The 65,354-nt window shown below is 32.6% G+C and overlaps 1 protein-coding gene and 1 long non-coding RNA gene across 2 annotated transcripts; both read left to right on the top strand.

Annotated features, from left to right (window-relative positions):
- The first annotated feature begins 19,030 nt into the window (after positions 1 to 19,030).
- LOC132740199 (deoxynucleoside triphosphate triphosphohydrolase SAMHD1-like) lies at positions 19,031 to 52,352 on the top strand. Its single transcript, XM_060728057.1, has 14 exons — positions 19,031 to 19,103; positions 24,481 to 24,600; positions 25,558 to 25,718; positions 27,455 to 27,570; positions 27,936 to 28,000; positions 28,738 to 28,836; positions 31,180 to 31,359; positions 32,267 to 32,419; positions 33,649 to 33,740; positions 34,541 to 34,597; positions 47,474 to 47,714; positions 48,641 to 48,727; positions 49,591 to 49,695; positions 50,012 to 52,352. Exons 2-14 carry the CDS (start codon positions 24,508 to 24,510, stop codon positions 50,153 to 50,155), a joined length of 1,593 nt encoding a protein of 530 aa, XP_060584040.1. The 5' UTR covers positions 19,031 to 19,103; positions 24,481 to 24,507; the 3' UTR covers positions 50,156 to 52,352.
- On the top strand, positions 34,873 to 46,105 carry LOC132740201 (uncharacterized). The gene is made up of 4 exons (XR_009627120.1): positions 34,873 to 35,410; positions 38,241 to 38,334; positions 38,699 to 38,873; positions 41,419 to 46,105. It is a non-coding gene; the product is annotated as an uncharacterized LOC132740201 (long non-coding RNA).
- Positions 52,353 to 65,354: the final 13,002 nt, after the last annotated feature.

The raw sequence follows: 65,354 nt of genomic DNA on the forward strand, positions 1-65,354 counted from the left end.
GTGCGAGGTAATGTTACTGATTATTTTGATAGTTATATGGGCGTTAAGCAAGGCGAAACATTGTCTCCCTTGCTTTTTATACTGTTTATAAATGACATGGAAAGGTATATTGCTGATAATAGGGCTGATACAATAACTTTAGAAGAATTGCAAATATTTATGCTCATGTTCGCAGATGATACTGTGTTGTTTTCATATTCGTCTAATGGCTTGCAAATATTATTGAATAAATTAAAGTCATATTGTTTAAAGTGGAATGTCACTGTAAATACTACAAAAACAGTTGCTATGATTTTTAAATTAGGAAATAGGTTTGAGCAAGTTGATTTATATTATGATGATATAAGGTTAAATGTTGTTAGTAAATTTTGTTATTTAGGTGTAGTTTTGACAGGAAATGGTAAATTTTATAATGCTCAAAAAGCTTTATCAGAACAAGCACTTCGTGCCATATTTACATTGAACTCCTTATTTGATGTTGTACCACTTGGTGTTAACGAGAAGATTAAACTATTTGATTCAATGATTTTACCAATATTAAATTATGGATGCGAAATATGGGGATTTCATAAGGCCCTTGATATTGAGAGGGTATATATTAAATTTTGTAAACAATTATTATGTGTAAGGTCTCAAACTACAAATATAGCTGTTCTTGGTGAACTGGGTAAAGTTCCATTAGATGTTGTTCGTAAAGGGAGAATATTGAAATATTGGTATAGAATTTTGAACTCCCAAGATACATTGATATATAAATGTTTCATCAATCAAGTTAATACTAATACATTGGGATCTTGGGCTTCGGGTGTGAAAAATCTGCTTGACGAACTAGGTTTTAGTTATTTATGGAATGATATGTCTGTCACTAGAGTTCAAATAGATAAAGTTGTTGAGAGATTATATGATCAATATTATCAAGTTTTTTATAGTAAGTTAGATAATATGCCTAAACTAAGTACATATAAGAAAATTAAAACAAAAATATGTCAGGAAAAGTATTTATCTTGTGTTGTTAATAATAATCATCGTATTGCTCTATCAAGATTACGCTGTTCAGCACATAAATTAGCTATTGAGGAAGGTAGATTTCGAAATATAGAACGTTGTAATAGAAAATGTGTGTATTGTAATATGAAGGTAGTAGAAGATGAATATCACTTTGTATTGGTCTGTCCGTTTTATAGAGATGAAAGAAAAGAATGCCTTCCAAAATATTATTGTAATTGGCCATCTTTACAAAAATTTAAAGGATTGTTAGCTTCAAATCAAACAAGTATTCTGTGTAAACTTGCAAAATTTATTTATATAGCAAATAAGAAACGTACCGGATGATATACTTTATTTAGAAATATGTGTTAGTTACATATTTCAATGATCATGTATTTGTATTTTACAATGTAGCCACGTGAAACTAATTGATCTCATACATTGGCCTTTTTATAACAAGAAAAAAAATGACAACATTATATGGCACTGAATTCACGTGCAAAATCAAACTAACATGTACGTATATCATGCATATGACAGTAAAGTATCCACCCATCGACAATCAACACGATAATTTAGGTCAGTGTATCAAATCAATTTTCATGTTATTTTTGGTCTTTTTTGGTCTTGTGTTTTTTTTTCGTTACTGTTTATGTTTTATATAAACATTGTGTAGGATATATGTCGATATAATGATACTACTATATACACATGATATTGATATATTAATGTTAATATATGTTGATATAATAATACTACTAATATACACATGATATAGATGTATTAATACTCATGCTCTTCTCATGTTGTATGTAACCGCCGCAATTGAATGTATGGCGATGAACATGTTTATGTTTATATGCTAATAAAAATAAAAAAAAATAAAAAAAAAAATAAAAAATTACTATAAAGAGGTCAAAATATGCAGAAATAGCCCTAATTGTGTTAGTAACGCTGTAGAAATACAGTTATAAATACTGAAAATTGGGTCATTAATCGCACATAACATGTAAATTATTAGTAGCATTTTGAATCTTTATACTTTCCTAAAATCTTAATACATTTTCCTCAGGTTTGATTTTATCGAAATATTTTGTTCATCTGGAGGCGTGCAGCTTTAGCATTGTTAGTGAAACCTGACTGCCCCTACCTTGTGTAACTATATACATGACGGCACGAAAAAGTATGTCGGGGTGTCTCTTATCTGGTTCCCTGTCCTATTATGGTTCCCATCCAGGGAACCAGTCTACGATGTCTCTTATTCGGGATAACTCGATGCTTATTGAATAGAAATCAACCACTTCATACTTGTACTTAAAACGTGAAGCCCTGAACAAACAATACACATTCTGAACGACACGCTTTCTGATGACTTTTGAGATAAGAACTGTCAAGTTAGATTGATTTTTTTTCTTTGATCACGATAATGTCCCAATTATAATTATAACTCATGCAAGCTGAACATCACTATTTTCCCCTTTCTTAATTCTGTATTAAACTGCCTACTTTGTTCTTCAGAATACCTAAAATCATCAATAAAAATCATAATCGAAGGGCTCCTTTTTAGCTGAAGTAATGTTTGAACATTTTTTTTGCACTTAAAAATGGGCAACGAAAATTCCACACAATGTCCACTTCAACTATGTACATAACAGTTTCATCGGAGATAATATTCAAACGTTGCCTGTATATTATACAACACGGAGAATAACGGAGAATCACGGAGAATCACGGAGAATCACGGAGATTCACGGAATTAATATTCAAACGTTTCCTGTATATATGTACAACACAGAGAATCATGGAGAATCACCGTGAATGACGAAGATCCACGGAAATCCACGTAGAAAATATTCAAACGTTGCCTGTATGTATGTAAAACACAGAGAATCACGGAGAATCTCCGTGAATGACGAAGATCCACGGAAATCCACGTAGAAAATATTCAAACGTTGCCTGTATGTATGTACAACACGGAGAATCACTGAGCAAACGTTTCCTGTATATATATTTACAATACGGAGAATCACGGAGATAATAGTCAAAAGTTGCCTGTAAATATGTACAACACAGACAATCACGGAGAATCACGGAGAATCACGGAGGTCTATTGAGATAGTATTCGAACGTTGCCGTTTTGCAAAACGAGTCCATAATAAATTGCCAATATATGAGATGACGTAAATTGAGATGTATTTTTTGTCAGTTCAATGATTGATTCTCATTTGCAGATGTTCATATAAATATATGATATAAAGTTTATTTTAAGAGACAAAATAAAATCGCCATACCATATGCACAAATTAAAGGACCATTGTCTCGAAAAAGGCGAAATTTATTTTCTGGTTCTATCCAGAAAACCTGTCATAGAGAAAAATCTAGGACATCTATACTGGTAATATTTCATATTTAAGATGTCGATATACTTATAATTTTGGAATGGAATAGAATTTTAATATTTAAGAAAGTTCATTTTTCAGTTCTAGAATTTATGAAATATCGTACTTAAGTGAGAATGAGTGATTTACCCATTAGATCCGAATTATCATGACACAGTTGTTTTTATTATATTATGAGGTACAAGTTGGAAACAATCTTTTCTTCTTCTACATACATGTATTTTTAAAGAGATATTTATTTGATTTCCATTTATGTGTAAAGCCGGACAAGCCAAATCCGACTCTCGTTTTGCAGTTCTGGTCTATGACTTCTTCGTATAACAGCACTGTTATATTTATAATTGTGTTACACTTCCATAATATATCTGTTATATTAGCCTTATATCACTGTTATATTAGTCATCTATCGTATTAGCCGTGTATCACTGCAATAATTGCCGTATAATCCTGTTATATTAGCCTTGCATCAGTGTTATATTAGCCGCGTATAACTGTTATATAAGCCGTGTATTACTGTTATATTAGCATTGTCGTGTATCACTGTTATAATAGCCGTGTATCACTGTTATATAAGCCGAGTATCACTGTTATATTAGCCAGCCGTGTATCACTTATATATTAGCCGCGTATAACTGTTATATTAACCATGTATTACTGTTATATAAGCCTTGTCGTGTATCACTGTTATAATAGCCGTGTATCACTGTTATATAAGCCGAGTATCACTGTTATATTAGCCAGCCGTGTATCACTTATATATATGCCGTGTATCACTGCTAAAATAGCCGTGTATCACTGTTATATAAGCCGAGTATCACTGTTATATTAGCCGTGTATCACTGTTATATAAAACGTGCATCACTGTTATATTAGCCATGTATCACTGTTATATTGGCCTTGTACCACTGTTATATAAGCCGTGTATCACTGTTATATTAGCCATGTACACTGTTATATAAGGCATGTATCACTGTTATATAAGCCGTGTATGACTGTTATATCAAACGTGCATCACTGTAATATTAGCCATGTACACTGTTATATAAGGCATGTATAACTGTTATATAAGCCGTGTATGACTGTTATATTAACCGTGTATCACTGTTATATAAGTCGTGTATCACTGTTATATTAAACGTACATCACTGTTATATTAGCCATGTATCACTGTTATATTAGCCGTGTGCCACTGTTACATAAGCCGTGTATCACTGTTATATTAGCCATGCACACTGTTATATAAGGCATGTATCACTGTTATATAAGCCGTGTGTGACTGTTATATTAGCCGTGTAACACTGTTATATTAAACGTGCATCACTCTAATATAAGTCATGTATCACTGTTTTATTAAACGTGCATCACTGTAATAAAAGCCATGTATCACTGTTCTATTAAACGTGCATCACTGTTATATTAGCTGTGTATCACTGTTATATCAGCCATGCATCAATGTAATATTAGCCATGTATCACTGTGATATAAGCAGTGTATCATTGTTATATAAGCCTTGTTTCACTGTTATTTTAGTCGTGTATCACTGTTATATTAGCCGTGTATCACTGTTATATTAGCCTTGTATCACTGTTATGTAAGCTGTGTATCACTAGTCTATTTGTCATGTATCACTGTTATATTAGCCATGAATCACTGTTATTTTAGCCTTGTTACACTGCTATATAAGTCGTGTATCACTGTTATATTAGCCTTGTTACACTGCTATATTAGTCGTGTATCACTGTTATATTAGCCATGTATGACTGTTACATAAGCCTTGTATCACTGTTATATTAGCCTTGTATCACTGCTATATTAGCCTTGTATCACTGTTATATTAGCCTTGTATCACTGCTATATTAGCCTTGTATCACTGTTATATTAGCCTTGTATCACTGCTATATTAGCCGTTGATAACTGTTAGTTTAGCCTTGTATAACTGTTATTTTAGCCTTGTATAGCTGATATACATGTACTAGTAATGTATCACTATTATACATGCTGTGCGTTAGAACTTTTGTCGGATAGGGCTTTTAGTAGCATTGCCATACCTAAGCGTGCGTGAGAGCTTTTGTCGGATTGTGGCTTTTAGTCGCAATGCCATACTTAGGCGTGCGTGAGAACTTTTGCCGGGTTGTGGCTTTTAGTCCCATTGCCATACTTAAGCGTGCGTGAGAACTTTTGTCGGGTTGTGGCTTTTAGTCGCATTGCCATACTTAAGCGTGCCTGAGAGCTTTTGTCGGATTGTGGCTTTTAGTTGTATTGTCATACTTAAGCCTGCCTGAGAGCTTTTGTCGGATTGTGGCTTTTAGTTGCATTGTCATACTTAAGCCTGCCTGAGAGCTTTTGTCGGATTGTGGCTTTTAGTCGCATTGCCATACTTAAGCGTGCCTGAGAGCTTTTGTCGGATTGTGGCTTTTAGTTGCATTGTCATACTTAAGCCTGCCTGAGAACTTTTGTCGGGTTGTGGCTTTTAGTCGCATTGCCATACTTAAGTGTGTCTGAGAGCTTTTGTCGGATTGTGGCTTTTAGTCGCATTGACATACTTAAGCGTGCGTGAGAGCTTTTGTCGGATTGTGGCTTTAAGTCGCATTGCCATACTTAAGCGTGCATGAGAACTTTTTTCGGGTTGTGGCTTTTAGTCGCAATGCCATACTTAAGCGTGCGTGAGAACTTTTGTAGGGTTGTGGCTTTTAGTCGCATTGCCATACTTAAGCGTGCGTGAGAGCTTTTGTCGGATTGTGGCTTTTAGTCGCATTGACATACTTAAGCGTGCGTGAGAGCTTTTGTCGGATTGTGGCTTTTAGTCGCATTGCAATACTTAAGCGTGCGTGAGAATTTTTGTCGGATTGTGGCTTTTAGTCGCCAAGTCATGTATAAGGATTTTAAAAAGATATAAGACAAAGTATGACCCATAATATGAAAATTGTCATGATTGAAGAAGAAATCTGAGAAAGCGTTGGAGTGGTAACAATTTGAAATATAACAGATATTGTAATGCAAGGGCAGACAACTCTGGACATATTGCTTAGGGTATGTGGATGCTATAGTGGTAACAAGCTTAATTTGGACGGACAGATAGACAGCCACATACTCAGGTGAGCTTAAATAACACACAATAACACCTGATAATAACTGGTCAAAATTAACGAAAATTATATAAACTTAAAAATATGGACGATATGCGGCAGGACCATGACTTTTTGCCGCAAAATGTACGTCAGAAAAATGTGGACGATATGCACCGCAAAACGTCCATATACGTACGTTTTGCGGTACGGACGTTTTGCGGTGTTACACAGCACGCCTCAAGATTCATGCTAAATTTAATGAAAATTTGAAAATGTATTTAACATTATGATATTGTGATGTAACCAAAATACAATGTAATGCAATTTACGCGTTATCAATGGCACTTACAACCCATGTAAATTACTATAAAGAGGTCAAAATATGCAGAAATAGCCCTAATTGTGTTAGTAACGCTGTAGAAATAGTTATAAATACTGAAAATTGGGTCATTAATCGCACATAACATGTAAATTATTAGTAGCGTTTTGAAATTTTATACTTTCCTAAAATCTTAATACATTTTCCTCAGGTTTGATTTTATCGAAATATTTTGTTCATCTGAGGCGTGCAGCTTTAACATTGTTAGTAAAACCTGACTGCCCCTACCTTGTTTAACTATATACATGACGGCTCGAAATAGTATGTCGGGGTGTCTCTAATCTGGTTCCCTGTCCTATTATGGTTCCCATCCAGGGAACCAGTCTACGATGTCTCTTATTCGGGATAACTCGATGCTTATTGAATAGAAATCAACCATGTCAAAAATACTTTCAGTTATTAAATTTCACTCTCAACTTTTCCTCGCAACAGTTGATATTAGAAAACAGGTAACAAATAGGTGATCTCGATGTTAAATACATTGTCATCGGCTCACTTCATAAACACTAGCGGGTCTATGTAACTTGGGTGTAGGCGCCGTAACGATAAAAGAAATAAATTGAATCTATATGGATTCAAGTATCTAATAGGAAATGTGTATCTTTCCTTGTCAATATAACTTATAGACATAGACCTCCTTCTCCTGCCGATAATGGATATTTTATATGATATACACAGCTAAATGCTACAAACTTTGAAGACTTTTTGTTAGGAGATTTTAATATATTAAAATACATCCTTTGCAATGACTTAAGTAGTTTCAATAACTCAAAATTCTGCCTTTTATAACTACTAGAACAACGAAAAATGATCTTGTCTACAATGGGCACATTTTCAAGTTTATCAAATATTGATAAAAACAAACGAGATGAATAATTTGGATTACCTTACGAAATATATATTTTCGGTAAATTATGTTCTAAACTATTCGGTCTTCGAACGTCGCTCAGCTCAATATACGTTAGTGCTTCGTCTGTAGGATTCAGTTGTAAATAATTAAAAGTTGTAAAAAAATTATTAGTATCTTGTTGCGATATATATATTGTAGTTTAATTGCAAAGTATTACGTAATAAAAAAAATATTTCATGTGTGTTTGTGGAACATTCAAAACTGTTGTCCCTCGGTATCAGGGCTGACATTTGGAACTGTTGCCTTTGACTTTTTGCCTAACACCCATATACTGGGCAATAGTGCATAATGCTGTATCTCTTGTCTGTGTGGTCAATAGTTTATTTTATCTGTACTAGATTTTAGCTGTATTTGGAGAATTAAACTGGCGTAGTCATCTAATTCCCAATCATGTGCATCTGTGACATTATCCTAATTATCTGAAAGTCTGATTATCTGACAGCCACACATAGGACTTAAACTTACGTGACTGGTTAATGATAAACTTAATTCATCCTCTTATTTTGTTAACTGTCACACCCTCATCTCTTAAAATGGAACAATAAACATACCATGATTGTCTTAATATCATATTCGAGATGCAAAATTTTTCAATTGGCTATATCAAGAGCCTTTTTTTCCTCACAATTGAAAAAGAAACCGCGTGTTGTTTTCAGTTGGATTTGCTAATATATAAAGGCACGTGGTAAAACTGTTTTCAATATTTGCTGTTTCCGGGGTTAATACCATTAATTGACGTGTTGTTCCAAATGGTTATCATTTTGTTTTTGTTTTAGCTTATATCTAAAACAGCAGTACCTAAAGTAAATTTAATAAACACCATTGTCAAGATCTATCTAGATTTATATAAATGACGACTGTTAAGCCTCCTTACCACATAAACCGAACATATTTGGACAGTAAGTCGTTGCTATGTAAATGTCTTGACAAAGTTATTGTTGACTGTGTGTATCTGAACAGAAGTCGACGTCATTGCAACCCATAGCTGGAACGAGTGAGTGCGCATGTGTATGACTTGGTGGCATACTTCCGGTAGAAGAAGATGACGCCATAGTGGCTGTTGCCTTTGATGTTGTTACTGATGCTGTGTCTAAACAAGAATCATTGCTAAGATTCATTTGTAAGGAAGAAATTTTTGAACATACACATAAAGCCACATTTTGCCTTTATATGTGTTTTAAAATTTTATAATAGATCTAGAACATGTGAGATGCTTATCACTGAAAGAATATAGTACTGGATGAGAAATAATTTTTCAGGTAGAAAAATGTAAACAAAGTAGTATTTTGACTTCCATACAAAATGCCAAATCACTGTAATCAGTGCTACAACGCAAAAGAAGCGAAAAATGTTTCATTTATATGGCCTATGAGTAACTTTTTTAAAACTATCAAAGGACACTTAATATGCAAAGTTTATGAAAAATAAAATGATAACATTTTAGGCTTAATGGGCTTAGTCAATTAAGTCATCGTTGGACGGTAATTAATGCGCATGTTTCGGGGTGGAGATATCTCAGCCTTAAAAGTACCCCTTTTGCGCTATATTTTATACAAATTAACAGTTTTTAATCAATTTTTCTGCGCATGCGCAGTTGGACAAAATTCCAACAATGCATCATTACTACACAGTAAATGATGACATACTTTCAAGAATTGCCTTCCTAGAGGCATACAAATGCATAAATTAAAGTACGTAAGCAAAGTTACGTGACTGTGTCAGACATCTCCACGCCCCTGCTCACTTTCCACCTGTTCGCAATTACCTAAATGACGTTGTTACAACTTAAAAGATTACACAAATGTTGGGCAGTTGCCAGACATATATGAAATACAATACTAAAATTACTGTCAAGCAACATTCTACGGAAGCCCTTTGAGACTATTTTTGTTAGAAGTAAGAAGGAAACAATTTGATCTGAGATGTTAGATCTTAGAATTCAGGTCACAGCTCTAAGGAATTTGAATTTCCGTAAAGGAGGGAAAACGTCATATAGACCGCTATATAGACTCAAAATGTCAGAGATAAATTTCTTATTTCATTTCCAATAATTTTACATTTCATTTCTAAGAATTAAAGTGTTAAAAAATAAGTTATTATAGCTGTACAACTTAAAGGGCCGGATAAGAAACAACATAATTCAAATAGAAAGCAGATGTCGACCAAACTTTCTTCAACAAATGATGAAATATATATTAATATATCAACCAAGTAAAAAGAAAGGTAAGACTTTACGTTAATCACAGAATCTTATATTCTAGGTATGGTCAAAAAATTCTCAGCCCGTATTACTACTAGCCACTACACTGACATTGACACACAATACGTCGATACCGATATCTTATTGAAGATTACTGACCGAGTTACACGAGGTTTTTACACAGATTAAGTAACATAATGCACATTTTGATCAGTAGAGGGGTGTGTCATTTTACCCAAACGGAGAAAGTTGAAATTAGAGCCGTCATAAAGTACCTCTGTAAGAAAGGGATATCCAGTAAGGAAATCCATGACGGCTTGATGGATACATTTGGGAAGGAGTCCCCTTACTATAGCACTGTGAAAAAAATGGGCTGCTGAATTTAAGACTGGCAGGGAGAGTATTGGAGATGATGAACGGTATGGGCGGCCATAAAATGCCACCAACGATGAAACTGCCAAAACTGTGCACGATCTGATCATGTGCGATAGAAGACTTGCGAAGTATTGCTAGGGAAGCGGATATAAGCTTTGGTTCAGTTCAGGCAATTATGATTGATGTCTATGGCATGTCAAAGGTTTCAACTAGATGGGTCCCCATAAAGTTAGTTGACTGGCGACCAGAAACGGACCATGCTTGACAATTCAAAATATCTTTTGTCTCGCTACGCGGATGATCCTGATTTTATCTACCGGATCGTAACTCTGGATGAAACATGAGCCCATCACTTCGATCCAGATAAAAATATGATAAACAAGATAAAACAGAGTACGCAGTGGAAGCACCCTGGCTCACCCCTTCAGAAGAAATTCAAGAGGGTGCCATAAGCAGGGAAGGTGATGGCTGGAAAATTTTGGGATAATCATTATATCATCATGATTGACTATCTTGAGCAAGGTCGTTCCATAAACGGTATTTACTATGCAGACAAACTGAGATGTCTGCGTCAAAAAATACCAATTTCTATATCCGTCAGCTTATTCGTCAGCAGGTTAGAACCGCCCAATTAAATAACAAAAAAGGATGTGAGCATGTGTACCGGAAGGCGATAGTCGACAATGCGATAATGCGATCGCGACAAAATGATAGTGCGACGAAGCGATGACGACAGTGAGAAAATACGATGACGACAATGCAACAAAGTGATACTGCGATAGCAACAGTACCATACCGTGACAGTATTATCGCACTATCCTATTGTCGTAAGAAACTGATGCTGTGAAATTATTGCTCTATACGTATACAGGTGGTCCGTTTGCAGAGATTTTACTGTAGATTTTTTTTTATCTTTTATCTTCCCTCTTGATTTTAAGTATATATGAAATCAATATGTCCCCCTCCCCTTGTAGGTTCTAAGGCAGTATTTACACTTTCCCTGCTCTATTTCTTGAAAAAGAACTTGTCCACGGCCCCTCATTCACGAGGAGGATATGAAGGTGATATTAAAGTAGTACATATGTATATAGTTATTCAGGAAATTGAAAGAACTTGTGCAAAATCTTGTTTTGATCAGAGTTTATACATCACACACCTTTATTCATTTTATACCTTTGTTTAAATTTTTCAAATGACATTAATTCCTTAGTAACGAAAACCAAAAATGTATAAACAACCCATTTATTTTTAACCAGGTTTTCAACAGGTGTCTGTAATCAAGGTCAATGTCACTGTTACTAAAAATAAAACTTTAGCTCCCACTCAATAACATGAGTTTGCTTTGGCCTATTAACACCAAACTTGTGTGTAGGTAAGTTATATCAAGAGGCAGCTTGGGATTGCTACCCAGGTGTCTGTGATCAAGGTCAAGGTCACTTTTACTAGAAATAGAAATTCAGTTTCCGCTCAATAGCTGAGTTTGCTTTGGCCTGTTGACACCAAACTTGGTGTATGGGTAGCTTACATCAAGACGCTACTGGGGATAACTTCCCAGGTGACTATGACTAAGGTCATGGTCACTTAAATGCTAAAAATAGAAATTCAATTTTTGCTTTATAACTTGAGTTAGTTGTGACCTATTGATAGCAAACTTGGGGTGTGTGTGTGTGCGTGTGCGTGCGTGTGTGTTTGTGTGTGTGCTTGCGTGCGTGTGGGGGGTTATCAATTTTTGATTCCTACCCAGATATCTGTGATCAAGGTAAATGTCAATGTTGCTAAGAAAAGAAATTCAGTCCCCGCATAAAAACACGAGGTAGCTTAGACATGTTGACACCAAATTTTGTATGTGTTTAGCTTATATCAAGACGTAACTAAGGATTACCACCCAGGTGTCTGTGAATAAGGTCAATGTCAGTATTGCTTAAAAAAGAAATTTATTTTCCGCTCAATAACTTGAGTTTGCTTTGACCTTTTGACACCAAACTTGCTGTATGTCAGCTTGGGATTGCCACTAAGAAATCTGGGAGCAAGGTCAAGGTCATTTGCTTACAATAGAATTTTTAGCGTATACTCAATTATTTCAGTGCACTTTGACCTATTTATTCCTGTCACATCAAATCTTGGTCGTTGAAAAAAACTGGTTTCGTCGCATTGTGGCGCTTCTTGATAGTTTTAGAAAATGGGATGACCTTATTTAACTCTTTCGGATTTCGGGAAATTAGATAACCTGTATTTCACAGATCTAAATACCATTGTCTAAATACCTAGCATTATAATAATCTAACTGATAACACAGGGCCGAACAAGGTATAATATTTGTTCTCCTACCCAAAAAACACGCTTGGTAGTATAAATCAGACTTCCAATTGTTTTTATGTTCCTTCTCATTTGTATCATAGTAAAAAATAAAAACACGTTCCCAGATGTCACAATTAAAACCCCGAAAAAGTAACAAATGAACGAGCATCTGGGAATGACATTTCTATCGTTATCCCTTTCTCTATCGTCACATTATTTAAACCCCAGGAAAAGAAGCCAATCATTTAGCATGCTCTGGATTGCGGGTAACTAATACCTGCACTTAAGTTAACCCATTGTGCATGTATTTGTATACGATTTAACTCTGGCTCATTTTCAATAAAAAGATCCCCAAAATTTGATACAATATAGACATAAGTATTGTCAGGATTTTATTCAAGTTAAGCCTACCAATACTCATAGTGAAACATTAAATTTATGGTTATAAACAGAAGTCCGAGTAGTGCGGCCGGACACTTTAAATTTAAGAGACCAGAGATCATAAACAAAACTTGCTGTACTTTTTTTTCTCAATTTCAATATCGAAAAAAGCACCACGACCTCTTTGGTCCGTTTACAAATGTTTCATGTATAAATGTATTTTGTTCGAACCCATGATAATGTCATGTATTGACAGGAAATTATTTGATGACATCTTGTTGCGTGAGTGAAGTGATGCACTTACTCTACATCGTTAAGCTTAGTGATATAACTTATAGTAGATATGTGTAGCTATTTATAGTCTGATAACCGTACTGTTGCAAGGACATTAGATATATATATTATGTTATCTAATGAACTGTTTGAGGCCATTGTAGTGATTTGCCTGTCATACTTCGAAAGTTTGAGAATGAAGATATGGCAGTGTTACATTGTAAACGAGAATTTATTTTAAGACGGAAACATTACCTTTTTTTTTTTCATTTCATAGTCCCATAAACGGAGTGCTAGAACAACAGGCACGAGTTCAGGATATGTGATGTCTTTACAAATAAGCTCCTCTCAGTGCGCTGGCCACTAAAAGACACACCACTGACCTTTAAAGTAGCAGCCACAACCTAAATAGCTGCTACCGGATGCGTCAGTGTAGAGTTCAAAACATGTATTCTCTGACCAAATCATTTAACATTGCGAGTCCATTAAATTCAGTAAGAAAGAAGAGCAAGGCGATGGCTCATTCGCGCATACTTTTTTACATATAAAAATAAAAAGTTATTTAACCTTAGACATTAGGCACTGCCAGTAGGGATAGCCTTTGTGAAAAAGTTAAGTAATGATGCTTTAGACTGAAGTTCCTTCAAAGATACATGTATATATTTTTGAAGATATAAGCCGCAAAAGTTCGTCTTTGTTTTTTTTTGGGGGGGGGGGGGGTCTGCGGGTACATCAATAGTTTGATTCTCCGCATTTACTTCAAGCCCCGAGTAAGTAATAGCTTTTAAAAGTCCAATTTATTATTTATTTCAAGCCCCGAGTAAGTGATAGTTTTTAACAGACCTATCAACTTTATGGCACAGATCGAGGTACGCCATGGTCTAGGCAAAAGTGGTTGAATACGTTAGAGAGTTCCAGACAGGATTTAAAAACTATCGTCTGTCATTCTTTAACAAACCAATCTAAGAAAGAAGCATTTTTTTGAAAATGAACCAGGCATAGGCGGAACCCTGAGGTTACATCTTTTTGCACCCTGTAACCCAGGTTATACAAAGCTAGTTAAATTTAAGTCACATGGCCATAAAGGACACAAGTTAAAAGCTAATATTATATCACTTTGCAACAAACTGCAATATTTCCTATACGTTGATTTATTTATACATGCTTTGTCAAATTGTGCATACTTGACGTGCCGACAGACTGGTTCGATCAATTCATATACGCTGTAATTTGGCAGACATTACAAATTTGTAATCAGTCCGAGGCACCCGGTGGTATGGGAAGAAGTCCAACGGCATTAATATCCGAATTTGAAATATGTCCGACAATCCAGTCCAACGTTTGTCTTCATAACTTTTATTTAAAACTGCTGGATTTGGTAAAGCTGACGAGAGATTATCCGGTACAACTGATGCTCTTGGACCAGTATAATTTAATTTAAACCAATGTTAAAATGATATAAAGAAGCATGATATTGTAACCTGTCAACTGTTATAAGGGTAATTAATCAGGCAAATTAATGAATTTTATGTACTCAAAAAAGGCGAAAATGACATTTTCTAAAGTCCCAGCATGGATTTCTGTATAAAATCTATATATTTTGGATTTAAAGCGTAAATATATCTATGTATGTTGAACGAAATTTAGAGGCCGACAGAATCACCGAGTAGTTTTAAAACAAGTCATTTGACTTGAACCAGCCCTGGAAGTTAAAATAACAGATATTGTGGATAGTGTATGATTGAAACAGGGCTAAGTTATTCATATGACATGTTATTTAACGTTTCCAGAGTTCACTGTGACAACTATTATGAAATCAGTACACCCTAACCTGACCCATGTGGTTCAAGTTAGGATACCATCATTTTATTCTTTACAAGGAGAAAAGTTTTGTTCCTGTGACTGCTTAGCTAGTGTATTCATTTTGATGATATTTACAGAATAAAGAATGACAATTCGAACGAAGAGATGCAATGTTTGCCTGTGTCTCGCTTGGCGGGAACCTAGGCTCCACAAATCTTCTGGCCGAGGAGAACAACCCTGGTACTGGAACTGTGGGATAGTTGCTGGGACTGAAACCATTAGACTTACAATTAAATTTCGAAGAAGCATCATTAGAATACGAAGGGTCCTCACGTATCTGCTTACTAATATGCTGCATCATAATGCTTGGTGATTACCAGAGCATTCTATACACTTATTTTATACTCCAAAGAAAAAATTCTGATGACGCAAAACTCCTTGAATAAAAAGGAAAATATTTTACGAGAAAGGGGAGGTAATTGAAAGTCCGTGGATAACATTATTTTTCAACCTTAAGCTTGAGTCGTTGGCGGCCAAACCAATTAGGCTAGTTGCTGCCTTTCATATGTTTGCCATAAATTGAAGCAAATTGCCACTCTAAAATATACGATATAGCGAGGTGTTTGTCCGACTCTATAACATCTGGATCCCTTGACACCTCGACCCCTAAGACATCTTGACCCATGACACTTAGACCCTTAATACACTTAGACCCCTTAAAATTTGCCAGGACATTTAGACCCCTTTTTCTATATTGTCCTTAAAGACGATAAATTCGAAAACAATAATGTTTATAAATACGCCAATTACGGAAAAATTGATTTATTTTACAAGTTTGATTATTGCATATAATCTAATAGATATACTGAATTATAAGTGAAATCATATTAAGCCGTTATTTGTTATTCATAATCATGAGTAAAGTATTTTAAATAAAGAATCGAAACACACTACAGTTTAAAAGAAAGTATATATCATAAATATATATACTTGATATAATAAAAATCATAAATAACAGTAATTACAGTATACATTGAAAACATTATTTTTTATTGTTATTTATCTGTCGTTTTGTAATTCACCTTTTTCTCGCAAATATTGTTATTATTTCACTGTCTAGAAATCGAACTACTAATATCAAGAAATCTTAGGCAAAAACTTAATTTTAATGAAAATATATGTACGTGTGTTGTTATACATGAAATAAATATATATATATTGACCATGTATTAACCACCAGAAACTAAATTTCTTACATCATAGTCGAATGCACAATACTCATTTTTCAAATTAATACTATTATGATGTAAGACAGCATACAAAGCAATATTTACCCCGTTACAGAATGACAGAGAGGTCACACACCTTTCAACTTATTAACAAAAATTATATATCATAACTGCTATATAGCAATGCTATATTCCTATGTAGCATAACATGAAATGAATGATAAACAATGTTAGATAATTGCTTTACCTTAAGTTTTCAGTATTTTATCGGATCCTGTTATGAAAATGATTAAAATATTTGCTATTTGCTTTTAATAGCTCATTAACGTATCTAGGCTTCTAAAGTACAAACATTGATATAGAGATCGAGATGTCTTACCCACTTGGGGGCGAAAAGTCATGTGAAAAGGGGATCTAAGTGTCAAGGGGTCTAGAAGTCATCCTGATATCGTTAGGGATCGATAAATCAAGGGCTCTAAATGTCTTACTTGCCGTTTGTCCAAGATCCTATGCTTGCAATACTTTTGGGCGATTGTTCATACCCTTTTGGCGAAAATCCAACATAAAATTACAGGGTTTTTTTTTCCATCAAAGACGAAGCAAAGACGAAACATATTTTAATATATACGATATTATATAAAAGGTTCAAACTATTAACTTTATGTCACTTAATGACCAGTGATGACGGAAATTTTATGCATAGAATGAACCGACCATTTTCAAATTGTATTTCGAAATATTATGCATAGAATGAACCGACCATTTTCAAATTGTATTCCGAAATTTTATGCAAAGAATGAACCCACCATTTTCAAATTGTATTTCGAAATATTATGCATAGAATGAACCCACCATTTTCAAATTGTATTTCGAAGTTTTATGCATAGAATGAAGTTCAAAATTGCTTTTTGGTTTCCTTAATTTTAGGAAGAAGATGTTGAAGTCCTATATAATTATTGCACCATATGTTCTGTTTAATAGATTGTGAATATGGACATATTAAATAAGATTGAAAGTTTACTTCACCTGAAGTAGGGGAAAGTCATCATCAGTTAAAACTAATTCTTAACGTTTGTTTGAATTCGAGCCAGCTGTCCTCTGTTCTTGTCGCCTTTTCTCCTTTACAGCAGACACTCAGTTTCGTCTGCACGTCGTTTTGGTATTTTTATCAAGAAAAAACAACAAATTGTCTTATCAAAAACAACCTTAAAACCATGCCAATATATAGATATTTATGATCAATGCTTACATTTATAGGATTGATAATTTGAAATAGTTATAACTGTATTGTACCTTTTCGGATAAATAGAGCCACGTGGTTATTTTTGTATAATTATTTATTTATCACAAATTCAATCAAAAACTAAATCTATAAAGATTTTCATATAAAGATCGCGTTTGAAATAATAATTTATATTTTACAAAATCAAAAAACTAATTGGTTTAGCTTTTTTGCAATAACAATTTTAAAATCGGATCAGCCGAAACCTTTTCTCATAGAGTTCCGGAACGAAAAGGACGCAGCATGCTCACACATCTCTGAATATAGCGTTCTAAAAAGCTCTAAAATATGATAAACAAGAATGCGTAATAATACACAGCTCTTATAATCATCAACAAATTAAGAAGTGTGTCATTCATGTAATATTCCTGCATTTATTCAAAAGAAGGACTTGCCTACGGCCCTTTCATTCTCGGGAGGATGTTTTCAGTTTAACCCTTTGCCTGCGCTTCTGTAAGATCTTGCACACGGGGAGGATATTAGGTTGATATTAAGGTACTACATTTAGTAATTAAGGAAAACGAAAGGACTTGTGTATAATCTTGTTTTGATCATAGTTGATACATCACACACCTCACTTCGCTTAATGCCTTTGTTTCAATATTTGCAATGAAATAAATTTCTTAATAATCAAAAACACACAAGTATAAAAATCATAAAAAATGTATTAATTTTTATTTTTTTTTAATGTGATTACCTAATTAAACTGTTTCGGATTTCGAAAAATAAGATAACCTATATTTCACATAGACATGTATATCTAAATATCATAATGTCAATATATATTACATTATAATGAACTAACTGTTATCATATGGCCAAACAAGGTATTATATCTGTTCTCCGCCCTGAAGCACATGGTAGGTAGGTAGGTGGTTAGGTGGTTAGGTAGGTAGGTAGGTAGGTAGGTAGGTATTTCTTTACACATGAATATATATAAATGATTTGCTTTTAATGTAGACAGAGGTATTGTCAGAATTGTTAAGTCTAACAAAACTGCTTCCAGGGCATTTATGGGTTATAAACAAGATTCGGAGTAAAGCGGCCGGACGCAATACATTTAAGAGACCAGAAACTATTTTAAAGTTAAGAACATGCACATGTACATGATGCCGACTTGCGAGAAATTGATTGTCGTAACCTATATATGTACTATGTGAAATGTGCACTCTTTAACAATGACAAACCCATGGGAATGACATTTATATTTTAGTGAAGATACGATGTATGGTAAAGAAAAACAGATTTGCTTTATTTTCCCATACATTCTTCTAAGTGTAGTTTAATATCGTCATGTCTTAGCATAGTTCTTCCTTCTTTTGAGGTAAATAGGATAATCATTGGGAGACCCGAAACAGATTTATTTTTGGCCTACAGCGACCTGTAATTATCTAATTATCAGTGTCATCAGCGATTTTCTGAAAGCCAAATTGCATTTGCATAACCCAATTGAAAACAAAACCAATATCATTTGACCATCGCATGATATTATTTCATTTAGATTTTGGACAATAGAAAGGTAAGATGGAGTTATAGAGTAATTAATATAAAACACTAAGCCGCGATTCGTAAAATAAGATTTTTTTATAATAACTTGATGATTACCTTCAGATATTCAAATAAAAAACAAAACAAATCTAAAAGAAAAGCAATAACGTACAAGTTTGTATATCAAAGCCCGTGTGGGGTTTTTTTTTCGGATCCGAAAAAAAGCATTGCACGGCCGTGCATATGATATTTTGGCGTGACGTCATTTGCATGACACAAGCATCGTAACACCTTATGCGCGTCAGTGCAAAAGTGATTTTTTTTACTATGAACAGTTCTTATTTGGGTATGTGATAACAAAATATTATAATTGTTTACCTTTATCATTAAATTATTGAACTCGTTGAATCTAATACTTTGTTCACCAGAGGTTCGCATAATATATTGTAATTCAACTCGTTCAATTCAGTTCATTATTTAATCTACACCCATTTAATATCCTGTATGTAATTTATATATTTCTATACTTATTTTTATAACAAATTATGTAATGCACATTTATGTAATGCACATTATAATAATATTTCTCTATTGGTCACGCAAGTAAATTACTATAACTTATTTTTTTCCTCAAATGTGTTAAGGGATATGGCAAGAACTAAAAAATGCTTTTTTATTATGCTTCTAACAAAACACCAAAAGACACTCGGTTATGCGAGAAAATGTGGAGTTGGAATAACTGAGCAAACACAAACAATACATGTATATGCATACATTTATTGTTATACATCTTTTGGTTAACCTTCTAAAAATGAATTAAAATCTTTTAAAAATAGGAAATTAAATTTCATAATGCACTGTCTCAAAAGTTATTTTAATAGAACGAAGAAATTTAAAAAATATTCATAACTCACAAACCGAGATAATAGGATAATAACGTTGTTTGAGGGAGGAAACTATGCAATTTATACACATGAACCTAAAACGGTTGTGAAGGCAGTGAAAGATTTGTGAGAGTCAATTTTGGTAGGTATTTGCTTGTTGGTAGTTGGATATTCGAATATACTGTTAGTAAATCATTTCACTATCTTTTATTTTTAAACACAAAATAAAGAGGGGACATAGTTGGTTATTCACGCGAATCCCAAACTACCTGCATGCAGGTTATTCAAACTTAGCGTGTTTTCCCCTCAACACAGAAAGTACTTTTCATCTGAAAAATAGTTGGGAATGACCAGATACCAGCCAGAAGCTAAGGTAGTTGGTTATTCGAATATACCAACTTCCAACCAAAGTGGCGCTTGTGATTAATAAATTTGCCATTCACTATTTTGATATAATTCACTTACTAAATTATCCCCTGATGTCTATATAAAGAGACATATAATGTTTATAATGTTTCACGTTTAACCCATTTCTTCATGAGCATTTTGTAAAAAATGGTTGTTTTCATTGCAAAGCCTCCTGTTACAAGTTCAAATTGCTATGAAACTATAAAAAGGCTTCAATACTGTTCAAACTTGGCACAAATGTTGAATGGACCATAGCCTTTGTAACCGCATAATCGGTCATAAATTTCCTGTTACCATGGCAACAAGGGAACATCTCAAAATTGCAAAAATCACGATTTTGCGTTGATTTTTCCATAAAAACTGATTTCAAAGTGCTGCAACTTCTCAATGGATTGAGATGGAGTCAAAAGCTTTTCAGCGTTGGTTAAGATTTTGAGCCTCTCACAAGTCCAAAATTTTCTTATAACACCATTTTTAAAACAAGTGTTTGGGTCTAAATTGGGCATTTCGTCACTATTTGAGGCCTAAAAGAGGAGGGGGGCGTGAAAAGACATCCATATGAAGTAATGGGTTAAAATTTTCTTTTAAAAGGCTAGCTTTCAATAAGTCAGTATAAAAATTGAAAACACTTATGGCCAATTATTTTGCAAACTATAGTGGTTTTAACTGTTCAAATAGGTTTGAAATTTTACGAGGATTTTGCAACATTTTACGTTTTCTATGTCATCAAGTGATAATTTTATGATATTTACGGCAAGGTTGCGACATTTGACGGCATTGCTTGTCCTCTTTTGGTAATATGATTTTGAGTAGGTTTGATAAGACTCTGGTAATCTCATTTGAATCTCCTTTGAGGTCGTCGGCTTGATATTGATTTTGACCGCTTATAAAGGCGTAAAAACGCGGATCAAACAGCGTAGAAACTCTGATGAAAAGGCGTAAATAGGCAAAACAAAAGCAGTAGAAACGCGAAAAAGGATTAGAAACGCGCAAAAAGGCGGCGTTATTACGCGAAACAAATGGCGTAGTATTGCGAATGAAGGCGTGGCTACCCGAATAAATGCGTTATGATGCAAGTCAAGACGTCATTATACTAAATACAAAGTGAAGTTACGCGAAAAAGGGCAAAATAACGCGAATAAAGGCGAAGTGACGCAAACAAAAAGGCGTAATAACGCAAAAGGCGTCATAACGCTTATTTCTTACCATATTAATTCTAATCAAATGGCCTAGTAAAGTTCGAAAGGAAGAGAAATGTTGATCTGAATTAATTGCTCAAGATATATACTAGTTTCTTTTTAATTATATAAAATGCATTTTCAATAACTATCATTCCATTTACTTAATTATAAAACTATTTGTGATACACCAATGAAGTTTCTGATATTTGTCAATACAAGGTGACTTTGTGACTTATAGATCCATTCGGTCAGGTGTAAATGCAGTTACTCTGAATTCACATGTATCACACATGTCACTATCGTAAATAAGTTTTTCTTATCTTATCTTATTTTGCATGTGCGTCATATGTTCAATTATCTACTGATATGTCCTGTATAATTACCTAATAACCTGATTGTATCTTCTTATCTGTGTTTTATCTCTTAATTAAACTATCGGTAAATAATCTGTAAAATCGTAAGGTATATGTAAATCACATTAGGGTAAATGTGTATCGTATGTGATAGGTACGCCTAAATGGGTGATAGTGTTTAAGTCAAGTCATAATAAGGAGACATTCTTTTCTTTGTTTTTGAAAGTTTAAGAATGTTTAAATAAGGAAAAATTATATTTTAGTTGGATAATAGTTAACTTATATTTTTGTGAATGTATTTCCTAATATAAGTTAAAAAAATTAGACTGTGGCAGTAGAATGCATCCGTAGAGAATTTGAAATAAAACGCACATTAATTAAGATCAATCCTAGCTTATCTCGGATGAAAACTAAGTCACCGGATCTAGAAATAGGAAAATCATATTTACACTCTAGTTACTACTGTTTTTGGTCCAATAATCCTGGAAATTGGTCTGAGAGATTGTTTTGATCATTTCTTTCTCAAGTTTGAATGTAGATCACCTGAGGTTAAAAACTATGGGCTACTGTTACAGTCCAAATATATTTGAAACTGGTCAGAAGGGTTATTTAGATGATTTCTAGCTCAAGTTTGAGTATAGCCCACCTGGGGATCAAGTATGGGAAAACCTTGTTAACAGTCTAAGGGCTACTATTTCGACCTAATGGTCCTACAAATATAAATCAGAAGGGTTGTTAAGATGGTTTCTAGCTCAAGTTAGAACTTTGGTCATCGGGAATTAAAAAGAAACTAGGTCAAACAGTCCTATCATGGAAAAGCATTGTTTACATTCTAGAGGTGATATTTTTAGTTCAAATATCCAGAAATTTGTCAGAAAGGCTGTTGTGATGATTTTTAGCTCAAGTATCACCCTGGATATTGGTTAGAAAACATTTTTGGCTGATTTCCTGTACTTGTTGAATATGGGTTATATGGGGTTAAAATTCGGTCACACTGCCCAAATATGGTTAAACCTTCCTTAGATGTAAAACTTTCAACCCAAATATCATTTACATTTATTTGTTATTCATAGTTTGGGGACCTTTCTGTTGAAAATGTGTCAGAGTTAAATCGTATACATATACATGTACATGTACATATACAGGCACATAGCCTGGGTTCCAGTCTGTCGATTTGTTATGTGCTTCTGTTCGGCAAATCGACAGCCTGGGGAAATACAATTTTCGATCGAAGCGCCACCTTGTATACACCCCGAAAATTACGGGTGTTATTAAAGAACGATAACTCATGCAACAATAAACTAGTTTCTAAAAATAGAAACGGAATTTCCACGAAGTGACCCGAAGCTCAACGAACAGTTACGGAGCCTCGCTTTCAAAACACCATTTCCGATTAAAAACTAACACTCGTTGACAAAATTTATTGCATGATAAGTGAATTTGATCAACAGGTGTGATAAGTTAAAGTAGATAAAGTGTGTGAGCATCAGATAATTGTGCTGGACTCAATTTATAATGGTAAATGGCGTCAAATTTTCAACATTTATCATCTTCGCCTCGATTTGGATTTAGTCATGTTATTTGTTGGTCACGTGCTAATCGGTCTATTAATAGGATTATCATTAGTCGATAATTACATGGGAAACCCCGCAGGTTTCCCCAGGCGTTGATACTATCAAAACCAGAGATGTTGTGTTATCTATGACGATCGAGTATGAAATAGCGCGTAAGTTATGAATAAGCAAAAAAATATCAACGCCTGAATCCCAGGCTAACATGCACAGTGTGTTAACTGGAGTGCAGGGATTAGTTACCCGCACTCCAGAGCATGCCCATTGATTGGCTCATTTTTGCTGGGGTTTACTTATTGTGACGGAAGACACAGGAAAAGCGACAGAAATATCATAATTATTCAGATGCTCGTTCATTGGTAACTCTTTCCCGGGGTTTCATAGTGTGACAACAGGGAACGTGTTTTAATTTTTGACTATAATACAAAAGAGAAAGAACATCAAAACACTCAGCAATCTGATTTATACTCGGGGGCTACGTCCCCTCGTACAAATCAGATAGCCTCGTGTTTCGATACTATTTCTATTACTAGGAATATTGTTTAAATGATTTCTATATAAAGTTCAATATTGGTCATCTGGGGACAACAAATAAAAGGCAAAATTATATGGAAAAAACCTTTTTAACATTATTTCAGGTGTTGATATAAACGTTATTATATCAGTTTTAAAATAATGACAATATATTTCCTTATACTTATTGCCAACAATATTAATTCAAATCCTTGATAATTGGGTGAGCGATATAAGCGTCATCATGGCCGTCTTTTTGTTTATTTTGACATTTAAATTGTAATTTCGTGTATTTTCGAAAGATTAATCCCTTAAAAAATATTTTACTTTATACTACATTTTCAAATAAGCATGAATCTAATATTTAATTTATTTGGTTCATTTATTTATTAAATAGTTATTTTTAATGTTACTTTTCTCCATTTCCGTTCGTCAGATATTTTTAATGTTGAAAGAAGAAGGTGATAATCTGAATATTCATATATTCATATTTTTCAGAAAGGTTACATAAAAAAGAAACGAAAAATGGCTACCCCGGATAAGAAACGGAAATTGAATAGCGAGGAAAAGAATCCGAAAATGGCTAGCCTGGAAAAGAAACGGAAAATGACTCCCAAGGTAAAAAAAAAATCCAACAATAAATAAATGAATAAATAAAAAAATAAATGTGTTTGTTTATTTATGAATGATTTATTGCTTAATTGATTGATTGATTGATTGATTGATTGATTGATTGATTGATTGATTGATTGATTGATTGATTTATTGATTGATTGATTGATTGATTGATTGATTGATTGATTGATTGATTGATTGATTGATTGATTGTGGTAGTCTGCTAAGTGTGATAATATTCAAAAATTAAAGATACATGTAAGATTTTTCATTGGGATATCAAACTTTGTATCAAATATTTCAAGATACATAGTATATAGAAGATATTTGTTTGTTTGTTCGTTTTGCGTGTAAGTTGACAATTTATTTCACAGAGTTGCCACTTGTGAATATATATCAGCTGGTGGTCAAAAGTAATATATAATATGCAAAATATATAAAATTTCCTATTCATTGCAGTGTTTAGTGGCTTTAATTCACTTTGGCGTTACAACTGGCGCTATAGTTTATGACGTCATTAACGCATGTCGTCATAATGTTGATATTTAAAAATCATTCAGAAATATTTCACTTTATTCATAAATTTTTTACATTTTAAACATGGTAATAACAATCAATACTTTTGACCTCTGACTCACCTGTATTTCATTTCTAGCTGCTTTAAATTTCGACCCGATCCTGAAATTGTTTATCAAAGAGCTTTTATGCAAAGTTTACCAAACAATTCATTTGGCACTCGTTATTTAAATTAAATAAGTGTAAGGGGTTTCGGACAGTAATAAAGATATGACAAGGATTAAGATTTATAAAAAATATTTATTGTCTTTATATGAATGAACAATTTTCTATGTTGTGCCGCTTTCAGGGCACCAGTAATTATTAATTTTATATCATATTCCTTTGTAATACGAATGCGAATAATCAAAAAGTTAAAAGAAAGCCTTAATTTATTATTGACAGGTTTTTAACGATCCTATCCACGGTAATATAGAGTTACATCCGTTGTTGGTGAAGATAGTTGACACGCCGCAATTTCAACGTCTAAGATTCATTAAACAACTCGGTGGCGTTTATTTCGTGTACCCCGGGGCATCACATAACAGGTTCGAGCACTCCATCGGGTATGTATCTCGTTATATTGTTTTTCAAAGGACTTTATTTTAACTAAATATATATCCTTCAATCTAGGCCTAAACACTCCCGCCGACCAATAATCTGTTTACAGTAAAAGATGTTATTTTCATGTCACTACGGAAACATAACTCTTATATGGCTCCGCATTCCATTATGTAATAGTAAACTCCCCTGGATGTTTCAAAGCGGTTGTGAATAAAACACAATTTGCACCGCACTTAGACCAGTTTTAGTGTTTTAAATAACACATGGCTGCCGTGATAATGGTTGAAACTGCTAACCTATATACTGGCAAATTTACCCGATTACGTTCAATGGTACCACTTTTATCTATATCTCAAATAATTATATAAAATCGCTGGATGGTTGTTTAAAACTATTGCCCTTAATCACAGACACTTCTCCCTTATTTAGTCTTTTACGGTTATTTAATCTGAACATTCTACTACAACGTCCATTATTTAAATCATGTGTAAAATTCTATGGTGGGAAGTTGCTTATAATAAACAAATGAAAATATAGGTAAACATTTTTAAGAACATAATTATATAATTAAAAATCAATTTATTGGATATGAGCTGGGTTTTGGCGGAAATACAATAGACAAGAACTGAATTTTATTAACATATGCAAACATGTTTTCAATGTTTCACAGAGAATGAACAAATTTTCATAATTGATTTAACTTCAAAGGTTATGTTTAAATCGTGTGTGGTAATTACATATATTTAAATATAACATAAATATAACATATGGAAAAGCATAAAGCTTCGTTACAAACATTTCAAGATAATACTCTCTTATGGGATCAATGTTAGAATCTTGATGGATTTCCGATATCAAATAATACTGTCTACCTTATAGGCCAGTAAACGCTTACATTTCAAACATTTCTTAAATTCTTTGCATTATATCATTTCTAATTTATTGGCTGAGTTTATGTATTTACTCAGATTGATCAGAACGCCTTTATTATTTGACTGTAACAATTCTATACATAATTGTAATGAACATAATAATAACCTTTTAATATATTTAGTTTGCAATTCTTTTAAGTACAAAATGACATTCTTCTTCAATTTCGTTGATATCCCATACTTGGCTGATACGTTCCTGTCCCGGCCATATCTGGCGGATTCAATTCTTAATTTATGACTCTTTGTTTGAAAATCGGTATAAAGATTTTTACTTCAAATCTTCATGAACAATTTCAAACGTCAGAAAATCCATATTCATTGCGCAAACTTTTTACAAGGTATGCCCAGTTTTTTGTACCAATTAGATTACACTGTTCTAGCGCATTTTGATAAATACCTTTTAAAATAATATTTGAAATAATATCATCTGTAGTCATTAGCCTCAACCAATACTAAATGATATGAACATATCTGTTAACATATAATATACAACGAAGCCCAAAATTTAATCAACTTTAACTAAACATATTAGGTTGAATTTCTAGCTGCAAAAGGACAAGCTTGTTAACTTTGTGTCGTAAAATGCAACGAACATTAATTACAATTATTTACAGCACATGGTCAAATCACTGATTAATATTTATATTAGCTTCTTCTACGGATTAGAAATGTCGTATACCATACACGTTTACTTAAATAAGACATCATCAACAACATAAGGTAAAGAGAAAAAAACAACAACATTTCGGCATGAACCTGCAGTTAATAATGACTTTAAGTTCTTGATTTTTTTTGTTACATGAAAGCGTTTGTCACCTAGCCGGACAATTCGTGCGAGCCCTTAGAGACAGGCAACCGGAACTCAACATAACATCTAAAGATGTACTTTGTGTTGAAATCGCAGCCTTGTGTCATGACCTTGGTAAGATTTGTTTCAATTCTACGAAATACCAGTTGGGGACATTTCAACTTCATAAATTCCCGAATTCAACTCTATGAATTCACGATTTCAATTCACTAATGCATGATTTAAAGTTCATGAATTCACGATTTCAACTTTATATACTCATGAATTTTAATTTGTGAGGTTGAAACCGTAAAAAATATTTGATGTCAAATTGTGTGTAATCATTATGATTTTTTATTCAGTTTATTATTTTAAATTATATATGAAATAAGCATTTTCTTTCTGTTTTTAACATGAGAACAGTGGGCATTTTGATAATAAAATTCGTCATTCTCGGACCTAAAATGTAATATCTACTCCACTTTATACCTTATTCACAGGACACGGGCCGTTTTCTCATTTATTTGATAAGAGATTTATTTCTGAAGCGTGGGAAAAGCGTAAGGTAAGTCCTTATACATATTTTCTTCGATTGATTACTACATTTGTAGATGTGATAAAGTCATGTTTTAGAACAATAATTCTTTTCACTGTAGATGGCGGCAAACGACCACGTTGTTTAAACTTTATACATTAATGTTTTCTAACTGTAATTAATAAATGCAAGGAATATGTTTCACTAATGATAGTAAACAGTATCTTTTGCAGTTTGTGATGCCGTTATATGTCGCAACGACGCTTAATGTCGCATTTGCGGCTAAATGTCGCACTATTGCGGCTAAATGTCGCAACCGCCGCTAAATGTCTCAACATATTTTGCCGTTAAATGTGGCAACCCTACCGTAAAATGTCGCACCATTTTCTCGTTTCATTGAATGTCACAAAACTACCGTTTAATGTCGCAAAATTTAGATTTGATATTGACATAATACAAGTTATTTATCATGAATTTAGATACTGCGACATGTAACTGTAGCGTTATCACATTTTACGATAGGGGAAATGGTTCGACATTTAACGTCATCATTGCGACATTAAACGGCAACATATTTTGAGACATTAAGCGGTAGTTGCGGTATTTAGTAACAATTGCGACATTTAGCGTCGTTGAGACATAAAAGGGCGACACACAGTCAACAGGACGTGTGTAAGGATGGTCACACTATAAAATCACTATGCATCTATTATTAAAAAGTGGAACGTAAGGTATATGTTTTAGTAATGATAGAATTTTTTTTGCAGTCTGAACTGAGGAATGAGAATGAGGATGAGTTTGATGACGAGTATGAGGATGAAGATGAAGTTGAGGATGAGGATGAGAATGAGGATGGGAAATGGAAGGTAATTCTTTATACATATTTTCTTCAGTTAATTATACTTGCCATGTAGCTACAGTGGTGCATCATTTAACGACAAAATATTTTAGATATTTAGCGACGGTTGCGACATTTAGCGGCACTAGTGTACATCTCGCGGCAAGTGCGACATTTAGCGTCGTTGTGACATATAATGGCGCCATACAATCAGCAGGACTGGTTTATGAGGATGATTACACTATAATATCACAATACATCTATTATTAAGAATTGGTTTGTTTATTATAGGCAGTTGTCTGTTACGCGAAAAGTGGAATATGTTATGAATGTGATAGTTTGAAAATCTCTAAGTCAGTCGTTCAAAACATTTGGTCACCAATTGTACTTAGGTAAAAAAACAGACATAAATGGTCACAAAATGCCAAGTACCAGGGCTGGTTAACTAATTTGGTATAGGGTGACGCAACAAAATGCTGTTCTGTTAGATTTTTGTTTGCTATAGACACTTTTAAGACCGGATTCAAGTTGTCGCCCTTGGATGACGTCATTGGGTAATACGGTAGACATTGACGATACGATTAATTATATTAATAAAGGGATATGATTTTAATCCTTTCTCTTATAAGATTGACATTGCCAAACATTCGTGTAATTTAATAAGATTTTATATAAAAAGATGGTCAAATGACTGACATAATTATATAATTATTGTAGACCATATTAAAGGGAAGTAACTCTTCATCGACGCTTTTCGCTTAAATAAAAGGGTCTATTTTTTCTCACTGGATGTAAGAAAGGCAAATATAAATACATTGTAGAAGAAACAACGATTTGAAAAAAAATGATAGGAAAATAGATTTATGAATTTTGCTTGAAAATGTTTTGTTTTTGGTTTTTGTATGCTAATTGCCTATCAACTTAGTTTTGGCTAATTATGACGCCGAAACTGGACATATGACATTAGTAACCACGGGTGTTACAAACTTTAAACATCACCAGGGGTCAAACCACATTACCTGCTGGAGTTAAGAGATGCTTAGAATCCATTTAGTCACGCAGGGTTAAACGGTGGCTGCAATTCTGACGCTCCAACCTTAAAGGCCACAACCAGTACTTGAAAATGAGAAGTTGATTGGAAAATAGCTTTTATTTTAGATTAATATTTTTTGCATATATTTGTGTCATCTTTGACCAGATTTTAATGAAATTTACAAATAAGTCAATCATTTTACAGCGGCCGAAAGGGGCCCAAATTACGATTAAGCAAGTTTAGTATCTTCAAAAGTGATGATCTGGAAAAATTTTGCCGGAAGTACATCAAAATTATGGGTAATAAGTTTGTCTTCTCTTCATTGGAGGTTATTTTGGTTATTTTGTTTCCCTGTCCTATTTTTTTTACCAGAAGGTTACTTGCAAAATAATATATCGAAGGACGACGTGGATAAGTTATTCTAGCTTTCTGTCACATTATGGTTCCAATTCAAATTGACATTCGGAACCCCTTATCAAAATACGTAGTTTTGCAACGTACATTTTTCTGAAATGGGACTCTAAGCGCGTTCACGGTCGTTTGATGAATTATGTAAAATTTCGACTGATTCAAGAATACCGTACAATTTTTTGATAAATTTAAGTCAAAAGAACTATCTTTTTACGCAACTAATTAATGAAATATAGAATGAATAAAACTAGACGACGAGTCAATATCAACTTCCTGTAGGTTCATGTTTCACAAAATTCCCGAAATTTGATTTTTAGCTAATATCTCTGACTTGTTGATACAGTATTTTGTATACTATAGTTATATCAAACATGAAATAGCCGTATTCCAAAAGTAAGAAATAGTATGTAGTAGTGTTTGCGCGACCGAAAAGGTGCTATTTTAAGCGTATTGTATTTTTAATGTGTAGTTAAAAGTGTACAGCCGCAAATGGGTTATAATTTTATATTGAAATGTTTCATAACTTCTGACAAAGAGCTCGCTTTGAATCTTTACCTTATCAACATTAGATTGCGCAATTTCGTACAGAAATCGGTTTGAAAGACAATGAAAAAATATGAAAAATGTACAACAGTTCACATAAATGAACGTTTATGAAAATGTATAGGTAAAAAGAAAGAAAATAACAAATTCTGAATTTTGTTTGGAACAGAGGGTTAATATGACGTGACGTTACAAATTACACTAATTAAATTTATAAATACAGAAACTTGTCGGGATTATTAGAACTGCAACACAACGCTTCGGTCTTTTCTGTCAATTATTTGCCCTTCCCGTCCGACAGACCTTGGCAATTTCCGTCAATTTTCGGATAAGGATGTGTAGAATATGTATATTACGTGTCTCCTGATATATATTTTCATGAAGCACGAAAAAGGCTCGATAAACATGTTAGATCACATGCTGAAAGTAAATGCGGGACTAAAAGATGAGTTCAACAAAAAAGGTATCATGGAAAAAGAAGTGAGATATATTAAAGAATTGATCAATGGACCACAAAAAGATGCGCCCAAAAGCATTCCGAAAGAGAAATGGTTTCTTTACGAGGTAAATAATTTTATTGGCTAACATGTATAACAATGAAAGTGTATTGATGAAACAGTTTTATGTAATTGTACAAGCTTTCATTAAAAGTTTGTAATGTAGATAAATTCGCGGTCACTGAAAATCTGGAAAGACAATCTTAGCAATATAATAGCAATTTAATTTTGTTATTATTTTGTTTTAATTTATCACCTTAGGCGGATTAAGCGCCTCGCTTGATTCCGTCGATAAACATGTATGAAATGTATTTTGACTAAGCAACAAAATAGCGGTCATATATTATTTCCATTATTTTCATTAAAGTGAATTGATCTACATTGGGCACATTTTCCATAATATTTTAAATAACAATAAATCAATACGAATGTTTCATTTGGATATTCTTATGAATGAGGGTGTAGTTTGTACTGGAACACTTAGTTACATGCTATATGAAAATATCAAACGTTCAAAACAGCTCAAAATAGCCTTTGAGGAACCCAGATAGACGCAACGCTCAACTCTTCTGAGGAAACGACTGACATTAGGTCTTCTCATTTGAGAACAATGAATACATGCATTCTGAAAATAAAAATAATGGCCGCCATTAATAAAAGGAATTTTAAATGAACACTGAAAATAAATATCTTTAGAATTAAAATGTGTTGGAAAATTTCCGTGTAAATCATGCGAATACACTTGACAATGAAGATTTTGTGAGGTACCATATTTGGAATTAATTTTTCGTTTTGTTTATATCTTCACATATCTCATTTTTTAATATAAAGTAAATGTAAGTAATTTGTAATAATATACTTACTTAGCATCTGGGATCATATAAATCTTGTTTTAGCTATATTCTCCTGCATGTCACGCCAGCAACCTAACTTATATTTAAAATACAACCTTAGATAATTTGTCAACATTGTAGATTGTTTCCAACGACCGAAATAAGATAGATGTCGACAAGTGGGACTACTTTGCACGTGACAGTCACATGTTGGGTATTGGAAACAATTTTAATCACAATCGATTAATATCATTCTCGAGGGTAATAGAACAGCAGATTTGCTATAGAGACAAAGTAGGCATTATTTGACTTTATCTTATGTTGGTTGGTGAAATATTGAAATATAACAATGACATATAATTCATATCACATTTTTTGAAACATAGAATCAGGTGACTCTCATGCTTTCATCTCGTGCGTTCCGCTTTCCCATGCCTTTCAATGTATAGAACAGTAACCACAGACACTTGGGGTTTGGAGCTCAAAACGCCTTTAAAATCCAAATAAAATGCATATTTGTCAATCCCAGCACATGTACTGATCATATATATAAAAAAACTAATATAAGCCGTTTTGAAAAAAAATCATATTTCAACATCTAAAATAATACACAAGATAAAAATGTTCGCCGGAAAAGTCCGTACCCCTACCGTCATAATCACCATGTATTTTATTCCATTTCCAATATTTTCACATAATCCTTTGGTACATCGAGATTATCGCCGTTTCTCTCCGTTTACAAAATATTTCATTTCAACTTAAAGTTGAAGTTTAAAACGGCTTATATTAAGTTTTTTGATATATATGATCAGTACATGTGCTGGGATAGACAAATATGCATTTTATTTGGATTTTAAAGGCGTTTTGAGCTCCAAACCCCAAGTGTCTGTGGTTACTGTTCTATACATTGAATGGCATGGGAAAGCGGAACGCACGAGGTGAATGCATTTTTATTATAACTTATTTCGAGTCTTTGCTGCTATTTTGATTAATGTCTTGAATGATGAAGTAATATAAGCAAACGTTTTTGATTTTAATAAATCTTTTATAACTCGCGCTTTGCGCTCTAGATATCTAAAGTAATCCCAAATTGATATATAATCCATGTCCACTTTCCAAACAATTATCCTCGATTTTTCATTTGCTATTCTTTGAATATTGATTAAACATCTGATATAAACAATTGTTCTTATATTGATATACCTGTGTTTTATCTTCTTTCTCATTGATCGAAAAATTCGTTATTACTGGTTACTAATCCTGGAGAGCATGAGCCGAGATATGACCAAAGACTTGTTTAATTTGTTGAAAAAAAATTGTTTACATTACCTACTAGTATATCATGTTGTTTGTTGTACACACGCTGTTTATGATAATAAAGATATATATCTAAAAGTTATAACAAAATATATATCACTAAGTATACTTGATCTTTTATCTTTAAATGCTATATTTAATGTAGAGTATAAAAAGAAAATACAGTACATGCATGGTAAAAATCTACATACAATGTTTATTTCTAGGAAGCTACAAACCTGTATGATATGTTTCATATCAGAAATTTACTCCACCAGAGGGCGTACCAACATAAGACCAGCAACAGCGTCGAAATCATGTATGTATCGATGTATGAAACGTTACCGCAAGCAATGGAAATATTATTTTCTTTGTATTATTGAATAATTGACCGACGTTTCAACACATAATTTAAAGCTATGCTATTAACACTGGACTGACGTCTTAAGATATTATCATAATATCAATCGAGTAACAGATTACTTCTTAACTGGAGAGTGAACAAAGTTTGTATTCCTTGTCATCGATATTAGGAGAGGCCAGCCTTACATCTCCGTGCAGTATCACCAGACACTATCCTGTTGAAAGATCAATTTTTGTAATTTTGATTTAGAAAGCCCTTAATTGTGGTTGTCACAAATTCAAAACATGATATTAAAACAAAAGACATAAGTGTAATGGCATATGATATGCATGTAAGTATAGTAATTTACATAATTATTCTAAAATGATCCATTTTATGTCACATTTTTCTGAAATGATGCAAAGAAAGCTTCAATACTACTAAAAAGGTATGTTGGATGTTATATTTAACTTAACGATGTGTTTAAAACCGTATTTTAATTGCAAACAAAATGACAGCAGAGACCATCAAGGAAGATAGCTCATCCCTCCTCCAAACTAGTAGAGCACCGATTTAGAAAGAACAAGCAAACGCTTGTAATTAAAGAATTCAAGGAAGGGGTGGGATAGCTTCACATTACAACTCCGGAAAGCTTGAAAAGTTAATATAAGACCTTAAATGATCGATGGGATGGGTGGTGGTTGAACCGCCTTGGAACAGTCTGAATCGCAATCACTACCAGGCAGTAGATTTAATATGCACCATTGATATTGCAGGTTGGCCGAAGCTTTGGTGTTAGCTGACGAGTTCATTAAATTCAAAGGCAAAGACGGGTAAAGTTTTTTTTGCTTCTTTAAAAAATAAATAAATTAATTAACGAACTTATTATTTTCTTATTTAAGACTATTTTAGTAAATAAAAAAAATTAATACTAAAAGTAGTTTGTTTGCATCTGTCTCCATTAAATGGAATTAAACTCAAGCCCATAATATGATGTTATGCGTTCAACGACTGTGCATTTATTAGCAATGGCAAAATATGGATTCTCTGAAGGACGCCTTAGTTTTACACACTTTGTATAATAAACCTTGTTGGTGTTTTTGGGGGCGCATGCGCAATGCGCCCCCAATGTAATAACGACAAATTCAGATTTACTATGATGTGAACACAATTAGTCAGCTACCTACGCTAAGCAAAATAGTTCCAAAACTTCGCAGTAACTCCAAAATCATAGTTCCCTATCTATTTTAAAATTGACTGGCCAATTTTGTACTAAATTTAGCAATCGTCTTTTAAAATTGTATGTATATTTTTGCTTTACGCGATTTTAATATTACTACGCCAGCGGTCGATCATAGCCAAAGTACTTGCATAAATATAGTACAAATTACATGTAGTCACAAGTTAATTAAGTGTCATAGAACTCAAAAATTTAGCAAGTAATGGAATACGGATTTCAGATCAGCTAACTTTAAAGCTTATAGGGCCTAATGCTTCATAAGTGTAAATTTAAGAAAAACAATGCATGCGTATGAATACGAACTATTTTCGCCCTTACGTCATTTTACCGCAATCGCCATTGTTTACAAGTTCATCCGTGAAAGATTGAGAAGTTTATATAGAAGTTCCACGTGTTAAAACGAGTTGTAAGTTTTATTTTACAAAAACCTTATCTCCCATTTACCTAAATGTTGTATAACTTTGCTTGTTTTGCATTTATCCATTTATCAGTGGCGAAATCGTCGTCAAATCGTTGGCGATTCTGGTTGCTTACAAAAAATACAAGGACTTAATACCGGATATGACTTTAAATACAACGTTATTCAAGATGACTGATGTTCATTGTTTATATTTCATAACGTTGATATTTAAGTTGCAATCAAAAGCTGTATTTTTTACAAATTTTCTTCACAATCGGCCATTATCGGGTAAAGCTTTTTTGTACTGAATTGACCTTATCAAATTTTAAGTTTAGCAGTTCCTTCCCTTGAAAGTCCTCCCTCAAACCATTTCCTACCCAGACATTTTTGACCCATTTTTTTTTTTATATATTTTTTGGAGGTGAGTTATTTACATCTAGCGTATACATATTGTTGATGCTTACCTTACAGCTTTTTTAAATAAAAAATATACAAGTTCAGTAATGATGTCTTATTACATTTTCTCAAAGAATGAACTGGATCCACGGTGCATAATCCATATTTGTACCCTCTTTGCGAAATCTGCTGAAACGGTACCTATCATTCACTGCTTAAAACAAACCAGCGGTGGATAACAATCATGTAAAATTTCATTGTAATAAGGAAAAGAGCTGAGGTATGACACTTAGAAACCACAGAACACTAGATTGTTTTATTTATGTGCTGATTCATCATGTGCCAGTCTCTCATGTACTGCAACTTCATAATAAGCTAAAAAAAATCGACATGTCTTGCCTTGTCCATCACCTCGGCTTACAGACACTTCACCCCCCAGACACTTCACCCTAGGCCCTTTTTTGCAGACACTTCACCCCTCATTTTAAGAAATTTGAGTAAGGTTATAATTATATTTACACTGGGGATTAGCATTGAAAAACCCTGACATTTGCTTAGTTCTGTGTAACATCTATACGCTACCAGTACAATTTTTTTTTGGAAAAATGCGTTTTGACTCAAATTGATACTACATAACTGACAGGTATTCATGCCACATGGTTAATTTAGAATTTTATCCAGGGAGACATGAGAATTATGCATAATATTTATACACATTTAAAGTTAAACCATGCATAATATATTGATTTCTTATTGGAGTGAAAAAAATGAGTACATGTACATAAATAATGTTCGGAAGTATAAAATGAACTAGGTACAAATATTGCTCTGTCAGATGTAGTTATACTTGGTTTTTATCACATATCACTTATCAATATGAAATCATCCATTTTATATATGCCAATTTTGGATGGGAATTTTGACAGTAATTTTGGGACTTTAAAAATAAAACATTTGAAAATTTGCTGTCTTTTTTTATTGGGAATGTAAATAGTTTTATAAGGGAAAAATGCTGTTCTATTACAAATAGAATAGATAATAGTTACAAATACTACAAATAATATATCAGGGATTGAAAAACGAAAAAACAACAACAACAACAATGCTTAAAAAATATAAATTTCCTACATGTTCTGACTCATTTTTCTTTTTTGAAGGCATTTTTTCTTTTTTGAAGACACTGTTTAACTTACTTCTTTCTGGCTAAACATTTGCCAAATATTGCATTGTGACATTTTAAAAAAAAATTGTGGAACATACTGGAATCGCCGCACGGGCTTTTAGTAAGTTTTTACAAAAAAGAATCAGACAGAATTAAGCGTTGCATTCAACAAATCAACATCAGTTTTGCCCATCAAACACAGGGGAATTATTTTGTGCTCTGTCCTACTAGTAAAACTTGAAAAATGGTTTCAAAAGAATTGAATTGAAATTTGATTAATTTATGCTAGAAATTTCACACGTCCTGCAGGACGGGCATTTTTGGGAGATTAACTTGTCCAGAGTCATTTTTACTCGTATTTATCATTTATGAGCGGACAAGTGGATTTGTCAAGCCTTGATTAACTGCAAGTGATTAACCACATTATTTCCATAAAACTTATACTACATGTAATTACATTGTTTTAGATAATAAATCATTTGACTTACTAGTGAAATAAGTTTAAGACTGCATAATATTGATATAAAAGTGAATTCAGTTAGTGGGTTCCAAACTACAGGTGGAAACTGTTCTATTTTCTATTCAAGTTTTTTTTTTGATGAAACAAAACTTAATCCTGACAACAGTTATATATGCTTAACAGTGTTGTATTTTGATTATTTTAAAATCTGTTGAAAATATTCATATTAAATTCATGAAAAGAAGTTTAAAAAAAAGAGAAAGAAATGAGATTTGGGCATAATTTTTAAGAAGGTAAAGATACTTCAATGAAAAAGTAAGATAGGTAACAAAAATCAATCAAACGAAAAACTCATTTAAATTTCAAGTTGTACCTGACATGTCTAAGTTGTTCCTGACATGTCAGAACAAAATTAATAATTTTTTTTTTTGAAATCTGGTAACCTCGAGCTATGTTCTCTACCGATTGAGCTATGATTCCGACAATTATTACTCACTTTTACAATAATTATTGTTAGTCAATCATATCTGGACATGCAACATTCAACTTACCCATATATATGCCTTTAAAAAGGACTGTTTCGACTATAAATACTTGAAATTATAAAGAAATTGCCCTATTATTCTTTACAGTCTATTGTGTATAGGCTAAATTTAGGAGACACTTGTGAAAATACGCAATGAAAAATGAATAATTACATTGAAAATACAGGAAATGAAAATGAGCATTTTACTTTATCAATATTTCTTAATGTTTCAATGAAGTATGTAATAAATTAAAAGAACTATTGTATTGATTAGGAAAAGTTTTTATTTCAGGTTTGTGAATAAAGGCTTGTTTGTTAGATTTCAATTGTGGCTCAGTTGGTTGTTTGCTGAGAAGCTGTGAAACATAATTATACAGGCCATTAAGGTAAAAACATGTTAGCTTTTTTCTGACTTTGATATATATATCCATCTTACTGTAGCATAACAAAAGAGAACAATAGAATTCATTCCATAACAATAGAATATGGGGCCATGGCCCTTTAATAAACAAAAGGAAAAACAATAGTAATGGTCCTTAATCCCTTTTCGGTCACACGGGCAAACATTTTCTTCAAGTAAGACCATACATTATATATGTTAGAAAGTTAAAAAGGAAATGTTCATTGTTATATATATATTTGGTTTGAAAATCTTTGTATATTTACAATTTTGACCAAATAGTTTCTCAAAGTATTTATTTGACATTAACTGACATAATTAGTGGCATATGTTTCTAACTTCTTTTCCAGGAGGTTTTTGTCAGATTGATGAATGTGAAATTACAAGGGGACCCATTTTGAGGATGCTTTTTATGAATGGAATCACGAGAGATGAAGTCTAAAATGTGATACTGTCAATGTGACTAACCTTGAAGTAAACAGATGACACAATGTTTTTTCAATGTCATGGGCATATAATGAAGAGGTACATGATTATTTGTATACACTTTTCCTTAATAAATACTTTCTAAATGTTTGACATGTTTAAAGGCCAACACAGGGCTCAAAGTTTATTTAAAATCTGTAAGCTTGGCACTTAGAGCCAATTGTATATTAATTATTTCAATATCTTTTCATTATGCAATCTGTTGTTAATTTAGGAACAAAAGTCGATAGCAAAAACATTTTAGCCGTGTCATGACAAAACCAACATAATGGGCATCCGCCCAGTCTGATCAGGATCCATACTGTTCGCTATCAGTTTCTCTACTTGTAATAAGGTTTGTAAGCGAACAGCATGGATCCTGATCAGACCAACCTGGTCTGGATCCATGCTGGTCGCAAACCCATTATGTTGGTTTTGTCATGACATGGCTCATTTGTGACATGTAATTCACTTAAATTGTATTTTGAAATTCAAGTTTTCATTCCTTTCACCTCAAGGCATTTGACATTGAAATAGTGACTTCATGTAGTAAGCAGTCAGTAAAACCTAATCATCTCATCTTGACTTAGCTGTATATAGATTATCAGAATCACTCACATTTACAAATTTATATGACTTTAAAAAGTTGTGTTACTAAGCAAATAAATAGATTTAATTGGGGTGACCATAGTCAAAGTAATGCACCTAAACCACTTACCTTTAAAGATATACTATCAGGGCACTAGACAACTTTTGGGGATAGGTACCCATACCCTCAGAAAGGGGAATTTTGCGTCATTTTAAGACAAAAAGGGGAATTTTAAGCCATATATGAGTTTTTTAAATTTAGGTTTTACACTTACTCTTGGCACAATTTCCTACCATTACTTACAATAGCTATAAAGTATATTTATTACTATAGACCTTACATATAAAACATATAAGTTAACATAAAGTTTTTCTTGAAATAGGCTATGTCATTGTTTTCTTTATTGCTTTCTTATTGCACTTGACTGACTCAGACATCAATCAGAGCTTCAGATATATGTTTTTGGCCAAGGGTTTTATACCCCTCAAATTCTAAAGTGAGGGGTAAAATGCAAATTCTGAAAAACGTAAGGGTTATATTAAAATCTATAACAAGCATAATGCATTTTTGTTTTTGATAAAAAATTAAAATTGACAGTTGTTTTTGTTGTTGCTGTTTTTAAAAAAAAACTTACAAAAATATTGATTCAGTGCAACAAGCTCTGGAAAGGCAGACTTTCCTAGGCAAGGGTATGTTGTACCCAAGTTATGGAAACACAGCAAAATTATTTCCTATCATATTCATTTATGTTTTCTTTATTTTTAAAGTTAAAAATGTATCACACTATTTTGCAATCTGCACTGGTCAGTTCTTAATCTATTTTCTACATATTTCTGCCTGTTCTTTAGATTGAAACAATTATAACAATGTGAATTGATATAAGAATTAAATAATAATAAGAAAGTTTTATGCTTTTTCTAAGAAAGGTTTTGGTTCCAGAGGAAATTGTCTGTAACTGTAAAACTGGGTACGAAAATATTTGGTACGAAAATATTTGAGTTAGTACAAAACTGCAAGAGAAATACGTTTTTTCCAACAACAACTGACAGAAATTAAATTAAATTTAGTTTTGTTTATTTACTAGCAGAATATGACAATGTATGTCTATTCTCTAAACAAATTAAATATAAGGTAAACTCCTACGATGATTATCTGCCACATTAATTTTGTCAATAATTTTTACGAGAGTTACCTCCCTTGTACATTTCTCACTTCCTGCTACTTTCGGTTTTATCATACAGCGTTGTTGACAACTGTATTTTAGTTTTCAATCCATTGAAAGTTAAACAGAAATATATTTTATTTTTATGAAATCAAAACATCACTTTTTTTTGTTAAATATCAAACACTAACACTACAATTTTTTTAAGGGGAATTTTCTACTGAAATAGGGGAAAAAAGCATATGATTTTGAGAGGGGAATGGGGCCGATATTCGGCCCCAAAAATGGCCAAACGAGTGCCCTGACTATGCTCATCAGTAAAATATTTTAATCATGAAAATGTATTGAATTCTATGCAATTCTTTTTGAATATGTCTAATTTGAATGAATTAACTATGCATTGGAAGCCATGTTCCTTCTTACGAGACAAAAAAAAATTTGGTCCTTCTTAAAAAAACTGTCAGTTTCCTAACAACACTATATATTTATATTGTGACCAACTATAGCATGTGGTGTTTTAACATTACATAGCTACTTTATGTAAACACAAAACATGCTTATTTTATGTTTACAAAGAGACTGTGTAGCAATTATCAATGTTCTATTATATTTAATATGGATTCTTTAATGTGAGAAAGCAATCCAGCTAGCTTTAAAAAAAGGCGGTGGTTCTACTCAGATGCTCGTTTGTGAAATCTGATCAGAGGGGTTGAGCTCTGGCATTGGTCGCGCATTTTTTGGTTTTATACCTTTATAAATCAGAGTAATTCTAACAGAAAGATGCTGAAAAAAAGTTAACATACAAGTATGGAATATCTCGGTCAGCAATAAACTTTTTCAAAACTCTATTTCAGAAAACAGAGATGCTTGTTTGACAGATACAGTAATAGTAGGAGTTATGAGGGAAGATAGATTGCAGTGATAACTATATTGAGGCACCACTTCATCACCAAGAACATGAAATGAATTATCAATGTTTTCAATGTGTTTGAACACCCATTTTAAATAATACAGCTCAGAGTGAATTTTTCAAAATAATTAATTCTGTTTTCAAAGTTTTTTATTTAGATGTTAGTTGATCTTGTCAAGTACTTTATTTTTTTAGGGATGGCAACAATTACTAAAATCAATACTCGAGTACTCGGTCATTTAGAGTATTCGGTTACTGGGATGATTTCCAATGATCTTTAAATTTTTATCACACAATATCAACACCGTCTGCATGCTACCTTCATTTTCTATTTTAATTCATAGAATTTGTAGCTATAAATAGGATTGCAAGAAATACATATAATAAATATAAGCATAAGAAATGTCAATGACAGCATTTATTATATACCTATAAATTTTCTTCCTAAAACACAGGATTATCTTGAAGCGCAAATAGTTTTCAACGGTTAGAAAATTCTGTATTATGTTAGAGACAAATACAGTACCATATATGAAAGGCCTGGACTATTTTTATGCTCCCCAAAAAATTTCGGGTGAGCATATAGTCGCCGCCTTGTCCGTCCGTCCGTCCATCCCCTTTTCTTGTCCGGGACTTAACTTTGAAACAACAACAGGTATTAACATGAAACTTTGTAGGTAGATAGATCTAATTGAGTAGGTGTGCAGTGCACAAGAACCGTAACTCTGCCTTGTCTAATTTTTGAATTATTCCCCTTTGTTTATTTTTACACTTTGAACTTTGTCCGGGACATAACTCTAAAACTATAAGAGGTATCAACATGAAACTTTGTAGGTAGATAGATCTAATTGAGTAGGTGTGCAGTGCACAAGAACCGTAACTCTGCCTTGCTTAATTTTTGAATTATTCCCCTTTGTTTATTTTACACTTTGAACTTTGTCCGGGACATAACTCTAAAAGTATAAGAGGTATCAACATGAAACTTTGTAGGTAGATAGATCTCATTGACTTGGTATGCAGTGTACAAGAACCGTAACTCTGCCTTGCCTAATTTTTGAATAATCCCCCTTTGTTTATTTTACACTTTGAAATTTGTCCGGGACATAACCTTTAAACTATAAGAGGTATCAACATGAAACTTTGTAGGTAGATAGATCTCATTGACTTGGTATGCAGTGCACAAGAACCGTAACTCTGCCTTGCCTAATTTTTGAATTATCCCCCTTTCTTTATTTTACACTTTGAACTTTGTCTCTAAAACTATAACAGGTATCAACATGAAACTTTGTAGGTAGATAGATTTCATTGAGTTGGTAAGCAGTGCACAAGAACCTTAACTCTCCCTTGCCTAATTTTTGAATTATCCCCCTTTGTTTATTTTTACACTTTGAACTTTGTCCGAGACATAACTCTCAATGTAAAAGAGATATCAACATGAAACTTTGTAGGTAGATAGATATCGTTGAGTAAGTTTGCAGTGCACAAGAACTGTAACACTGTCTTGCCTACTTTTGGAGTTATTGCCCTTTGATCATTTTGACACTTTGAACTTTGTCCGGGACATTACTCTAAGCAGTGCTTAAGAATTATTACTCTGCCTTGCCTTATTTTGAAGTAATTGCCCTTTGTTTATTTTTACTTTTTGACTTTTGTACGAGACATAACTTTAAAACTATTAGAGATATCAACATGAAACTTTGTAGGTAGCTAGATATAATTGGATAGAACTGCAATGCTTAAAGAACCTAAAGAAAGCCTGGTCTAATTTTGGAGTTATTACCCTAATTTCATTTTTACACTTTGAATTTTACCTTGGACATAACTCTGATATCATCAGGCAACTTTATAGATGGATAGATCTAATTGAATAGAAGTGCAGTGCAAAAAAAAACATAACTCCGCTTTGCCTAATTTTGGGGTTTTTGCCCTTTGTTCATTTTTTTTATACTTTCCAGTGTCCAGAACCTTCTCGGGGAGCATCACCCGGTTCAACCGGTTCTTGTTAATGTTGGTTCTGATCTTAGCTGTGTATAACATAGTATATGGAAACGGCAACCAAAATAATAAAAGGTGTGGCTGGTTTTGCACAAATTACGTATTCATCTGTCAGTCATAATTTATTTCTTGACAGCTACATTTCTTTTTCTGAAATTTCTTATATAAGTGTAGTATAATGAAAATCATTTATACTTCAAACGAAAAGGTATATTATTAAAGGAAAATTATGTTGTAGTAGCTTTCTGAGGCTATGCATTTTTCTACTTGCAATGTTGGAAAATTGTTATCTAGCTCGCCCTTTAGTCTCGCAAGATATCAATTTCCCACCGCTGCTCATAGCAAAATAAAAAGCCTCAGAGAGCTACTACAACATAATATTCTGTATATATATTTTTTTATAATTAACAAGTTTGGGCTATCCTTGAACTTTTTTTTTATTTAATCAAGTTTGATTTTTTTAAAATATATTTATATGAATGCATGCAGCTTTGAAATAGATTTTACTTATGTATATTTGGCAGCAATTTCACATGTAGCTCTTCGAAAAAAAATCACTTGAGCAAAAAAAATTTTATAGGCATAAAGTGATACCCGTTCTGTCATCATCAGTTTTTGGTTTTTAGCTCACCTGAGCTTGCTCAGGGTGAGCTTTAAGGATCGGTGAATGTCCGTCGTCCGTCCACAATTGCTTGTGAACACTCTAGCGGTCGCATTTTTGCCTCAATCATCATCAAACTTGGTCAGGATGCTTATCTAGTTGAAAGCATGGATGAGTTCGAACATGAGTCATCTCGGATGAAAGACTAGGTCACAAGAGCTAAAAAAAGAAAAACCTTGTGAACACTGTAGAGGTCACATTTTTGACCCAATCATCATTAAACTTGGTCAGGATGTTTGCCTAGGTGATAGCTCGGATGAGTTCGAACATGGGTCATCTCTGATGAAAAAGTAGGTCACAGGAGCTATAAATAGAAACACCTTGTGAACACTCTAGTGGTCACATTTTTAAACCAATCATCATCAAACTTGGTCAGAATGCTTGTCTAGTCAATTGCTTGGATGAGTTTGAACATGGGTCATCTCTGATGAAAAACTAGGTCACAGGAGCTAAAAATAGAAAAACCTTGTGAACACTCTAGTGGTCACATTTTTGACCCAATCATCATCACACTTTGTCAGGATGCTTATCTGGTTGATAGCTCGGATGAGTTCGAACATGGGTCATTTAGGATGTAAAACTAGGTCACCGGAGCTATAAATAGAAAAACCTTGTTAACACTCTAGCAGTCACATTTTTGCATCAATCATCATCAAACTTGGTCAGGATGCTTATCTAGTTGATATCTTGGATGAGTTTGAACATGGGTCATCTCAGATGAAAATGTAGGTCACCGGAGCTAAAAATAGAAAAACATTGTTAACAATCTAGCGGTCACATTTTTGCATCAATCATCATCAAACTTGGTCAAGATGCTTGTCTATGTGATAGCTCGGATGAGTACAAACATGGGTCATCTCGGATGAAAAAGTAGGTCACCGGAGCTAAAAATAGAAAAACCTTGTTAACACTCTAGCAGTCACATTTTTGCATCAGTCATCATCAAACTTTTGTCAAGATGTTTGTCTAGTTGATAGCTCGGATGAGTTTGAACATGGGTCATCTTGGATGAAAAAGTAGGTCACCTGGGGTAGAAATAGAAAAACCTTGTTAACACTCTTGTGGTCACATTTTTGCCATCAATCATCATCAAACTTGATTAAGATGCTTGTCTAGGTGATAGCTCGGATGAGTTCGGAAATGGGTCATCTCGGATGAAAAACTAGGTCACAGGAGCTAAAAATAGAAAAACCTTGTTAACACTCTAGTGGTCACAATTTTGACTCAATTGTTAGCAAACTTGGTCAGGAAACTTGCCTAGGTCATTGCTGGGAATAAATCGAACATGGGACATCTCGGATGAAAAACTAGGTCACAGGAGATAAAAATAGAAAAATCTTGTTAACACTCTAGTGGCTACTGTTGTGATCCAAATATTCTGTTAATTGGTCTAAAAGTTTGTTTTGATGATTTCTAAGTCAAGATCCAACATGGGTCATCTTGGATGAAAAACTAGGTCACACCGCCCAAATATGGAAAAGCCTTGTTAACATTCTACTGGTCACATTTTCGACTCAATTATCATCAAACTTGGTCAGGATGCTTGTCTAGGTAATTGCTTGGATGAGTTCGAAATCGCATGTGAAACTAGGTCACCGGAGCTAAAAATAGAAAAATCTTGTTAACACTCTTGTTGCTACTGTTTTGATCCAAGTATCCTGGAAATTGGTCTGACAGTTTGTTTTGATGATTTCTAGGTCAAGTTTGAATATGTGTCACCTGAGTAAAAAACAAGGTCGCACTGCTCAAATATGGATAATCCTTGTTAACACTGTAGTGGTCACATTTTTGACTCACCTGTCGTGAGACTTGGTCAGAATGTTTGTCTAGGTAATTGTTTGGATGAGTTTGATAAGTCAGGTGAGCGATCTAGGGCTATCATGGCCCTCTTGTTTTGTATGGTTTTATTTAAGAAATATTTTGTTCCAGTTATTTACAGATGTTTGTATGATTATTGGATTAAAGTTAAAGTACACTGATTTTCTTGTTATACACTACAATCCATTGTAACATCTTGAAATGTTTTCCATGATATATACATATATATTTATATATGGAATAACTATATGGTCTCAACCATGACTTGGTAGTTTTTAGCTCGACTATTTGAAAAATATGAGAGCTATTGTAGTAACCCAGCGTCCGCGTCTGCGTTGGTTTAAGTTTATTTTAAAGTCAAATATCTCAATTATTGCTTGAGATATTCAATTGAAACTTACAATAGTTATTTATAGTAACAATGTACATCAGATTGACAAATTGGATAACTCTGCTTACAATATTAAAACTTCACGTGCATTTAGGGTCATAATTGTACATGTAGGTTAGGTTACTGACCAAGATCCATAATTTTATCGAGAATTTAGGCTTATTTTTCTCCCCTTTTTCAACTTAGAATTTAATGGTAAAGTTTTGCTTGTAAGCATGTTATCTCCATAACTACTGAAGGGTTTGTGCCTTTTTTGGGACAATTTTATGCATTCATGATAATAAAGCAGTGATTTACTTGATAAAACATCTTAATCCAAGCCTTTGTACCTTTTCGGTCAGTTTTATGTATTCATTGGTAAGCATTTTTATACTCAATAAACACCCTTGTGACAACCTTTTCGAATAGTCGAGCCTTACTGTCCTCAGACAGTTCTTGTGTTTGTATAATAATAACTGAACAAAAGTTTGAAGGAGTTATATTTCACAAGGTATGCAAACAATAGCTGTTGGTAGGACAGCACACTCAACTATATGCTTAGTGCTTGACAATAGAAGAACCTTGGTTATTTAAAATATTTTAAGTTCACAAAAGGACCAAAAATTTCTTTAAACCCAATATTCTACAGATATAAGCATTGGAGAGAGTCCTAGCTAGTATGCTCGCAAAGAAATGTATAACATTTCAATTTATTTCAAAGCCAGATGTCTATGGAATACGAAAATATCTTGAAGCCATAGGCAATCTTTAACAAATGGGTGCCTGATCGGGATCAAGTGTGCAAAGTTTCAATGCCATATGTCAATGGACTTCGGGAAAAATTGAGGTGATAGACGCCAATGTTCAGATGACTAGGATAATTCTACTTATTCTTATCGAATAATCGAGTAAAAATGTGACATCTGCTTTGAAAGTAGGAATGGCATCTGCTTGTAACAATAGACCACTATACAATCAACATAATGCGCCCCCAGCAGTGCTTTCAGCGCTTTGATTTTTCTACGTTGCAGTTCAGGTATACTTTACGTTTTATATCTTTTTAAGTCCTTATCAAGATTTCGATTATCATGATTATTTTACCAGTAGTTTTGTTTTGTATGGTATTATTACGTGTATATTTAAATCAACTTTTAGAAAACATGTCCGCATGTCCGATACAGTCAGGGATATGACGGCCTTCACTCTTCTTAACGATGGAGTCATTCATAAAATCATAGAATTCGATGTAGAGAAACTTGAAAAATCGAAAGGAATTCATAGAAGGGATGTAAAGAAACTAAAAAAATCGAAAGAAATTCTTAATAGGATTCTTCGACGAGATTTGTACAGATGTGTCGGCGAAAAAAGGTTTGCTGGAGGGAAGTTTGGAAAAAGGGTAAGCATGTTGAAACAAACGCGTAATGTGTACACACATAAGTTACAAATAACTCGAATATAAATATTTCTCGAACCGTTGGTTTTTAAAGACTTGTTGCATGCATTGCATGCTAACTGACAAAGATCGTATTAAAGTATTCACTCATAAAAAGTGATTTTATGACAAATTTCACACACTTTTCGACCGGCCCTCGTTTATTAAAACCACACAAATTTGCCGGCGTGAGAAATATGGTGTTAAATAAATTCTCATTGATGTTTTCAGATCTGAAGAAATTTCTTGAAGCCACATGTTCCTTAAGTGGACTGCTAAAAGCTATGCGTTAAACTTTTTTTCTCAACTATTGTATTAAGATCCGTTGAATCTATTGGATGAATAATTGTTTCGTTTATATATTACTTTCACAGATTTTTGGTGCATTTAATCCGGGAATTTTTTGTTTTTGCTTTTAGCCCGGTTTTTTTCTTTTTGATAATTCAACTCTTTGCTGTTTTTTTATATATTTCAAAGTAATGCCTGTACTGCTGCTTTTGTTTAATTTGATTTATTTAAATGACCTCCTTCTCATCATTATTACAATTTCGTATATACATATATTTAGATATAATTTAATTTGCCACATTGCTGTGTTTTTTTTTTAAAAAAACTTTCTGAACATCAATGAATATCAATGCGAACTTTACTACCTTAAACTATGAAACAACGGTTAATGCTAAATTACACATGAAAAAAAAGTATTTCATATATACCCGATAAAAACATGGCCGATGGCGAACCCCGTATGCGCCCCTTTCAGAGGTCTTTTGTCGTCCATTTGGTCTTTATTTGATAATCCATTATGATTGGGTCAGAGCAGGCGGTGTACGGGTAGAAGTGGTCAAATCTATTTATATATTATTGTATTTAAGTCTAGTTCTTTGTAGGAAGATGTTATAAAGGATATTAAGGCCAAATTGAAAGGAACGCCGATTGTTTCTAGACTAGATGAAGAGGACTTCATAGTCGTTGACGTAAGTATACTTTTCACGATTAAAATGTTTTCTAGGTCAAAACTTTATATATAATCAAATTGTAACGAAAGGCGCAGATTATTTTGAATAACATAATTTCTGATACAAACAGTTCAAACTTAATATTGTTATAGTAAAGCGAATCTTTTGTAGCAACAAGCCCGATAATTATTTCTAGTTTTATTGTAAACCTTTATGTCGCGATACTTTAAATACTGATATTAGGGACTTATTTTATCATTTGAACGCTAAAGCGACAATTCAATTCATATTATCTACCGCAACCAATATCTATTCTCAAAGTGACATTATGCCCATCCATCGGTTCATAGTGAGTGAACAGGTACAACTCATTTACATTTTACCATCACTCTTTTCAATTTTATAATTTACTTAGCATGAACGAAAATAACTCGCGTGGCCAAATGCAATTTCTTTAAATATCCGGTAACATTAATTTAACGAGTTGGACAATCTATACATATTTTAGGCAGATTTAAATTTTATCTGAATCTTTCAAATATCAACTGTTGGTAAATCACCACTTAAACAACTAGTCTTATAAAATATAAAGTCAATTCAGTTCAAGTCCACAATGAAAAGATAGCATAAAGTCACTTTAAATATCGAAACGTGTCCAAAAAACGAACTCGAAATGTATGCAATAGATGGAAATCATGTATGTTTGGTATTTTTCTTTTTTGGTGGTTGTTTTACACGAAAGACATTTTTCACTCATGAACGAATGCTTTGTTATTTCCACTAGTGACTGCGTCCATTGCAAAATATTGTTCCCAGTGGTCACTCTGTAAAAAAAATATCAAAATATCGAACTTACATGCAAAACAAATTTACTCATTTAGGTTGTGAACTTAGACTATGGTAACAAAGATCAGAATCCGATAGTCAACGTTAAGTTTTACTCAAAGACCAATCCGGACGTTGCAGAAGCAATAGCCAAAGAAGATGTAACTATTCTTTCTTCTTTACTTATAAATCTATATACCAAATATATACTGTTCTCTGATTCACTATCACGAAATGATAACCTATTAGGTGGTATTCATTTATGTTCTTGTAATATGTTTTTGCTTAAGGATTTTTGTTTAATATCTTCACTAAGAGTTGTTTCAAATATCTGTGAAAGCAGGATATGTCTTTTCTCTAAATGTGTACAAGTTTACTCATATCGGACGTTTTAAATAAAACAATACAATAAATAACGTAAACAACTATCTAAAAACAAACACGCTTGTGATCATTGTCGTAATATTGTTATTCTAGGTTTCTCTTCTACTACCGCAAACGTTCAGTGAACTGTCTGTCCGTGTTTACTGCAAAAATCAAGACGATAAAGATGCTTGTAAAGGAATGTTTGAAGAATGGGCTAGAAAATGCAATGAAAAAATGCGCAAACAGAAAACTTAGCCAATGAAAAAATTACTTAAAGAGAAAACTTGTGTTTTACCATCATCAAACAAATGATTCTTTGCAAAAAAACTAACTAACACCAGAGGCACATCAAACATATGAGGAATAATTTATTTATTTGTAAGTGCAATAATATCAGGGTTGTTTGAATTTGAATTGGAGTTGTTTAGAAAACCTGTCTTTGCCATTTTAATTATTGTTGAGAAGTTTAATTGACGTCGCAATCCTGTTTACATTTAACGCGTTCATAGTGTACATTGTAAAAGCTTTTAGAGTAAAACATTCTAAACAAAGCGACTTTGTATATGGAATTTTAAGAAAATATAATTTAGCAATTCATAGATGTATAATATTTAGAATAACTAGAATTTTGTTTAAATGTTAAATATAAGCAGATATATTACCATATAAATTTAGAAACAATGGAAGTGAAATTATTTAGAACCATTAAGTAAATGTTTATGTCTTTCATGATAATTAGAAAAAAATGTACTAATATTTACTAATGACTAGTATAAAATAGGGAATTTTAGAACCATTGGTACTCCTTTTTACAATACTTAACTGTGATAAAACAATACTAATGTTAAGTGCAAAATCTATTTACTTTTAACAAAAATTTACAATCATTATTTTTTTAAATTATTTTATTATTAATTAATTATTGATTTATTATTTTTTTTGGAATGCGTGATATGTAATATACTGTGATATGATTTCATTTTCTTATTGATGACATGTGCACAAATATATTTATTTTCATTTTTATCGTTGTTAAATGAATTTGTTACAAGTTTTGCAAAATCTGGGACTTAAAATATACATGTATATTTTATGTCCCAGGCAAAATGTTACACCAACAGATACAAAAATAAGCTTGTTCTCTACTTCACATGAAAATGACTGGTGCACATTTATTTTGTGCATCCACAAATTGGAAAGGGCATGTTTTTCTTGTATACATATGAGATTGCGGTTACTTTTGTTGCTACCTGCTCTACAAAACGTCGTCATCTTATACCGTTTATATCAGTCGCGTGCTAAAAATGACATCATACTGTATCTTTGATAAATCAAGTAGATAAATAGATTACGATAAGATAAAAAAAAATGCTCAATAAAATCTTAAAGCTATCATTATTTCTTTTCAACCAAAAAAAAAATAAATAAATGCAAGCTATAAAAACCCTTGTCACGGACGGTAATAACTGACTTTAGAGTGACTATTCACAGGCACCACTGCAGAGTCTTGTTCAATATTAAACAGTTACCCTCGAGCAAGTGTTTCCCTCTGATAAGATATCCCGGTCTGAAACTGCATCCGGTGTAAAGTACTCATATACCTTATTTCCAAGTTGTAAAAAAAGCTGACTTCATTTAACCAGACGACATCATTTTTACGTCACACGCACACAGAGAGCCACGTGACTCCTAGGTGATTCACACCTGAAATAAACACGATGTGTCAATCAATTGATACGAAAAATCATGTGTTTGGAGCGGTAATAAAAATTAACCAATCAGATAGAGTACTAAAACGAAATTCACTTAACCACGCGATCTGTTTTAGCATAAGCTATCTGTCAATCAAATGCCCGTTTGAGCAGAAAATATAAATGATTTCCCCAGATTAACGCAATTAGATTACTATATTTTCTATCAAACGGTACTTAACATTTATTTTATTTTTTTAATAATTTAGACAAAAACTAAAAACAAGTTTTTAACATATGATATATCAGCTTACAAACATAAATCTATATTTTTCTCTATGTTATACAATTATTTTCGTTTTCTGAAAGCATCACAGTGACCTATTTCTTTTATATGTTTACATATTTGATTTGCTCATGTTGCTTTGTAAATTATACTAACTGAGAGTTATTGTAAACAAAATTGAAGAAAATGATAATATTTTCGTGAAAATGAAGTCTATTTGATTCTTTTAATTTTATTTAATTTTTTACGAAATCAACAAAAATTGAAAGGTGGATGTCAAACAACTTGGTATCGGACTGTATTCTAAGCGGAGCCTCTTAAGGAACCAACAGTTTGAAATTGCTGTCAGTAGGTTAAAGATTTATTAATAACACTGCATTGTGCTTTCATGTGTTTCATGTTATATATTGTATTACACTTTATACTCTCTTTTGCTTTTATCAAGCATCAAGCGTTATTACTTTACAAGACCTAAGAGTTAATAAGTATAATTGTTACAATCAGAAAATAAAGCTATACTTGTAAATTTAGTAAAATATATAGATGTAGCCAATAAAAAGAGACAAGAACTGTTACTTCCAGTTGTTACTCCATAACGCATTTTTTTAATATAAATTGTTACAACTTATTTTATATATCATTATTAAAAAAATAATAAACATGTAAAACTATACTTTTGAAGCCGTTGCATTTACACATCTGTTTTTGCTGTTGTTGATTTTCCTAGAACTCTTTATTTCTATGACTAATTATGATGTAGTGATGTTCTTTCTTTTTGTTATTTTTTGACAACTGTCTGTTCTCCGTAACAAAATTCTTTGAATGTAATTAGTTAAACTTATTATTATCATTTTTGTTTTCTTTACTTTTGTCATGTGACTACTGTATGAAACGATATACTGTAAATGTATAAATTACAAATAAAGTATTTCTTCTTCTTTTTTCTGTAACTACTACTCAAAATGCGTATTTTTATAAATCTAATTCAAACATTGTTGACAGGTCTATTTTTGTATGTATGCCGGTATGCTATCAAACTCTGGAGACAACTGTTGAACAAAGTTATTACATAATAAGCTGAGTTATCAAAAAAAAAATCAAACACATGTTTTTGTTGTTTTGTTATTAAAACTCTTAGAAATATACTGTGAATGAAATGAATAGTAAGTTGTTTCTTTTCTTTTTATTTTCATTTAGATTTGTCTTATCTTTATTTATTATACTATAATTCATAGATGTTTTTAAATATATCTAGAATTAAGGTAAATCCAGACTTTTAATGGGTCAACAACAGATCCTATCGTAAAAGGTAGATGGAAATATGTGTGACATGCAATCTCTAGTTATTGGCACATAAAGTTAGTTCATTGGTAAGACTTAAATAATATGTTATCTAATGTATTATTACACTAAATACGCATCATACATATTTAAACCGAGAGGCCACCATCCTATGAGAAATATAATTGAATATTAAACATATTTCTATTACATTGTAAATTGAAAATTGAAACCCGTATATATAAACATTTAAATAATATATCGTCTGCTATTGTTAGTGCCGAATAAATACATTTCTTTACAATGTATTTTTAGTTCACAATTGCCAATTACTACAAGATATTATTTTAAAATATCTTCATTTTAAATGCATATGTACCTATGTATCGCACTTTGGGGTTAAATTTTGACACCAAAGTGTGTTACGCACTTTGAGGGTCGACCCAAAAGTACGTTTGACCCCAATGCGCGGTGCAACAATGTACAGCTAAATGTTACAGATTGCCCAAACTAAGAATACTTTCTGTTAGAAATACATCTTTTGCTATGAGATAGGTAATTTTAATAATTCAAAATGACAGATTTGACAGTGAAATTCTGCCTGTAACAACGAAAAGTGATTTTGTCTACAATGAGCACATTTTCCGCAAGTATATCAAATATTGATAAAAAAAACAAACGAAATGAATAATTTGGATAATCTTACGAAATATATATTTCTGGCAAGCAATGTTGAAAGGGTTCTCAAGTGATTTTTAATGAACATGGTATTTAACAGGTGACAACAAACCACGAAAGAATTATACATGGGTGTTGTTGTTGCTAGATATGTGTATGGTTCGATATGATAATATAAAGCATATAATAAAGTGTTCTAGAACAACATAGTATTGTTCACCATATATATACCTGTTAAGTACCATCAAAAATTATTATATGGTATTACATATATCGGTATTCAGTTAGAGACCAATTCACTTTTATCATAAACATGTATGTAAATACTTGTTAAATGCAGATTTTGATAAAGTACAATGATGAATAAAAAAACTCCTTCACTGAGGTCCAAAAGTCTAAAACTTAAAATTTGAATTTGTTACATAGATCAACTTGGGCACATGAAACAGAAAAATATGCCAAAGAAAATTAAGACATCTACTAAGAAATAAATTGGAAAAAAATGGAAATCGTATTTTTTTGGGTTATTGTGAAATTTAAAGCGTTTTCAATTTTGGACCAATTTTCACAGTGGAATAAGTTATTCTGGAACAACGGAATTTGTGCATAAAAAGACTTTGGTCTCCACCTACATGAAATGAAATATTAAACTTGAAAAAATATTTTCAGTTCGATCTTGTTAAAATAGGACAGTCCCTTTGATAATTGTTAATATTATTTATACTTTGTATATACATTCTTTACGACTGTTATTAGCTGCAAAGCAGCCGAGTCTTTTAGAACTTTGAAAAAGCCGCATAATTAACTGCGGAATGACACAATTAACTTTGCGAGTCGTGTATATTGACATTCATCAACTTTACACTTCAAGACCAATTTATGTTCGTGAAGTTGGCAGCCAAGCAGCCTGAAGTTTGCAGCCTTGCTGCCTGAAGTTGGCAGCCTAGCAGCCTGGCAGCCTAACAGCCTGAAGTTGACAGCCTAGCAGCTTAAAGAAAACTAAGAATAGTTAAAGAATAGAAAAAGAAAATAGAAAAAAACATGAAAATGGTCGGAAATACATTAGTAGCACTTTCTGATATCATTCCACGCCTTTTTTCAATATCGTGATCTTTATTTTTTAAGATGTAGAACTTTATCTTAAAATTATTTTTTCATTCTGACTCTTCGAAATTTGTGAAGTTAGCAGCCTAGCAGCCCAGCAGCCTAACAGCCTATGGAAAACTAAGGATAGTACAAACATTCATTTAACTTCATAAATTTCCGAAGCGGCAAAATGAAAAAAAAATAAAGTTCAATAATTAAAAAAAAAGATATAAAGAACGCAATATTGAAATAAGACAAGGAATGGTCTAAGTATGTGCTACCCATTCATTTCCGACGGTTTTTATGTTTGTACTATCCTTAGTTTTCTTTAGGCTGCTAGGCTGCCAGGCTGCTAGGCTGCTAATTCCACAAATTTCGAAGCGTTAAAATGAAAAAAAAAGAAGATAAAGTTCAATATTTAAAAAAAACAAAGATCGCGATATTGAAATAAGACGTGGAATGGTCTAAGTATGTGCTACCGATTCATTTCCGACGGTTTTTATGTTTGTACTATCCTTAGTTTTCTTTAGGCTGCTAGGCTGCTGGGCTGCTAGGCTGCTAACTTCACAAATTTCGAAGCGTCAGAATGAAAAAAATTATGTTAAGATAAAGTTCTACATCTTAAAAAATAAAGATCACGATATTGAAAAAAGGCGTGGAATGATATAAGGAAGTGCTACTGATGTATTTCCGACCATTTTCATGTTTGTACTATTCTTAGTTTTCTTTAGGCTGCTAGGCTGCCAGGCTGCTAGGCTGCCAACTTCAGGCTGTTAGGTTGCTAGACTGCCAACTTCAGGCTGCTAGGCTGCCAGGCTGCTAGGCTGCCAACTTCACGAACATGACCAATTTAAGATTTCTTGCTTTGTTGCAAAACATTTTTATTCATATTTTCCTCAAATGGAAAGACAATGTTTTCTTATCTCCGTATACAAATAATGAACTGAGCAACTGTCTGAAGTTTACCGAGATTTGACATCCTGGAGCCAGGCTAAAATTAAACCAAGCGTTAACTCGTTTCTTCTCTAACAAAGGTAAACCTAAAAAGGGGAACCACATGGAACAAAACGCATTGGTGTTGCATTGGATTGTAAATAAAACATATGTTTTTTTTTCAATCGGTCTGTTTGTTTACTTTTAGAAACTAGGAAATAAGTTTGTTTTGAAGAAATTAAAATGTATGATATATTATATTTTAAAAAATTGTATTTTTTGATTGAAATGATTTGGATATTACCGTACGGTTTCAAAATTTCAATAGCCGCCTTTTAAATTGTAAACTATATACGCTGTGATGTCACGCGTGTGTGTTTTTTTATTTTTATTTTGGTTATATTTGGTAGAGTCTGATGCCTTTAATGACTTAAACATGCATATGTACTATGTTCATGCTCAAATTTGATTCTTATTGTTGGTCATTTGCTTATTAAAAGTTTAGAATAATGAAATCGTTTGATTGGGATAGATTTAATAATGTCCACGGCATTACGAGCGTGTCTGCATTAAGAACATAGTGTCGGATACCTGGCACAAAACAACATATGGTACCCATGATGTCACAGTTCTATACTAGAACGTCGTAATGAAATTTTCGTGTCGTTATGCTTCCCCTTTAAGTTCTACAATTCTAAACAGACATTCGTCTACGTAGAAATATTTTTTGGTTATTCTAAAATAGTCAGTGCAAAGCTGGCCATTCCTTCGCAGCCGCCATTTTACGCGTGCGTGAAACCTCGCTAGTATTATTACTTTTAACAATTAGGTACTTTATGTGTACAAGTTGGAAACAAACTTTTCTTCTTCTACATATTTTTAAAGAGTTACTTATTTGATTTCCTTTTAAATATATCTGGTAAGTGTAAAGCCGTCCAAGCCAAATCTGACGCCCGTTTCGTAGTCCTGGTCTTCGACTTCTTCGTATAATATCACTGTTATATTTATAATAGTGATACACTGTTATATTAGCCTTGTTTCACTGTTATATTAGTCATCTATCACTGATATTTTAGCCATGTATCACTGCAATAATTGCCGTATATCACTGTTATATTAGCCTTGAATTACTATTATATTAGCCTTGCATCACTGTTATATAAGCCATGTACAACTGTTATATTAGCCGTATATCACTGTTATATTAGCCTTGTCGTGTATCACTGCTATATTAGCCGTGTATCACTGTTATGTTAGCCATGCATCACTGTAATATCAGCCATGTATCAGTGTTATATAAGCAGTGTATCATTGTTATATAAGCCTTGTTTCACTGTAATATTAGCCTTGTATCACTGTTATACGAGCCATGTATCACTGTTATATTAGCCTTGTATAACTGATATACATGTACTAGTAATGTATCACTATTATATATGCCGTTTATCACTGTTATATTAGCCATGTATAACTGTTTCAATAGCCGTGTATCACTGTTACATCAGCCGTTAATGACTGTTCTATTAGCCATGTATCATAATCGGTTGGAAATATATTAGCTTTGTATTACTGCTCTATTTGCCGTGTATCACTGTTATATTAGCCTTGTATCAATGTTATATTAGGCTTGTATCACTAACTAACTCGTTTCATATACTATAACTGTTTTACCGCAATGGCATAATGTTTTCTTTTTGTAATTGAAATAAATAAATAAATGTCTTCCAGCCAGTGTTATATCCTCGTAATTAACTCGTTTCATATACTTTAACTGTTTTATCGCAATGGCAAAATGTTTTCTTTTTTGTAATTGAAATAAATAAATAAAATAAATAAATAAATAAATGTCGTCCAGCCAGTGTTATATCCTCGTAACTAACGAGTTTCATATACTATAACTGTTTTATCGCAATGTCATAATGTTTGTTTTTCTTTTTGTAATGGAAATAAATTAATAAATCGTTAGCTACATTACAGTTATTGATGATAAGTTAGTTTTTAAGGTGTTTTCGCTGCCGCAAAAAAAAAGAAATAAAAAAGACATCCAATGTAAGAGGCGGATTGTCAACTGTTACCAATATTGATTCAAGATTAAAGGGCTTTTTCAGTGGAAATAATTCATTCAGCGGATGAACTTTTTGATTAAATGAGAGTAAATTTCATTTCGTTAATTATCTTTGTTTATATTTTTCATTATATTTATTTATCTATTTTATTTTATTGAATTCATTTGTATGCTACTGGGATTGTTCGTTATCATTGGAGCCTCTGTGAAAAAAACTACATTGATATATACAAGGTGCGAAAAAAACTCAACAGTACGGAATTCCATAAACGACAGCCTACTGTTTACTGTCAACTGCCTACTGTCAACTGCTTACTGTCAACTGCCTACTGTCAACTGCCTGCCTTCAACTGCTTGCCTTCAACTGCTTAATGCCTACAGCGACTGTTTATTGCTTACTGTTCATTGATAAATGCCAACTGTTACACCTGTCAAATACCCTATTAATTGCCTGACAGTAAATGTTGGCTTTTTACGTACTTTTTCCAATGTGTTTATATGTTACAATGAGGCCGTTTGAAACAGTATTGGTCAAGGATTACTCTGTATCATTTATGAAGACTTTGACTGAAACATTTACATTTACATTTATACATGTACATGTATAATTCTCGTTTTACTAAGCAGAAAAATAAGTATTTATCTTTGCAGGCATCTGGAACTTTTCCAAATCATAGACCTGTAAACTTAATTTGTATCATATCATAGTTTGGGGGACCTTTCTGTTGAAAATGTGTCACAGTTAAATCGTATACATATACATGCACAGTGCGTTAACTGGAGTGCAGGAATTAGTTACCCGCACTCCTGAGCATGTCCATTGATTGGCTCATTTTTGCTGGGGTTTACTTATTGTGACGCCAGAGAAAGGAAAAGCGACGGAAATATCATATTCAGATGCTCGTTCATTGATTACTTTTTTCCGGGGTTTCATATTGTGACAACACGGAACGTGATATTATGTTTGACTATGATACAAAAGAGAAAGAGCATCTTAACACTCGGCAATCTGATTAATACTCGGGGGCTACGCCCCCTCGCACAAATCAGATATCCTAGTGTTTCGATGCTCTTTCTATTACAAAAATGTTACCAAACAAAATGTTACAAATTTTTTCTGTTCGGTAATTTTGAGCTACCAAACATAACTGCTTGCTATGTATATCCCTGTTCAAGCTTGTAAAATGCATTTAGATACATCTACCATATAACATGTATATTATATTTGTTCATTAAATGATATTGACCGTACCCTATAACTATAGAGCTTAATGATATTTTTAAACATAAGCATTGTTATGTCATGAACGTCGTTGTTTTTACATTTAAATTACAACGGCCAGTTTTATGTTGGCATTTTGAAAATAATGCTATAATGTTTTGTTAAAAAAATCTAGATAATGGTGCCCAAAACATAGATATATAGATTTTCAGACAAATTATATATACCTGTCACGTTTCGGATTACCAGTAGTTTATTCACGTACTGTGAGAATAGTCCAAATCATACATGGAACCGTTTAGTTAATACTTGTTCTGATGATTGTAGACCGTACATGTATACCTTAATCTACAAAGCGTTAGATTTGACTCAAGAAAATGTTACTTTAGTAGATGTTAAAAAATTGTTTGACAGAAGCATGTTAACTAACATGTCAATTATTGTGTTATAATTGGAAAGTCGATGAATAAATAAAATCATTGAAAGATCTTTGAGTTACGTGGGTATTATTATTTAATATAAAGGAATGTTAGTATTTGCTTTACGATATAATGAACTGCGGTATCCGAAATTTGAGCTTCCGAATGTAATTGCTTAGTTTTTGCAGTATTGCCTGTGTTACATTCTGATTTTTATAACTTATGATAAAGGCATTAAAACCACAGGATAGAAAACAGATTAATCAATATATTGTTGTACGGACTTCTTTGTATTTCATTGTCTTAAGAAAAGAGTGTTTAGGTTAACTTCTCAAGCTGTTTTGAAGAAAAAATATCCAGTAAACTTGCAAGATATTGGAGCTTCAGATGTATTTCTTACGGAACTAATAATATAACGTAATCTTCATCTTCCTAATACATACTTTTTTCGCGATCCTATGCATTTAAAATTGATGGACTAAGACACTATTTAAATGTGGACAATGTTGAATATTGTTTTTTTCCAACTTGGTCATGTTACAACATTCAACAAACGACTTTGCTTTATGGTAAACATATATATAACCAATTTCAATTTATTTTGTCATAAATTTGTTTTCCGGGGAGCTAAACATAAACAAAATTAAATTATGATATTTTATTTTTAAAGAACTTTTTATTTACAATTTAAAAGAAAAACAAAATACACTTATTGGTTATAACACCACATAAAAAGTATGTTTTGTCGCAATAATGAGACCAGTAAGCTAATATTTTCTTGTATACACCGTTATTTAAAAAAAGAAATTATGACACGCCTGTAAAATATCAAAATCTATATAAAATATTTGTAAAGTTTCGGGGAAAGTAATTAATATAAAAGTAGAATTATAATTAAAAGTTCTGTAATTTAAATATACTCTGCAATATAAACAGATATACACGTTGTAAAATTGCTTCATATTATACCATAGAAGTTCTACACTATCACGATGTTTTAGAACTGTTTACCTTAGTTGTCAAACCTCTAGAACCCTGATACAAATAGTAATGACTTTCACTTGATGATTCTGGCAAATAAGAAGGCAGATTTGCTCATTGGGTAATTGCAAAAAGAAATGGAAAAAATGACCAACCTAAAATTTCACTTTTAAGTGTGTTTGTTAACAAGATAGTTATGAAAATTATATAAAAGATAGATTTTAAACAAACACGTCAAAAATATATTGTAACATTAACATGATCATTTTGTCTATCAGAAATTTTTAAGCAACTTTTAATAGTTAAGAATCTATTATTTCTCAGAGTTTTTCAAAAGCACGATTGAATTTAAACAAGAGTATAACGATGGCTTTTCATAAAACTAAAATAAGCTGATCCAAACTGTAATTAATCACTTCATGTTTGCACTCTTTATGTCATTGACATATTGAACGTTTTTGAAACAATTTGAATACAGTCAAGTTTGTCTTTGTTTATGCTTTCAGAAGGAATCCGAGTTAAACTCGCCAATAAGAACTTATACATTTATGTAGTCCTTTTCCTCTTCCATTGTAATTTCAATATTTTCATACAGGTGTCTTGGTTCTATTACTTGTCTGTGAAGTCAATGAAAGTATAGGCTGTTCCTCCATTGAAATGTTTCTGTCAGATTTATCATCCTCTGTACTAGAATAAAATTGATTCTATAATTAACCTTCAAAGCACATATCTTATCAAGAGTGCAATCAACTTAACAAAAATGCATAACATAACATCTAATAAGGAATTACACATTTATAAGCTATAACTAACAGCCAATGAAAACTGAACCAAAATGATCTCGTAAATGAACTCACACATTTTTGATTATGAGAGAATGTTTAGCCTAAATTTCACCAGTGATTTCACCAGTATATTACAGATATTCTTCTAGAAATGTATTACATTGTCAAATGAAAGTTTAATAAACTATGAAATTCTAAATAAAATAAGGGAGTGTTGACATAATGGTCCAGATCTCCGCCTCTCAACCGAGGAATAGTGGGCTCAAGCCCGTCCATGTTGAAGGTTGAACACAGATACTTTGAATATAATTTATTATTTATTTGATTTACCCTTAAACGAGTCCTTTATTTGACAATTTATCAATCACCTGTGCAAGAGGCACGTGGAACCATTTCATAACATAATTAAAGCAGTGTGCAATGGTGGGACGTACACAAGTCATTATTACAAATTATTAGGCTTAATTATAAAATAATCCTTTTTAATTTACTTACCATTGTTTTCCGCAAAGTTTACCTCAGCAGATTTTTTCAACAAAATGGCGGGCGCACATGTGTGTACATGCGGAATACTTCTATTTGATCCACTGTCAATAAGCAGTTTGCAGTAGGCAGTGAGTAGCAGGCTGTCCAGTTAGCAGTGAGCAGTAAGCTGTCGTTTATGGAGACGGCCTACTGAATTTTCGACCCATATATCCTATAGTAAATCCATCACATTTAAGGCTAAATTTAGGACAAAGCAAATCCGGTACCGAAACTTCATGACCATTTCTTTAAACACCAATGCAGTCCAAGTAAATTTAGCACAAAAAAATAATACATTAGCCCTTGGAGTTTTTCTGCAGCTTTTAATTTCTGTAATCACTATAGAATATTCCAAATAGTAACTGGTGTGTATTCTTGTGCATAGTGCCTCATGAAACCTTCCACCCAGAAATGAAATCCTGCAAAAATACATCAAAAACAACCTTTAAAGTACTCAGAAATGAAACTTCATGTACATAATACTAAAGATATACTTAAAATATAACCAGTATCAATCAAGATGACTTGAAATAGGCCATTTCAAAATTTAAAAGAACTACTTTCTAGACTACAACGGGCTGGGTCTAATTCCGTACCGGGGTGACACCTTATGGAATTCCGTACAACAGCTATATAGCAGTCGAGTTTTTTTCCTATATGAATCAATGGAAAAACTGTACTGCTATATATCAATACAGTTTCCAAATGCTCTTTAAAGAACAAAGGAAAAGTTCCAAACCATGCGATAACACTGCTATATTAGTCACGTATCGATGTTATATTAGCCTTGTATAACTGTTATATTAAACGTGTATCACTGTTATATTAGCATTGTTTCATTGAAATGCAAGCCGTGCATTACTGCAATAAAAGCCGTGTATCACTGTTACAATGACCCTGTTACACTCCTATAATAGCTGTTTATTATTTCCATACAGCCATGTAAATATAAATTTCATTTTTGTCCCAGGTATACTTTATTCGACACTATTATATCATAATTTGCTTCGATGAATTATGCATAATGTTACTCCTCACTCTTTTACTTTAGTTTATATTTGATAATTGATTAAAATTGATATATTTTTTTTTCTTTTCAAACAGTTTTCCTTTTTGAAAGTACACATTAGAAATATACCCGGTAGGTTATTTAGCAGTGAAATGTACAATACGGAATATATTTGGACAAATACCACCACTATCGTGAGTACACAGCCATATCGGACGAACCATATCGGACGAACCGTCACGCGAATCCAATATGATTTCCCAGGCTGTATACGAGTCCAAATATATTCGATTGATAAAAAATATGTTCTCTTCTGTTCTATGAATATGTAAACATAACCTAAATGGCGTCAACGCCGAAGCGCGACGCCCTTTTTGGAATGTAAAAGTGCAATTGCATCTTCTCGGGCCTTTCCGTCAGTCATAATAGCCGAGGGTATTCCGAGTGCTGATTTTTAAAAACGAAACGGTCATTCGTTTCACGCTATGGTAATAAATTACGAACTGGAGATATTTTTTATTATGGTTTGAGAGTCGGGGGCCCTTGGATAATTTTGTTGTTAACGGCAATCATCTTTGACGTTTCAAATTCACGCAACTGTCTAATAAAGGATAAATATATTAGACGCTACAATGTCAAGTATGGAAATATATAGGATGATCACGTGGTACGATTTAAAATCAGCGATTGGCTGATAATAATTGACACAAGTAAATGCCACGTGACACTTTCTGTTGGATTAGCAATAATAATTTCTAACATATAAAAAGGTGGAGTTAAGATAATGATATAACTTGTTTTATTTTTTTCTTGCGAAGATTTTCATTGTTACTTGTAAAGCATGAGAATTGATGACAGATATATTTTTATTTATCACATTATTAAAGGGAAATAAAACTTTGGGTTCCCATGGACTTTTTATTACAAAAACAACTGTCTAGCAAGCCGCACATTAATTGTCATTCACGATCTAGGCTCCAATTATTTTTAATGATATTGATCATTAATGTCCTTTGCCACGCCCTGCGACATTCCAAATGACGTCATAATAAATATCGCGTTCATCTCCATTCAACGCGCGCGAAAACATTCTGCCAGCAGAATCCATTTTTCTGCTTCTTGAATATTAACATTAAGTTCACTTAAGTTCTAATCTAGAATCTAGTCAACATTTTCAAAAACTGCTCCCATATTATCGATTCAAACAAAAGTTTTTAATGTATCCAAATCCATACTTTTAACAAACATTCCTTTCAAATTGATACCATAACGGGTTTTAACCAAGCAATTAACAATATGCCACCGTACACTTCTAAAGTTCGTACATAACAAAAGTAAGTGTCAAAATCTTATTAACATATACACGCAGTTTTATAAAACTTGATATATTCTTACACTTTGTGTGATATCTGTAATCATCTTTCAGTGTAATCATCTTTCAGTGTTAATCAAATTGACGGCTGGGAAATTTGTTATGGTGGCATATTCCTGCCAATAGTTAGCTATATAATCATCGCGGAACATGTCCGAAATATTCTGCATTATCCATGTATGCAGATCCTGTAAGGATGTAACAACACTAGATGAAATTTAATTTTAATTTATGTATAATATTATAATTATTCTTCTAAAACGATTTCCAAACATCCTAAAATAAAATATGTTCAATATGTATTGCAAATGTTTATAAGCATTATAAGTATTCTTTAAAGTATATGCATTCATTTCTTATTGAAAAATTTGGTTTATACTTTATTGAAAGTAAATTTCTAATAACCTCCCTTTATTAACATGAAATGTAATTCATGTTAAATAAATAATGCTTTTTGGAACTTACAATATTGACAAATCTTCATTTGAGCATCACATTTATTGTATAAAACCATAAAAGTTGACTTACAGGATCTTAAGATGAAAATTTATCTACAGTACACGTATCTGACACTGAAGTTAAAAACCCAAAAAGTTTTGAAAATAAACAGATAATTATCTATTATTTAACTGGTAAGTGTTTGCAGTTCTGGGCACTTTTTAGTGTTTTTTTTTCTGAAGTTAGAAACTTATTCGTTATTTATCTATCATTATAACAAAAATAATATCTTGATAGCCTGATAAATATCTGTTATTTATCGTGTTAATACGAAAACTACTAGTTACGCGATAAAACTGATGGCAGGAATATGCCATCATACTTTTTGTTTCATGTTAAATGTAAGAAAAGTAGAAAAGGCGTGTCCATGCTGAAGTAAAGTATTAATTATATATATATATATATATATATATATATATATATATATATATATATACCCAGTACTGTTGGTAAAGAGATAAGGTAGAGCACCAAGTAAAGTATGAAAGCATTTACTAGTTAGTATAAATGTAAGTACAGTAAAATTATTTTTGTGTTTTTTTGTGTGTGTTTTTTTTTTCTTTTGTTTCTTTTTGCTTGTTTTCTTTTTATCTTATATTATTTTTCTCATTTTTTGTCTTTTT

Source organism: Ruditapes philippinarum, unplaced genomic scaffold (assembly GCF_026571515.1).
Source record: "Ruditapes philippinarum isolate M1 unplaced genomic scaffold, ASM2657151v2 ctg5422_1_1_1_1, whole genome shotgun sequence".
Classification (NCBI taxonomy): domain Eukaryota; kingdom Metazoa; phylum Mollusca; class Bivalvia; order Venerida; family Veneridae; genus Ruditapes; species Ruditapes philippinarum.

Bases quoted from the DNA above. Each gene is read 5' to 3' on its own strand.
- LOC132740199 (XM_060728057.1), top strand. From the start codon at position 24,508: ATGGCTACCCCGGATAAGAAACGGAAATTGAATAGCGAGGAAAAGAAT. The intron at 28,001-28,737 runs GTAAGTCCTTAT...TTTTTTTTGCAG, and splicing joins AAGCGTGGGAAAAGCGTAAG to TCTGAACTGAGGAATGAGAA. The intron at 33,741-34,540 runs GTATGTATCGAT...TTGATATTGCAG, and splicing joins AGCAACAGCGTCGAAATCAT to GTTGGCCGAAGCTTTGGTGT.